General features: G+C 38.0%; 3 protein-coding genes and 1 long non-coding RNA gene across 17 annotated transcripts in view; 2 read left to right on the plus strand and 2 right to left on the minus strand.

The window, feature by feature from the left end:
• Positions 1–3,982: 3,982 nt before the first annotated feature.
• LOC109532855 (twitchin) lies at positions 3,983–45,602 on the minus strand. Of its 13 annotated transcripts, none has more exons than XM_048670377.1 (63): positions 45,438–45,602; positions 44,881–45,238; positions 44,773–44,794; positions 44,503–44,665; positions 44,124–44,265; positions 43,107–43,245; positions 42,849–43,052; positions 42,487–42,788; positions 42,049–42,272; positions 41,408–41,986; positions 41,167–41,346; positions 40,847–41,113; positions 40,653–40,733; positions 39,890–40,102; positions 39,758–39,814; positions 39,646–39,696; positions 39,345–39,557; positions 38,799–39,143; positions 38,485–38,514; positions 38,257–38,391; positions 37,656–37,829; positions 37,298–37,540; positions 37,030–37,074; positions 36,227–36,271; positions 34,825–34,975; positions 34,072–34,136; positions 33,838–34,009; positions 33,648–33,784; positions 29,599–29,724; positions 28,489–29,539; positions 27,975–28,322; positions 27,756–27,920; positions 26,423–27,622; positions 25,492–26,100; positions 24,893–25,195; positions 24,558–24,839; positions 24,033–24,505; positions 23,840–23,975; positions 22,871–23,758; positions 22,231–22,812; positions 21,872–22,174; positions 20,043–21,812; positions 19,711–19,992; positions 19,347–19,652; positions 18,989–19,291; positions 18,476–18,934; positions 17,062–18,375; positions 16,221–16,938; positions 15,379–16,124; positions 15,020–15,322; positions 14,691–14,969; positions 14,527–14,632; positions 14,265–14,470; positions 13,849–14,151; positions 13,631–13,788; positions 10,178–13,574; positions 8,522–9,691; positions 6,903–8,376; positions 6,620–6,846; positions 6,273–6,563; positions 5,543–6,211; positions 5,182–5,481; positions 3,983–5,090 (listed from the first exon to the last, which is right to left on the minus strand). In XM_048670377.1, exons 2-63 carry the CDS (start codon positions 45,191–45,193, stop codon positions 4,456–4,458), a joined length of 26,574 nt encoding a protein of 8,857 aa, XP_048526334.1. In that variant the 5' UTR covers positions 45,194–45,238; positions 45,438–45,602; the 3' UTR covers positions 3,983–4,455. The 13 variants fall into 13 exon arrangements, with proteins under 13 accessions (XP_048526334.1, XP_048526335.1, XP_048526338.1 ...); XM_048670378.1 differs by lacking the exon at positions 36,227–36,271 and adding an exon at positions 36,407–36,445; XM_048670381.1 differs by lacking the exon at positions 40,653–40,733.
• Positions 45,603–45,633: 31 nt separating this feature from the next.
• On the plus strand, positions 45,634–46,555 carry LOC109532857. Its single transcript, XR_002171455.2, has 2 exons — positions 45,634–45,701; positions 45,765–46,555. It is a non-coding gene; the product is annotated as an uncharacterized LOC109532857 (long non-coding RNA).
• Positions 46,556–60,076: 13,521 nt separating this feature from the next.
• Positions 60,077–62,671, minus strand: LOC109532858 (small glutamine-rich tetratricopeptide repeat-containing protein beta). 2 transcript variants are annotated; one of them, XM_019897932.2, is made up of 6 exons: positions 62,531–62,671; positions 61,727–62,044; positions 61,387–61,670; positions 61,213–61,333; positions 61,068–61,142; positions 60,077–60,935 (listed from the first exon to the last, which is right to left on the minus strand). In XM_019897932.2, the coding sequence occupies exons 2-6, from the start codon at positions 62,032–62,034 to the stop codon at positions 60,773–60,775; spliced, it is 951 nt and encodes a 316-aa protein (XP_019753491.1). In that variant the 5' UTR covers positions 62,035–62,044; positions 62,531–62,671; the 3' UTR covers positions 60,077–60,772. The 2 variants fall into 2 exon arrangements, with proteins under 2 accessions (XP_019753491.1, XP_019753492.1); XM_019897933.2 differs by having other exon boundaries at positions 61,727–62,053; positions 62,531–62,643.
• A 3,339-nt stretch (positions 62,672–66,010) lies between these two features.
• The window catches only part of LOC109532861 (plastin-2), a 20,425-nt gene continuing 14,924 nt past the window's right edge, over positions 66,011–71,511 (plus strand). The window contains exon 1 of the mRNA XM_019897940.2: positions 66,011–66,335. Within this exon, the coding sequence (XP_019753499.1) occupies positions 66,264–66,335 (72 nt within the window). The 5' untranslated portion in view covers positions 66,011–66,263. The remainder of the gene's footprint in view (positions 66,336–71,511) is intronic.

The following is a 71,511-nucleotide window of genomic DNA, read 5'->3' on the forward strand; positions in this document are numbered from 1 at the left end:
GAAATTTGAGTAGTTTTGACCCAGAAAGCTAAATTTGAATATCAGACACTTAGGTGCAAGATTATGCCAACATTTCATGTTTTCCGTCCCGTCTTTGCTCATTTCTCGGCAGCCGATTGCGTGAGAACGCTCATTTTTACATCATTCCAGAGACAACTAAATAGCCTTTCTAGCAAGTGAACAATCGATAAGGAAATGTTGGCAATTTTCTCAAAAAATTCTTGATTTCAATGAGTTTTAGAGTTGCTTGTTTTTTTTTAGCCGCAAAATCGACTCAGCCATCACGCTGCCTTTTTCAAAGTTTCTCAAGAACCATTTGAGCCACATCATTCGTTTTGGCATCGTTTGATAGAGAATTGAAAATTCGATTCACACATACCAATATGAGTGCGGAAATTCTAGTAGTTTTGAACCAGAAAGCGAAATTTGAATATCAGACAGTTAGGTGCAAAAATTTTGCTAAAATTTCATATTTTCCGTCCCGTTGTTGCTCATTTCTCGGAAGAATAATGAGCAAGAACGCAAATTTTTACATCATTCAAGGGAAAACTAAATGACCTTTTTCGAAAGTGAACAATCGATAAGGAAATGTTGGCAGTTTTCTCAAAAAATTCTTCATTTCAAGAATCAAAATATTTTTGAGCTTTTTCGAGATTTCATCTTTTTAAGAATTCAATGTTTTCTGATATTTGCTCTTATCGTCTTGAAGGTTGGGCATGCCTGATTAAATTCCTGTAATCCCATTGTAATTAGTGAAATGGAGTCCTCCTATCAAAATGGCCATTTAATTGTTTACATTTTTGTTTTCTCTCTCATGTCTGAAGAGCTGAGGAATATCTGATAAAACCCCATTGTGCGCTAAACTCTTAGACGGCCTTTGAAAAAGGTTATTAAGATTGGTCAGTTAGTTTGAACCGTTCAAAATGCATTCTCCTAGTAGGTACTCGGGCCTACAGGGATTTTTAACCAAATTTTGCTCATGAAATGCTCTCATCAAATGGCCCTTAACTTGCTGCTACTTCCAGCTGTTTTTGATCTGCTTCAAACCATCATTGGGGATTCAAGACAAGTCTTGACATCTTTTGAACACTCTCCTCCACTGAAAATGCTCAAGCATACAGTGTGCGTATCAAGCTAAGAATTGATGCTCTTTTTAGCTCTAAATCATTTCATATATTAGTTTTACTATAGTGATAACAGAGCGTGTATCGTATATAAAAAAAACCATCTTAGTGATTATTCCTGTTCTTGCCGATGCCGATTAAATATCATGAGCTAGGTAATAAAAACTTTTGTTGAATTCTATAAATAATAAATGATTGCAAGTCATTTTATAAAAACAACTAGTCGGAACATTTTCGAAAACATCAAAGCCCGTTTCAGTTGATTCGATACATTGTAATAATATTTCATTACTAAGTCATTATTAATTACTTTTACAATTTTTCGTAAATCATATCAGATAATTGCCGTCATGGAAATAATGGTAACTCTATAGACCTTCCCCTTAAACGCGCACCTGATATTTCCTGCCGATGGAAAACAAGAAGCGTTGGGTTTTCCTACGCTTACGGCGCCAATCGTTTCTCTTTTAGTACAATTTCTTGGAACTTCGGTACTTCCTTTGACATAAAACTAATCTCTTTGCTACTTATTTAAAATTTACATCATTCCGATTGAAGACACGGTCAGGAGCGGTAGACTTCAGTTGATTGCTTGCTAAAGTGCATTGTTGTTCAAGTGGTTGCAGTAATCGGTTTGGGTTGATTCATTAAAGATGGTAAGTAAGTGCATTACTTTTAATTTCAGCATGTAAATTTGCCTTCAACTTTGTTCAGTCTCTTGAAATTTAGAATCAATAATTTCGATTTAATTTTAAAATTTAATGATTTTTAAATGCCTTTCCATATCGCCTGAGATTTATAAAAAAATATTATTAATTATTTATTGAAAAGCCACAGATGCTAAAGTATATGTGGCCCTTTTATTTAATTCACACATAAACTCAGCACATGATATACATAACAATTTGCCTTAAAGTTCAATAAGTTTATCACATGCTGCGGGTATTTATTATTGAGTTCAAAGATTCTAAACAATGAGTGTTTACAAGCTTGCCATAATACAGGGTGAAATATTTAAATGGAATGCATTTTTTAGTGGACCGTGAGATTTAAATTATATTTTTCTAAAAGAGCTAACTATGCTTTTGAGGGGCTTCAAATAAAACTCACGCAGCTAACGAGCAAACATTATTAGTTTTTTGGGCATAACAGCGGTTGCTGTTGCTTGAAGCTTGAAGGAATGAATTTCGGCGCTTCTCAAGCGCGAGCGGAGTACCTACATAAAATTGAAGAAAAAAGTTTTGTAAACATATTACAAAATTCCCTATTTAGTACCGAAATGCAATTATTTGCAATTGGAGTGTAAAATTTCCAGATCTATATGGCCACATTTTCTTTAGCACTGTTTTATTTCAATTACATTATCATACTCTGATGTATTAATTTCACATTTGTTGCTGTAACAATCTTTAAGTGCAAGTTGCCAATTTCCAATTTTTCCAGATTGTTGGATGTTGTTTAAGCTTTCAGTTGATTAAACGTGTTAGTTGTTATTTTATCAAAACACGTGTCTTTTTTTGGTTAATGTATTTCTCGTTTCTGCGTGTTTATTTTATGGACTTAATAGAATAAGCATTATTATAGATAATTAGATTGTTGTTATTTTCAGAAATATTTTCTCTTTTTGTTGTCTTTCGTCGCATTATCTATGGCACAACGTCCAACCTATGCGGGAACAAGTGCCAAAGGTTATCCAGAATTAGCGAGTCGATTTGCAGCTCAAGATGCACCAGATATGAGTAATCAAGCGACTGTTGTAAACCGTCTAGGTGATCCAGATTCCAGTGATCAGAAAATTCCCGTTGATGCCAGAGGTGATGCTGTTCTTGTGAGCAGGTTGAATCAATGGCCAAGAGAAAACAGACCATTTTGGTTGATTAATTCTGATCACATTGAAAATCACCGACGTACTGGAGTGGCTGGACAGACACAATCTTCTGATCAAACCAATGACAGACAGATCCAGACTAGATTTGGTGGTTTAGAGGCGAATACCATAAAACCAGCTAGTTCGAGAGGATTCTTTGCTGGTACTTCAGCTTAGGTCACAACCACGTGATTTTGAATACCTGTTAATAAGTTTTATATGTTAAAATGTTAAGCGAATGGACTGATTTGAGAATATTTTAGTCGTTAAGACATATCATTATAATGTTATTATTATTGATAGTTAACATTTAAAAGTTGTTTTAGATTTGTAATGCAAATTCTGACTGAAATTTTAATGAAACAAAGAATGAAGCATTGTATGGAAATGATTGATTCACCTTGAATGGATTTTATATATGCCTGTGGGCAGATTATTGCTATTTTAAATTAATAAAGCTAATTGATTTTATTCAAATACAAGTTGTGGTTTTCATTAATACCAACATCTCCTTTATACCATTGTTGTTTTTTTTTTGGTTCCTGGTTAGCGAGCGGTGTGGTCTAAGAAGCTCATTTTACTACTAGGTACTGTATAAACCAGTGGATAAAAATGCGTTTCACTAGATGCTTCTGGATTTCTTTAACAAGGCAAATTTTGAACATAATACGTTTTGAATGGTGAATTAAAGGCTCTAAAAACTTTAAGCTTTAAGTTTAACCGAGTTTGTTCAGGTCCTCAAGCAGTTAATTTGTTTTCTGCATAACGCACTAATGAGCTTTAATGCGACATCGAGAATACTTGCTTATCCATCAGCATTATTTACAATAAGCTTTAAGTTCAGTAATTACTGTGATCCGGAAGTGTGAATCCGTCGTTTAAGTTAATGAGGAATGATGATCGTATCAGGGCAAACCTTGAGTTTCCACTGTAATGCTCTTAATTGTTTTAAGTGGATATAGGGAAAGTCAATAAATAAAACTAATTGGAATTAAAAATGATAGATTTATTCTTTACATAGTATGATACAATTTTTGGTATGGCTTTGCATAAGCAATAATGCATTTTATTGTATGAAACTTAAATACTGAACAATGATGGCTTAATGAAAAGATGGCGCAAGCACTTTCACACTGAAATAAATAATCTCTTCTCATCCATTTTAAACAAAAAAAATTATGTCGATTATTTTGCTCCTTGTTCGGACGAAATATGCGTTTAGGGCTCGAGTTAACAAAAAAAAATTGCGTTAAATCATTTTTGTAACGTCCTTACGAATTGATGGTAAGTTTTGAGGATGCTAAGGATGTAACAAAAATTGATCCAGCACACACTGCTTTTTGCTGGGCACCTGTTAATACAAAATTTTTACAAATAAATATTATTTATTCCCATAAATAATATTAATAAGTAATGGAGCGAGTCGTTCGTTAATTTGCTAGCGTTAAATTAGGTAGTCAGCGCTCAGAGCTGACCAGGTGGAACAACGTTGAGGGAGAATGCCGCAAAGGTTTCTCCTTTCTTGCCAATAGCTTTTGCTTGGTATTGGCCGATGTCATTCGAGTCGCATGAAACAATTTGTAAAGTGTATCGTTTTCCGTCTGCAGTAAATTTGAATTTGGCACTACTTTCTTTTATTTGTTTGCCGTCCTTCAGCCAACTAATTTGTAAGGGTTCGTCTTCGGTCTCAGCAACGAATGTGGCTACTTCGTTTTCTGATACCGTGGCGGAAATCGGGAATGTTTTGAACACTGGACTCTTTGGCTGGTCGCCGGGAACAACGACATTTAATGTGCAACTGCTGAAACTTTCTCCAGCGTCGTTGAATGCTTCACAGGTGTATACTCCTGAGTCTTCGGGATAGATCTCGGCAATGATCAGTTTGTAAATATTAGCCTCGTTTACATATTGGAAGTCTTTGCTTGGCTTAATTTCTTTGTTGTTGTGTAACCAAATTACATCAAATTTGTCAGCTCCGATTATGCGGCAAGAAATTGTGACTGGCTCTGCATCTTTCACAAATGCAGACTCCAAATGGCTTACTATCGTCGGTGGTTTGTCTTCAGTTTTTTTCTTACCATTTGTTTGGTTGGCCAAAACTGAAAAACATTTGCAACATATACATAGAACATCATCGATTTTTTTTCAAGTATATCAACCCTTTGTCCAAATATCCTGCTTTGTACTTACTTTTAATACTAAGCTTGCAAGTGGTTTCAGCTGTTCCCATCGAGTTTGTGGCCTTGCAGACATATGATCCTTCATCTTCTGGGTATACTTCGTTTATATGCAGCTTGGCAATTCCATTTTTGTATTTGAGATCAATAACTTCTGAAGATGTTAAAGGTTTACCGTCTTTGGTCCAAACTACTTGGGGTTCAGGGTCTCCTTGTACGTGAGCTGTGAGAGTTAGACTGTCACCGTCATTTATTGTCATATCTTTTAGTCCCTTCGAGAATTCTGGAGGGCCCATTGTGGAATCGGGGGGAACTGGAAATATTTCATAATTAAGCAACACGCCATTTTCAACGGATAACATTCTGCGACTTACGAGCAAGTTCCTTGGTAGCACTTCTGGATCGGTTGGGGCTTCCTGTTGAGTCGAGTCTTCCATATTTCCTTGGCGATCTTTTATCTCCATCTCCCACACTCAGTGTAGATGAAGAGTGGGCAAGGCTGTTCGTGCTTGCATTTGCGGATCGTGGTTGAATCGGATTAGGTTGCGTTACTTGCTTCTTAATAGTAACTGGAATCGGCGCTGGTTTTATCGGATTTTCTATATATTTCCTATCACCGGAATATAATATTCTTTCAGCGATTTTGGTTTGTTCCTCAGTGCTTGTCTGTCCTTCAACAATAACTACGCAGGAAGTTTCATCTTGACCATGCTTGTTTGTGGCGATGCAAGTATATTTTCCAGAGTCAGATGGCCTGCAGCCCTGGATTTCCATAGTGATAACTCCATCAGAGTGCGACATAGAATATTCATATTTGCTAAGTTCTCGCTTGTCCTTGTACCACTTGACTGTGGGGAATGGCTTTCCACTAAGACAACACAACAGCTTGCAAGTGTCTCTTTCCTGCATGACTCGAGGTCTGAGCAGGAAAGTAAAGCTGGGAGCGCATTCTTGTTCTTCTTGCCAGAATGTGTATGGCAAAGGTTCACGTCGTCTGACTTGTGCCGTTTCCGGTTTGTATTCTGGGACTACCGTCGGCAAAGCTGGAATATAGTTTTAAAGTGAATACCTTGATGGTTTATTTGTTTCATGCCATTCACTTACGTTGTACATTGAGGAAGACAACTTCTTCCCTGGATCCATAATGATTCTCTGCTCTAATTATGTATTCACCGCGATCTTGCAGTCGGGCTCTATTGATGACGAAGTAATAGTCATCACCTGAATATCTCTTCATGAATTTAACGCTCTGTCGTAGCTCAACGTTATTGTGATACCAACTGACTGTTGGAGTAGCAACACCAATAACTCTGCAGTAGAATTTAACGCTCTGTCCTTCGTAACAGAATGCGCTTTGCGGTTTGATGACGAATCTTGGAGCAGCTTGTCTACGATCTATTAGAAAGTTGTTGATTAAATATTTTATGAAAACTACTACGTTGAAGACATACCGAAGTAGGCGTCGTGAATTTTGTATTTGTCAATGAGCAATTTGCGCAAGGAGGAATACTCTGATAAGCGACCAATTGGAAGGGCAAATGAGTCCCAGGCGTCATATTTAGCGCGAATTCTATCGCGCAGACTTAAGTATCTGGATTGGTCGATGGTCTTGTTTCGGTCGCTATGGTCTCCAGATAACCAGGCATGCAGTAGGCACTCTTGTGCAGTTAGACGCTTTCTAGAGACAATAATGACAGTCATTAGAAAATTTATTTTTCAAAATAAACCACTTACTCTTTGTTCTTGAGCAATAGTCGTCGGATGAAGTCCTTCCCTTCTTCAGACACATTCGTGAAGGCTTCTTCGTCAAAGTCCCAATCACAGGCCTTAACGTTCTTCAATGTTTCAATATCATTTTCTCCAGCGAATGGTGATAATCCACTGAGCAGTACGTAGGCCAATACACCAACTGCCCACATGTCCGTATAGAATCCTACGGGTTCGCGTTCGACAATTTCTGGCGCAGCAAACTCTGCCGTACCAGTTGAAATCTTTACAACTTCATTGGGGTCCAATTTAGTTGCCAAACCAAAGTCAATGAGTTTGATGTTGGTGCCCTTTCTAGTCTGGCACATAATATTCTCGGGTTTAATATCAAGATGGATGATGTTCTTTTCATGCATGTGCTTGATTCCTTCACAAATTTGCCTCATGTAGTTGATTACTTCGGCTTCAGACATGCTGTATCCTTCAGCAGTGATACGTTCGAATAGTTCGCCACCAGATAGGAATTCGTAGATGAGCACCATTTCGTCATCGTCTTCAAAAGCGTCATGGAGATTGATCAGTTTAGGATGATGCAACTGATTCATTATATCAATTTCTTTGCGGATAAGTTCCTTTTCCATTGCATGAGATACTGGGATGAATTTCGCAGCGAATATATTTCCAGTTTTTCTTTCGCGGCATCGGTGAACGACTCCGAAGGCTCCCGTACCGATTTCTTCTAGGATATCGTAGTCATCATATACGCTTCGGGTCTTGATTTCTACAGGCTGTGGCACAAACTTGGAGTAGATATCGAACACATAGCTATCATAGTCCTTAATTGGCTCTTTGTGAGATTCACGGATTTTCTTTCCGGTTTCATCCACTTCGTACTTCTTCTTTTCAACCTTCTTTTTAGTAGTATCTTTCATGGTAATTAGAGTACTAACTTCGGATGGATCAGATCTGCCGTAAATATTCTCGGCATAGATTCTGAACTCGTATTGGTGTCCGGGTGTTAAACCACTTACCGCCATTGTGGTAAGGCGGGTGTTTCCTACTCTTATCCAGGTGGATAGAGGATGCTCTCTCCTCTCCACCATGTAGTTAGTTATGTTGCTACCACCGTCCCAAACTGGTGCTTTCCATGACAAAGCCAATGAGTCGGTACCAATGTTATCCACAACTGGGAATCGTGGAGGATCTGGGCGATCGGCAATTTGGATCTTTATGATAGCAGTGTCTTGACCAAGTTCATTTTCAGCTGTTATTCTGTATGGTCCACTGTCCAATTTGCTCGCGTCTCGTATAGTGAGAATTGCATGTCTGTCCTTTACTTCAACGTGGTAGTGACCACCAGATTCAATTACTTCACCTTCCCTTACCCATGTGATCTTTGGCTTGGGGAAACCGGTGAACGGAATTTTGATAATAACATTTTCACCCTTGTCAAAGTACGCGCTATCACGGAATCGTGGTGGAATGTTCAATTTTGGTGCAGCTGAAAGCAAAAAAAGTATTTGATAAAATTTGGAGACTTTGGGATATGAGGTGGCATGAGTAGAATACTCAACAGATCAGTTGGAGCTGAGTATAGAAGTTCAAAATTGTATGTTCAAGAATGTGAAAAAATATGTAACACTTACTCATTATTAATAATTCCGCTCGCGTTGATTTCACACCGGCTTTGTTGGATGCTCTGCAAACATATTCATCGGCATCTTCACCAAATACATCATGGATAACGAGATGGTGAACATCTCCCTCACTGTAAATGTGATATCTGGATCCATTTGTAATTTCTCTCGCCCCTTTGTACCATGTGATGTTGGGAGTTGGTACTCCCGTAATAGTGCATTCGAATTTGGCATTATGATTTTGAATGCTTTGCGCGTTCTTAAGCGGCTTGACAATTTCTGGAGGTGTTGGCGCGAGAGGGTCTTTTATGGTAACAGATGTGGAGGCCGATGAGGGTTCTGATAGGCCTGCAATGTTCTGAGCGAAAACCCTAAATTCGTACTGGCGTCCTTCGATTAGGTTTGAAATGTTGATTTGTGTTGGTAAACAAATGGCTACATTGACTCGTTGCCAAGCTAATTGACCAACTTCGCGTTTATCTATCCAGTATCCCTGTACGCGTGCACCACCGTCGTTTTCTGGCTTGGTCCATTCGAGATTGACAAAGTCACCTCCAACTTGAGTAACAACTGGAATTCCAGGTGGTGATGGAGGATCAAATGGAGCCTTGGCCCTTACTGGGTTCACTCCGTCTAATGGCGGTCCCATTCCGTTGTCATTTACAGCCATTACTCTGAACAGATATTCCTGTCCTTCTGTAAGTCCTTGGACAGTAAAGGTAGTGTCCCTACAGGAGCTGGATACGGTTATCCAGTGAGTTCCGCTGATGTCTTTTCTTTCAACTACATAGTGAGTTACACGAAGACCTCCGTCGTAACTAGGAGGTTTCCAGCTTAATGTACATGTATGTTTGGTAATATCTGTAGTTTCCAAGGGGCCATTTGGTGGTCCGGGCAATCCGGTAATGTAGACTGGGAAGCTGCCTGAAGCACTTCCACTGTCGTTCTTTACGGTAAGATTGTAGCTTCCAGCATCGCTTTTCTTGATGTCTTTTATGAATATTATAATGTAATCATCAAATATGGTGAATCTAATATGCGATTCGTCATCGACCTTCTGTCCATCTTTGGTAAGAGTAACATCAAGAGGTTGGTCTCCGGAATAGTAGATTTTGATCTTAGTATTATCACCTTCGGCCAAGTACAGATCGCCGGGGAGTCTTTCAATCCTTGGAGGATCTGCAATAAAAATTTGCCATTTTAGACGATTATTACTCTACTAAAACCGTATTATACGTTTGCAGCATTTCAACTGCATTAGCTCCACATAATTAGGAAAACATTAATAACTCGTTTACGGTAAATATGCAAATTCGGCCTTGTGGAATTTTAACATTGATTCTTGCAATGGGTTTGTTAGAATTTTAATTAAATCATGGTTATTTTCTCATGAGTCGAACGACCACATTACACACAATTGATGAATTAAAAATTAAGTGTTTTTTTGTCTTTGTCAACATTAAAAATTAAGTAAACGCGCTTTGGTTCCTGGATATTTAGATTTAGGCACAAATAGGTCTTCAAGCGATTACGCTGCTATAAAAAGTACCTTATCCCCAATTTTTGAGAAACCGTATGAAAAGGGTCTTTGTGTCTAAGACTAAACTTTCCCTCAAGATTATATGGAATGGTATAGACACTAAAATTCCCAATCGAATTACTTACTTCCAATTTTAAGACGTGCGGTTGTAGTAACTGCTCCAAGTGAATTGCTGGCTTCACAAGTATAGTCTCCATCATCAACATCCAGAAGATCATTGATGTGCAGCCAAGCAGTACCACCTTTAGATTCCAGCCTGAATCGGCCACCACCTTGAATTTCACGTCCATTCCTCAACCAGCGGAATGTAGGTTCTGGTTTACCTGTAGCTTCGCATTCCAAACTGATAGATTTTCCAAGTGGAGCTGAGCTGTTCTGTAATCTTCTCAGCCAGTCCGGCTTTTCGCCTCCCAGAACTTCGCAAACTTTTACTGGTGCTGTGCAGCTGCTTGGTTCACTCTTTCCGGCAGCATTAATTGCAGATATTCTAAATTCATATTCGGATCTGTCTTGTAAGTTGAGAACCGTAAAGTTAGTATCGCTGACATTGTAGTCATTGCATTTCGTCCATAACGGACTGCCAATTTCTCTCTTTTCAATAAGATAGCCGGTGATTTTCGATCCACCATCTGAAGTTGGTGGTTCCCAAGTAAGATCCACGTAGCCTTTGCCAACGTTAACCACTTTAGGTTCACGTGGCGCAGAGGGAACATTGAATTTACCCTTAAGTTTAAAGCGGGATGATGATGCTGAAGGTTTGCTGAATCCAGCGGCGTTCTTGGCTCTTACTCTGAATTCGTATTCTTGACCGGTAACCATGTTATAAAGATCGAAATGGGTATCTTTTATTAGATAGTCGCTAGCACTCATCCAGTGGGTATCGCGCACATCTCTGTACTCGAGCTTGTAGCCTTGAATGCGAGAACCTCCGTCATGAGTCGGACGGTCCCATGCCAGGTTGATAGTGTTACTATCCCAATCAATGACGCGTGGTGGACTTGGTGGTTCTGGGATGGTAAATGGATATTTAGCTATTACTGGTTCGCTAGTTTCCAGAGGTTCACTAATTCCATATTGATTTTCTGCTCTGATTCTGAAGCTATATTTCTTATTTGGTTCGAGACTCATCACGTCGTAATGTGTGCTACGCACGAAACTGCTCACTTTCACCCAGATACCATTTTGATCCAATTTCTCAACAATGTAATTTGTTATAGGCGAGCCACCGTCATCTAACGGAGGCCTCCATGCCAGAGAGCAGTTGTCTGGGGTAACATCAGACACATCGAGAGGACCTTGCGGAGGCTGAGGTCTGTCGACCACGAGTACTCTACAAGATGCAGAGTCGGATCCCATCGAATTGGTAAGTTTGATAGTGTAGCTTCCAGTGTCTGAACGTTTCGCTGATTTATTGTAGAATATTGACGCTATATCGGTGGTTTCAAGCTTAATCCTATCGTCTCCACTAACTTCATCTCCATTAATTGTCCATGCAGCTTTAGGCTTCGGTGTAGCTACGTAGGGAACAGTAATTCTTAACTCTTCACCTGCGATAACAACGATATCGCGAATACTTAAATCTGACGTGATCTTGGGTGCTGATGGGGCAGCTCGGGCGCAAAGCGCATCTGAGGCTGAGCTCCAAGGTCCTTGACCTGCAGCATTCACAGCAGCCACTCTAAATTCATATTCGTGATTTTCGATCAGGTTGATAGCTTTAAGGTTGAGATCAGGAATCAAAGCATGAGAGGCTTTGGTCCATTTATCTTCAGTAATAAGTCGTTTCTCAACAACATATCCGGTAATCGGGGATCCGCCGTCATGACGAGGTTTAGTCCATTGAATAGTAATAGAGTCTTCACTACTATCAATTCCTCGTGGAGTTCCTGGAGCTCCTGGAGGATCAAATGGATGCCTGGCGCGAATAGGTTCAGATGTAACAGCAGGCTCTGATTGCCCGTAGATGTTTTCGGCAATTACCCTAAAGTCGTATTCTTTACCAAGTGTTAGATTACGGATTCTGACAAATGGAACAGTGACATAACTGCTGACTTTGGTCCAAGTTGATGATTTGGCCTCTTTCTTCTCAATAATGTAATTTGTAATGTCAGCTCCACCATTATCTTTGGGTGGCTGCCAGTAGAGCGTAAGCGCATCCCCAGCAAATTCATCTGCTCTCAGGTTTTCGGGTTTGCCAGGTCTATCAAGAACCCTAACATTAATCGTGGCGGTATCGAAACCAGATGGGTTCTTCAGCTGCAAGCGATACTGCCCTGTGTCAGATCTTTTGGAGTTCTTCACTATAATGCTTGCATAGTCGTCAGCAAGCTGTGGAAAGACGCGACTGTCGGATTCATCCAATATTTTATCATTGGCAAACCAAGAAGCGGTTGGTTTTGGGAAACCAATGTATGGAACGTGGATGCTAAAGTCTTCTCCAGCACGAACGGTTATGTCACGTACTCCTCCCAAATCCATGCATGGTTTGTTAGGCTGTTCTTCGATTAGAATTGGATTGCTAGGTCTACTTGGTTCGGAATTTCCAACGTCATTGACCGCTATAACTCTGAATTGATACTCTTCGCCTTCTTTGAGGTGAGGAACAGTGTAAACGGTGTCATTAACTGGAACTGAGTTAACATCGGTCCAGTCATCTGAACCTTTAGGACGTTTTTGTAGAATATAGCCACGAAGTTTCGATCCTCCGTCACTTTTAGGTGGTCTCCATGAAAGTGTAACACTATCCTTTGTGATGCGATCCGCCTTTGGAGGCTCTGGTGCCGAGGGAGTGAATCTTTGATGTTGAGCAATAATTGGCTCTGTAGGTCTGCTGGGTTCGCCTGGACCGGCTTCATTAACAGCAGTTACGCGGAACTCATATTTGTTACCCTCGCGTAAGTCTTGAACAGTATATTGAGTATTTGGCGTCGGGTAGTTGTTCACTTTCACCCAGTCGCCTCCACGTTCACGTTTTTCGACAATATATCCACTAATTGGCTTGCCACCTGTAGACGCAGGTGGATTCCATTTAAGAGAACATGAACTTGGTGTGTATCCGGTGATTTCTGGTTGACTAGGAGCGCCTGGAGGGTCAAATGGACTCTTGGCAACAACTGGTTTGCCCTCAAGAGGCTCAGACACTCCATAGATGTTCTCTGCACGAACCCTGAAAACGTATTTCTTGCCTTCAGTAAGTCCGCGCGCTGTGAAAGATGGTCTAGGGCAGAACCCGGGACATGGTCTCCATAGATCGGTGCCAAATTCGGAAATTTCCACGATATATCCAGTAATATCACCACCGCCATCATCAGTTGGTGGGTTCCATGAGAGTGATATGGAATCTTGTGTGGTAGAAGTGTATTGAAGCGGGCCCTTTGGAATTCCGGGTTTATCAACGACAATGACTTCGATGTCAGCTTCATCTGCGCCATATTCATTTTTGGCTCTAACTGTATAAGTTCCTGCATCAGCTCTGTTGGAGGTCTCAACTCGTAGTCGTGTGTGTTCGCTATTGGTTTCAGTCTGAAATTAAGTGGTTTTTGTCATTGCTGCTTTTGTTTACGTTTATGGCAACTTACGTATAATCTGCTACTTTCTGGTATTGGAAGTTTGTTCTTTATCCAGTCCACTTTAGGGGCTGGAGCCCCAGTCAGGGGAATATCGATGTTAATGGGCTCTCCTGCCCGTACCTTGATTTTCCTTCCAATGATTCCATCCAGCCATAATTTCGGTTTTTCTGTAAGTAATACACATTCAATTTGCTTCTAATTTTCTTACCTCTAAGTTAGTACACTACCTTTCATTGGTTTAGCAATGAATACGTTGGATGTGTCACTAGGTTTTCCATTACCAGCTGCATTAACAGCTGAAACTCTATATTCATATTGATGTCCTTCTTGCACTCTATCGTCATAATAGTCTTGGCCTCTGACGGGTTCTTTGTTCAATTTCACCCATCTACCAGTTGCTCGGTCACGACGTTCAATGTCATACCCAACAATAGGAGATCCACCATTACTAATTGGAGCTGACCATTTAATTTTAATGTGATCTTTATCGCTGTCCACAAGCTCGGGCTTTCCAGGCTTTCCGGGAACATCTGAAATTGTATGATGACGGTATTATAAAAGAGAATAAGAAAATACATTTAGTGGCCTCTTTTCGGCCAAATAGTTGCTAAGGTATACGGAATACCGGGCAGTTGTTTCATACCATATTGATTTTTAGCAACAACTGGTTTTTCAGTATCAAGCGGATCGGAACGGCCTTGTAAGTTTTCAGCGAAGACTCTGAATTCGTATTTGGTGCCTTCAATTAATCTTGGTACAACCGCGTGGTTGTATTTGGGATTTACGTAATTGACGGCAGGTACCCAACCACCTCCGTGTGTTAAGTCGCGCTTCTCAATAACGAAGCCACTGGAAAACGGAAATTTATTTTAACGATCCCTTACGAACATATTTGTTGACCTTACGTGATTTCACTGCCACCATTATCTTTAGGTGGTTTCCACGAAAGTGTTACGCTTTGGGCGGTCACTTCCTCGTATTCAAGAGGACCTTCTGGAGGTCCAGGGCGATCTGAAACCAAAATGTTGATAAATTTTAGCTCGAATCGACGGGGACTTTGCCAATTTACCAAGAACGGTGACTTGGAATGAACCTTCATCAATGCCAGAGTTGTTTTTAATTAAAAGATGATACAATCCACTGTTTGATCGTTTAGCATTCACAGTGTGAATTACTGTATGATACCCTATTGATGTGACCGTTGTGCGGTCATCAGCGGTTAATGGTTTGCTTCCTACGGTCCAGGTAGCTTCAGGACAAGGTTCACCAATAAAGTCGATGTCAATGTGCAAGATAAGTCCAGCTTTGATACGAATGTCATTAAGTGGCGTCTTGATTTTAGGAGCCACTAAAAGAAATAAATTAGCTGGGAATTTCGGAATATTAGTTAATGCTCACAGAATCTGGCCTTGGCAGTGACAACATCTGAGGGTTCCGATGGTTCACTTTGTCCAGCGGTGTTTGTGGCGATTACTCTAAATTCGTAATCTTGACCCTCGGTTAGGTCTGGCACAGTACAGGTGTTGCTTTTAGCTGGAACGTGGACAGCATTTGTCCAGTAGGGACTGCCCTTTTCTTTCTTTTGCACAATGTAGCCAGTAATAGGAGAACCTCCATCGCTTTTTGGTGGGGTCCATTCCAGATCCACATGGTCTTTATCCCAGTCCGTAACGGCTGGTTTACCAGGAGCAGTAGGTTCATCTATAACAAATTTGGAATTGAACCACACATTTGATAAACTCGTTAGGTGAATTTACCAAATTCGTTTTTGGCTATGATACTTCTGGGTGTTTCCAGAGGTTCAGACTCGCCTACAGCATTAACTGCTTTGACGCGGAAGAAGTATTCCTTCTTATGGATAAGTCGGGTAATGTCATGAGATGTAATTGTGGCCATACCAGCGTCTGACCATGTTCCACGAGACACATCCATTTTTTCAACAATGTAATGCAATATTGGAGAACCACCATTATCAAGTGGTGGCTTCCACGAAATTCTAGCACTTTCTTTCGTCACACTACCAACATCTAGTGGTGGTTGTGGTGGACTTGGTCTGTCCAATACAGTAACTTGCGCGGATGCTGTAAAACTACCAACTTCATTGCTGAGAGTTAAAGTGTATCTGCCGGTATCAGTGCGCAACGCTGATGTGACATCAAATGATAATTTGTTGTTAAATACGGCAAAGTCTACTCTATCATCAACGGAAATATCTTTTCCATTAACGCTCCATTTAGCAGTTGGTTTAGGTGCTGCTTCGATGGGAATTGTCCATCCAAATCGTTGACCAACCTTGACAGTAATGTCTTCAAGCAAGCTCTTGTTGAAAGACGGAGCCAGGAATCGTGGCTTAGCAATAACAGGAATAGATGCCTCACTGGGCTCGCTATGTCCTCCTTTGTTCACGGCAATGATTCTAAACTCATATTCTTCGCCTTCAGTCAGATTTGGTACAGTTCCTTTGGTTGCATTTCCAGGAACTCTAGCAGCTTCTTCCCAAGTTCTAAAAGCAAAAAAAGTTAAAGATTAAATTTCAGGTCAAGTTTTCAGGTACTTTTATGTGTACAAGCAAGTATGTATTAAATCGTTTGCAACTTACCCATGTTTTGGCCTCTTTTCAATGATATACTCAGTGATTGGAGCTCCTCCGTCCTTTCTTGGTGGAGTCCATTCAAGATCCACATGATCTTTATCCCAATCGGTTGGTTTAGGAGCACCAGGCCTATCTGGCTTAGTGAATGGATCTTTCGCTGTGATGCTTTCAGTAGTAGTTAAGGGGGCGGATTCTCCTTGTTTGTTCACTGCCCGAACCCGGAACTGATAGTCATGGCCTTCAGTTAAATTGGGAACGCGCATGGATGTTCCAACTGAGTCTCCGACTGGTACCCATCTCATGTTTTCTGTGTCAAGTTTCTCCACTTGATAATGGGATATTTCTGATCCGCCGTCGTCTTTTGGTGGCCGCCAGTGAAGATTCAGAGAGTTCTTAGTAACGTTGTCAGCACTAAGAGGTCCTTCCGGTGGAGTTGGTACATCCAGAACAGTTACTTTTACGGTCTCAGTGTCTCTACCATTGGAATTTTTGATGGTTAAAGTATATGGACCGCTGTCAGCTCTCTGGGCGTCAGTGATTTTTATTTGAGTTCTGTAGTCTTCGTTAGTAATCTTGACGCGGTCAGTATTAAACAGCACGTTTTCTTTGTGCTTCCATTCTTTGCTTGGTGGCGGTTCACCGATAACTGGAACGTTGAACTCAATCGATTGGCCAACTTTGACTTTAAGGTCGTAAAATGAGTTTCGGTCGATCTTGGGAGCGACTGGAAAAGACATATGAAGATATAGTATTTAATGTGTAATAATGTATATATAATGTTTTAATTGATTCTTTACTTTAAACGATTGATGTGGTGAAAGAAAGTGATGATGAGAAATCAACTTACGATTTTTGGGTCTGGCAACATGAATTTTGGATGCATCACTCGCTTCTCCAGGTCCAGCCTTGTTGATGGCTCGGATTCTGAACTCATAAGGAGTACCTTCAATAAGGTCGTTAACTTTTCCTCTCGTAACATCACCCTCAACTTCAGCACATTTTTCCCAGTTGGGATTGAATTTGTCGCGTTTTTCAATGACGTATCCTGTGATTGGTGAGCCTCCATCGCTCTCTGGCCTGTCCCACTTAAGTTCAACGAAATCGCTGTCATAATCCACGATTTCCGGCGCACTAGTTTTGCCTGGTTCGTCGAAGGGATTTTTGGCTTCGATTGCCTGAGCAGTAGTGAGAGGTTCGGATTTGCCTTGACGATTCTGAGCTCGAACTCTAAATTTATATTTGTGTCCGGGAGTTAAACCGTCAACGGTGATGGATGTTTGGGGCCCCTCAGTTTCACCAACTGGAACCCATCGTCCGCTTGCTTCGTCCATTTTTTCTACTAAATAACTCTCAACAGGCTGGCCACCGTCATCTGATGGTGGTCTCCAGTTGAGTTTGCATCCGTTCGCATGGACATCGGACACCTTAAGTGGACCACCAGGTGGACTGGGTACGTCTAGCACAATTACCTCTACTTCAGCGATATCTTTGCCGTTCGCGTTTTCAGCTGTAACGGTGTAAGTACCGGAATCTGCTCTTGTCGCATTTTTCACATTTATCTTAGTGTTGTAATCGCCATGTTGCACTTTGCAATTGGGTCCAGATTTGATTTCCTTGCCCTTTTGCAACCATTTGGTAGTAGGCATCGGCTCACCGGATACTTTAACATCGTAGCCAAAGGCTTGTCCTGCACGGATTTTAATTTCAATAAGATTAGTTCTATCAATCTTTGGTGCTAAGTTGCGGGGTTTGGCAATTATGGTTGGAGTTTCATTGCTTGGTTCACCAGGTCCAGCAGCATTCACTGCACGAACCCGGAATTGATAAGGTTGACCTTCAATCAGGTCTGGGACAGTGGCTTTAAGTTTATCAGATGGTACTTCGAGAGCCTTCTCCCAATCCCCAAATTTGTCCTTCTTTTCAATAATGTATCCAGTGACTGGAGAGCCTCCGTCGTCTTTTGGTGGGGTCCATTCGAGATCGACATGATCCTTATCCCAATCAGTCGCCTTGAGATGTCCAGGTGCTCCGGGTTCATCAAATGGATTCTTTGCAATTATTGTTTCTTCTGCTTCTAAAGGTTTCGATTCACCTTCAGCGTTTACGGCAGCTACTCTGAATTTATATTCGTGGTTTGGTGTTAGACCGGTAACTTCAAAGTCTGAAAAGCAAGCATTGATTTAATTTACTACCTGCATCAGTTAAACAATATATTTTTTGATGAGGAATTAGATGTTTAATTACGCAAAACATATACTTACTTGGCTCGTTGGCTCTTCCGCAAGGTACCCAGCATCCAGTTTCTGGATCCATCTTATCAACTTGATAGTACTCAATTGGAGTGCCGCCATCGTCTTTCGGGCGTTTCCATTTCAATTTACAGCCGTTCTTGTTGACGTCTGATACTTGAAGGGGTCCTTGAGGAGGAGTGGGCTTGTCAGTAACAGTAACGTTGATAGTATGAATGTCTTTGCCAGAACTGTTACTGGCTGTAACTGTGTATTGGCCGGTATCATCGCGACCAACCGGACGAATAGCAATTTTGGTGCTATAGTCTGGATTATCAATGGTGGTACGTTTGTCATTCTTCAACGTGATGCCACTGAAGCGCCACTCCACACTCGGTGGAGGTTCACCGATAATATTTGCTTCGAATTTAAGAGGTGATCCTGCAGAAATTGTAACATCGTGCAGGTAACGCCTGTCGATTTTAGGCGCCACTGAAATAAGAGGAACGATTAGCGGTTTCTACTTTACAGAAAAGAGTAGCTTACAATATCTAGGCTTGGCAGTGAAAATTTTGCTAGCATCAGAAGCTTGGCTGGGTCCTGCAGCATTGAGGGCAATAACTCTGAATTGATACTCATTGCCTTCGATTAAACCGGTTACGGTAGCCTTTGGAGTAGGGCTGGTGGTTTCAACAGCCTTTTCCCAAAGTGGACTGTATTTGTCCTTCATTTCAATTATGTACCCGGTAATGGGAGCTCCTCCATCAGAGACGGGTTCAGTCCATTTGAGGTCGACGTGGTTAGCCGACCAGTCTTCTGGTTCTGGCGTACCTGGCTTGGCGGCAGTAGCTGCAAATGAATGAAACCTGCCTAAAGTGTCTTAATCAATTAGCATAACACGTACTGTAAGGGTCTTTGGCTGTGATGGTTCCAAATGTTTCTAGAGGTTCCGATTCGCCCTCTTTATTCACAGCTTTTACTCTGAATTTGTAGTCGTGTCCAGGAATAAGTCCGTCAACTTGCATTTCAGGAACAGCTCCAGTCGTTTTACCAACTGGCAACCAGATTCCTGTTTCAGGGTCCAACTTTTCAACCACGTAGTTCTCAATTGGTTCTCCACCATCATCTTTGGGTCTCTTCCATTTAAGTGTGCATCCATCCTTGTGAATATCAGACACTTCTAGAGGTCCTTCAGGTTGTCCGGGTTTGGCTGTAAAGCAAATCACGTAAATACTGGTTGCATTCATGATCGTTGATGGTTCACTTACAAACTACTGTTATGTCTATTTCCGCTTGGTCCTGTCCATATTTGTTAACGGCGACAATTTTATATACTCCAGTATCCTTTCGTTCGGGTCTATCGTTGAAGAATTTGGAGTTGTATGGCACATTGTCGACACGTTTATGGGTGCCGTCAGTAATAGTACGACCATCCTGATACCATGTGACTTCGGGAGCCGGTTCACCACTTACTTTAACATCGATGTAAATCGGTTCGCCTTCTTTAACGGTGATATTGTGTAGGTTGCGGCGATCGATCTTAGGTGCCACTGAAATTTAATTATGATAATGCTGCTTTTAATATTTTCATCTTACTTACATTTGCGTGGTTTGGTAATAACTGATTTAGAAGCTTGACTTGGTTCTCCGGGTCCAGCTGCATTAACAGCTCTAACTCTAAATTCATATTCAACACCTTCATCCAGGTTATCGGCTGTTCCCTTGGTTTCAAACGGTCCGGTCTCACCGGCTTTAGTCCACTTGGGTGAGCCCTTCTCCCTTTTTTCTATTATGTATCCAGTGATTGGAGATCCACCATCCTTGGTTGGTGGAGTCCATCTCAGATCCACATGGTCCTTGTCCCAGTCTACTACCTCGGGAGTTCCGGGTGCTCCTGGTTCATCGAACGGATTCTTGGCAACAATAGTTTGTTCTGCCTCTAGAGGTTCTGATTCGCCTTCGGCATTCACGGCTGAAACCCTGAATTTATATTCCTGACCAGGTTCTAGGTTATTCAGCTCAATTTTTGGTTCTTTGGAACGGCCTGCTGGTACCCAACGGCCAGTGGCAGTGTCCAGTTTCTCCACTTGATAGTAATCTAATGGAACGCCGCCGTCGTCTAGTGGTGGATTCCATTTTAGGGCACAACCTTCTTTATGAACATCACTAATTCTCAAAGGTCCTTCTGGTTTTCCTGGTTTATCTAGCACCTTAATTTCAATGCTGGCTTCATCTCTTCCAGAGCTGTTTTCAGCTTTGATCACCAGCGTGCCAGTATGTTCTCTCTTAGCTACAGGAATTACAAGTTTGGTTCTATAATCCTCCAGATCAACGTTAATATCATCCCGATTCTCGATGCGGGCTTTGTTTAAGAACCACGTCTTTGTCGGTGGAGGTTCACCAGATATTTTCACATCGAGACGAATGTGCTGTCCAGCCTTCACAGTGAGGTCTTTAAGTGAAGTGCGGTCGATCTTAGGTGGCACAAATCTGTCTTTCGCGGTGATCGTGTCAGATGGTGGTGATGGCTTACTTTCTCCGCCCTTATTAACAGCCTTGACGCGGAAGGAATACTTTTGACCTTCTTGCAATTCTGGAACTCTAGCTTCCGTTTTATTTCCAGGTACTTCGACTGCCTTATGCCATTTTCCAGTAATGGGGTCTTTCTTCTCTATAATGTACTTCTCAACAGGTGCGCCGCCATCATTCTTTGGTGGCGCCCATTTGAGGTCAGCATGATCTTTCGTCCAGTCCTTAAGCTCGGGTTTTCCGGGTGAGTCTGGTTCAGTATAGGGATTTTTGGCAGTTGTTGGTTCATCTGTAACCAATGGCTCAGATTCGCCTTCAGCATTAACAGCTTTGACTCTGAATTGATAGTCTTTGCCTTCATTCAGTCCTGTTACATCAGCTTCAGGTGTTTTTGTAGTAGTAACAGGTACCCATCTTCCAGTCTCAACGTCCATTCGTTCAACCACATATCCAGTAACTGGTTCGCCACCATCGTCTTCTGGGGCCTCCCACTTAAGTTTGCATCCTTCTGCTGAGACGTCTGATACTTTGAGGGGTCCTTTAGGTTTGCCGGGCTTAGTTACTACTGAAATTTCAACTTCAACAGTATCTACTCCTGAGTCGTTTCTAGCTGTAACTACGTAAACGCCAGTATCGCTGCGTTGTACTTTTTGAAGCACAAAGCTGGTGTGGTAATCTTCGTTATCGATTTTGAGCCTATCGGTGTTTCGGAGGTTCTGCTCCTTGAGGGTCCACGTAATGGTCGGTGGAGGTTCACCTTTCACATCAGCTTCTAGCCGAAGAAGCTGTCCAGGACGAAGTGATTGTTTGGTGAGATTCTTGCGATCAATTTTCGGTGCCACTGAAATAGAGAACAAAGTTGCAATTTTTATGATTATTGGACGTTATCAATGGCCTTACAGAATCGGGGTTTGGCAATAACGGGTTTGGATGGATCGCTAGGTTCACTAGGTCCTGCCTTGTTGACAGCTACTATTCTGAATTCGTACTCGTGGCCTTCTTCAACTGTCTCAACACGACCTGCAGTTTTATCTCCAGGTACTGTGGCGGCATCAACCCAACCACGTCCAGCTTTGTCGTGCATTTGGATAATATATTTCTGGATTGGAGCTCCTCCGTCGCTGACTGGGGCTTTCCATGCCAGTTCAACGAAGTCTTTGTCCCAGTTTTTGAGATCTGGGCGTCCAGGTTTTGTGGGTTCATCTGGACATAATGATTAAACTTGATTTTTTCTGTTATAACGGTAGCTACAAACTTACCGAATGGATTTTTGGCAATGATGGATTTTTCAGTCTCCAATGGTTCGGATTCTCCCTCCTTGTTCACGGCCTTGACTCTGAATTTGTACGGTTTTCCTTCTTGTAAGCCAGTAATATTGGCTTCCGGTTCCGTGCTTCTACCACACGGAATCCATTGACCAGTTAGAGGATCAAGTTTCTCAATTTCGTAATGGTCAATCGGGCTGCCACCATCGTCTTCCGGTTTCTTCCATTTTAGTTTGCAACCATGTTTAGTTACATCAGACACGTCTAGAGGTCCCTTTGGCGATCCTGGTTTGCCAAGAACGGAAATTTCAATTTCCGCTTCGTCTGTTCCAACTTCGTTTTTGGCAATGATGGTGTATTTGCCAGATTGCGTTCTCTTAGAGCGCAGGATGAAGAACTTGGTGTTGTAATCAATGTTGTCAATTTTCAGCTCATCAGTGGATGAAATCTCTTTGCCTTCATAAAGCCATGTGACAGTCGGTGGAGGTTCGCCTTGAATGTTAATGTCCAAACTAATGGAAAGGCCTGCTTTCACCGACAGCGGCTTGAGGTTGGTGCGATCAATCAGTGGTTTCACTAAAATTTAACAACACGAATGAATGATTATAATTTTTTTTAGTTTGTTAAAACTTACAGAATCGGGCTTTGGCTGTATGCCAGTTGGTCTGTTCAGAAGGTTCTGATTGGCCGGCCTTATTGATGGCTCTGACGCGGAATTTGTATTGATTTCCTTCTTCAAGCTTGCCTACGGTTCCTTGGCACTGAGGGCCTACTTCGGCGACTTTGGCAAACTGACCAGTAAATTTATCCATAGCTTCAATGATATATCCGGTGATAGGCGCACCACCATCTCGTACGGGTTTGTCCCATTTCAATTTAACTGAGTGTTCATCCCAATCCACGATTTCAGGCAAACCGGGTGGTGCAGATATATCATATGGGTTTTTAGCAAGAGTGGCTGTGTCAGTTTCTAAAGGTTCTGATTCGCCCTCTTCATTTACGGCCTTTACTCTGAAGTTATACTTTTTATTTGGTTCAAGACCAGTTATTTCATGATCTGTTTTGTCAGGATCAACAAATCCTGCGGGCACCCATTTGCCGGTTTGTGTATCTTGTTTCTCCACAACGTATCCTGTTATTGGAAGGCCTCCGTCGTCTTTAGGTTTGTCCCATTTGAGTTTGCATCCTTCTTTATGTACATCACTCACTTCAAGTGGTCCTTCCGGTTTTCCGGGTTTGTCCAGAACAATGACTTCAACTGGAGCTTCATCAAAGCCGGAGTCATTTTCAGCTCGAAGTGTATATGTGCCGGTATCTTTTCGGGATGTGTCCGACAGTGTAAGTTTGGTGTTGTAGTCTTCATTTTCAATTTTCGTTTTCGGTCCGTTTTCCAGAGGTTTATGCGCGAAGCTCCATGTACAGATCGGTGGAGGTTCTCCTTGGACATCCACATCGAACTTCACCAGTTGGCCTGCACGTACTTTTACAGTGTGAAGCTTCTCTCTGTTGATCAGTGGACGCTCTGAAAATGCAACGTATTTTAACCAAAAGTTGCAGTTAGAATTTGTTGTAACTTGCAGCACATAAAATTGAATAAACTTACTATGTCTGGCTTTGGACACATGTTGGCCAGTGGCATCAGAAGGCTCGCCAGGTCCAGCTTTATTTACAGCTCTTACGCGGAACTGATACGTATTGCCTTCTTTAAGTCCAGGCACTCTGGCTTCACAGGTCGGAGACTGAAAGTGTGTTCGAGTGTTTTATGATATCGAAGAGTTTAGTTGGGTGTTACTTACATCAGTGCTGAGAATTTCATCCCAAGACGTAGAGAATTTCTCCTTCTTTTCAATGACATATCCTGTGATAGGCGCACCACCTGAACTCTTAGGGGCAGTCCATTTGAGATCAACTCGATCAGCGTCCCAGTCTACTATTTCCGGAGTGCCAGGCTTTCCAGGAATATCGTAGGGGTTCTTGGCAATAATCGATCCATCAGTTTCCAGTGGTTCTGATTCACCTTCGTCGTTCACGGCCTTTACTCGGAAATCGTATTCGTGTCCTTCAGTAAGGCCTTTTACATCCATCTCTGTGTCATTGGGACCAGTGCGTCCAACTGGAACCCACCTGCCGGTAGCTTTATCGAGTTTTTCAACTACGTAACCAGTGACTGGTTTGCCACCATCGTCTTCAGGCTTGTCCCATTTCAGTTTGCATCCGCTCTTTGTAACATCGGATACTTTCAGAGGGCCCTTTGGTTTTCCCGGCGATGCTATTGAAAAATGTTAGAAGTTAATCTCAAAGAAGCCTAGTAAAGTACTTACAGAGAACGGTAACTTCCACTTCTGCCTCATCTTGTCCATGCTCGTTTACAGCTTTGATTCTGTAAACTCCAGTATTCTTGCGCACGGAGTTGGTGATGTTCAGTTTCGTATTGTAGTCAACATTGATTATCTCAATGTTGCCTTCTGATTTGACTTCAGTATCAATATGGAACCAAGTGATTGTTGGTGGAGGTTCACCCCTGACATCAACGTCGTACTTGATGGGCTTTCCAGCACGAACGATTATCGGCTTAAGGTTGGTTCGGTCAATTCTGGGTTTGACTGCAAGGAATCATTGGATTCGCGAGTGTTTATGGTGCAGAAACATGACTTACGTGATCGGTGTTTGATTATTTGCATTTGAGATGCATCAGAAGGCTGACCGGGGCCTGCTTTGTTGACCGCTTTCACACGGAACTGATATTCACCGCGTTCTTTGAGGTCTTCAACGCGGGCCTGCAATTGATCTCCTGGTACTTCAATTGCCTTCTCCCAGTCTGGCTTGTATTTATCCTTCTTTTCGATGATATATTTCTCAATCGGTGAGCCACCGTCGTTTTCAGGGGCCGTCCATTTCAGGTCAACTCCTTTGTTGTCGTAATCAACGATTTCTGGCACTCCTGGTTTTCCAGGCTCGTCTAGAATTCGGCCCAAATGTTAGAACGCAAAAGTATGACAGGAAAATGAGCGACTTCGGAAGATCTTGCAATAGAATCAAGCATAATACTGGGTGTATACAGAGTGTTTCACTATTGCGAACTTGTTTATTATAGTTGTGATGTCGTGTCGATAAGTATTTCAGTCATAAGAAGAGTCACACTATGAGAAAATTTTAATTCAAAAAGTTTTAATGGAACAATTGGATATTGTGTATGATTGATTATAGTGCACACTTGATTCCAGATGCATTTCTGTTCTCCTCTCCTAAACTTACCGAATGGATTTTTGGCTAATGTAGGTCTATCAGCGACTAAAGGATCAGAGTCGCCCTCATTATTAACCGCTGTTACTCTGAATTTATATTCTGAACCTGGATTAAGTCCAGTGACTTCGAACTCGCCTTTACCATCGGGCGAAAGTTTGTCTCCTGGAACACGGCCACAACGGACCCATTTTCCAGTAGCCATATCCATTTTTTCAATTTCGTATTCTTTAATAGGACTGCCACCGTCATCTTCAGGTTTTTTCCAGCTAACTTTAGCTTTTTCAGCAGTGACATCGCTAACAACGAGAGGTCCTTGAGGAGATCCTGGTTTACTTAGAACTGTGAGCTCTACAGTTTCCTGGTCTTTGCCGTTTACGTTTTCGATGATCAGCGTATATTTTCCAGTGTCTTTTCGGACGGCATTAAGCAAAGTAAAGTCAGTGTGGTACTCGGCGTTTTCGATTTTAATTCTTTCGGAGTTAGTAAGTGGAATGTTATCCCTCCAAACCCACTTCACCTCCGGTGGAGGTTCGCCCATGAAGTCGACGGCCCATTTGTGAGTGCGTCCAGCTTTAATGGTGATTGATTTGAAGGTTTCCCGGTCGATACGTGGTTTCACTGTAAATTACAAATGTGTTTAAGAAAAAGCTCTAATGGAGGATTGAACTACTTATTGAGCCCTCATACACATATCTGTAAGGTATATATAATGGAAACGTCACAATTCCAAAAAATATGTAAAATATGAAATATGTAAAGTAAAAAACCCTGTGAAAAGAAAGGTAAAAAGTCTTATGCACACAAAATTGAAAACCAATCATGAAAAAGATATATATACCAAATTTATTCAGCAATAAACAGTGATTATTAAATCCAATTAGTAAAAATCCTAACTTCAAAAGGGAATTAATTTTGGTTAAATCAAACAAATAAATCTTACAGTTTTTGTGCTTGCAGAGGTGATTATCTGTAGGTTCAGAAGGAACACTAGGCCCAGCTTTGTTGTGTGCCCGCACTCTAAACTGATAAACCTGATTTTCTTTTAAATTCTCCACTTTTCCTTCTGGATTGCTGTCAGATGTTGTTGCAACCTCCTTCCAGTCCGGGGAAAATTTGTCTTTCATTTCGATGGTGTAATGAGAAATCGGTCTTCCACCATCATTTTCGGGTTTGGGCCATCTCAAAGTAGCACTCTTATTATCGTAATCAATAATATCTGGTTTTCCGGGCGCTCCAGGTTCATCATATGGATTTTTAGCCAGGATGAAGTCCGAAGTTTCCAAAGGTTCTGATTCTCCTTCCTTGTTCTTGGCCCTCACTCTAAATTTGTATTTCTTTTTGGGTGTAAGTCCTTTGAACGTGAACTTGTTGTCTCCGGGGCCAACCTCGCCAGCAGATACCCATCGGCCTGTATCCATATCCATTTTTTCAAGAACATATCCAGTCAGTTCGGTACCACCCATATCTTCTGGTCGTTGCCATTTCACTGTGACGTGATCAGCACGAATTTCTTCTGGTTCTAACGGACCTTTTGGTGGTGTTGGTTTATCCAGAACTATGACTTCTGCTATTCCTTCACACGTTCCAGAACTGTTAGTAAGTACTAGTCGATATTTGCCGCTGTCAGCTCGGGCTGCGCGTCTTACAGTGATGATAGTATTTTTCTCGTATGAATCGATGGTTATGCGTTCTTCGATGTCTGGTTTTATTTCCTTTTGGTCTAGGAACCATTGAACGGTTGGTTCAGGCTCTCCCCCGAACTTGATGTCGTACTTGACGATTTGTCCTTTTTTGATTATTATGCTCTTCAGGTCGTCTCCGATGATAAAAGGCTTCACAAATCGGCATTTGGCGATGATAGGTTTAGTTGTGTCACTTGGTTCGCCAGGTCCAGCTTTGTTAACTGCTCTAACTCTGAATTCGTACTGGCTGTTTTCTTTTAATCCCGGCACAGTTGCAGAGAGCTGCTCGCCGGGGACTTCAATTCCGGTAGTCCATTCTTTTCCAAATTTGTCTTTGACTTCAACAATGTATCCCGTGATGGGAGCACCACCGTCGTTATCTGGAGGAAGCCATTTGAGATCGGCGTGGTCTTTGTCCCAATCGACGACTTCCACGTTGTTTGGTTTGCTAGGTTCATCTGCAAGTGGAAATAATACAATAATTTTGTATTTTCTTATTTAGGCAATGGGTAAGTGAGACATCAGAACAAATCTACCCATTGCCAAAGAAATTGCGATATGGCAGGGAGGAAATAAACAGTCGACTCTTACCCCAAGGGTCTTTAGCAAGGACAGGTTTAGCGAACAGAGCAGGTTCACTTGACCCTAGTTTATTTACAGCTCTAATACGGAATTTGTATTGCTTTTTCGGGACCAAACCTTCAACCTTGAAAGAGGTTTGTCCGGGCTTGACTTCGCCCACATTGTCCCATCCAGCTACAATAAATCAGCCCTCAATCCCCCCATCAAGCGCAACCAGACACCACATACCTTTCAAACTCAAATCTTGCCTTTCAACGACATAATGCAGAATCGGCGATCCTCCATCATCAGCCGGTGTCTTCCACGCCACTTTGCAGTTGGTCTGGAAGACCTCTTTAACATCGACGTCTTGAGGTGGCGCGGGCACGTCTTGCATAATTATCTTCACATCTTTTACATCTTCACCCTGGGCATTGGATAGTTTGATTTGATAGGGACCAGATTGGTCTCTGCTGGGCTTTTTGATCTTGAAAGTAACTTTTTCATCTGCTATTATGACATCCACATCTTTAAGTGGCAGTACTTTGCCGTCTTTGATAAGCTTGGCTTCTAGTTGGGATTGTCTAGTTCCTTCAACTGCAGAAATGGATAATATTTTAGTCGTAAGAAAGAGGTGGATTTATCCAGAAAGTGGTACGATTGAGAAAGTGCTACAAAGAACTAAGCAATGACAAAGTGTTTTGTATTTTTTAAAGCAATTGCTGAATTTTAATGTTGCGTCCTGAAAATAAATCATACTCACTTTTATATGGAACTTCCATAAGAATGGGCTTGCTAATAGGTGCTTCGTATGTAGATGGGAAATCGATCTTTGGTATACTTTCACCTTTGTTGACTGCAAGGTTCATCGAAGATTCCAACTGTCCAGATTTGACTTTGATTTCACCGGAATCAGCTAAATCGAGTTTGTTAAAGATCAACTGATGCTTTCCGCCTCCCAGGTTCTTAATTTCGATTCTGTCTGAAGGTACGATGGGTTCGCCATTGAAGAACCATTCAGCAGGCGCTGTTTGATCTTGAAGCTCGATGTCCAGAACAAGCCTTTCGCGTTCAACGGCATTGGTGTCCTTCAGTTTCTTGTTGAAGCGATTGAGATAGTTGACGACTAATTCTGCTTCGGTTTTATCGGCGTTGCTGACACAGGAATACATCCCAGCGTCAGTAACTTTGGCGTCCTTAATTACCAGCTTTCGTTTCCTGCCGTCTTTACTAACAACCAGTCTTTTATCTGGAGTGATTTCTTGATCTCCTTTGAACCACTTCACGTCTCCACCAGCGTCGTTCAATTCACAGAGGAAGGTGATGTTCTCCTTTTCAACATGCTGTTGATGCTTGAGTACCTTGACGAATTTGTAAGGGTAATCAACGATGTTTACTTTGGTTACAGTTTTCTCGGTTTGCTTCTCAAGTTTGCAAGAATATTCGTCAGCATCATCGAAAGTAGCGTTCTTGATAGTAAGGCGGCAGACGCCACTGAGGTCCTTGGAAATTTGATATTTATCTCCGTCTTCTAACTTCTTCGCTCCTTTATACCAGCCAACGATGGCTAAGCTGTTGCTCACCGTGCAGGAAAGTTCAACTTCATGCTGCGTATAGCCGTCGTACTTCTTTTTCAGAGCTTTAGTGAAAGTATATGATGGATCTGGCTCTTCGACATTGAGAAAAGCTGTACAATGCACGCCTCCTATTTCAATTGTATATTTGCCAGAATCTTCCACTTTAGGGTTTGTGATAATGAGCTGATACAAATCATTCTCATTTTTGAATTGGTATTTGGCTCCTTGGAAAAGTTCCTGCAAGTGTTTATCGATTACTATTGAGTTGCTGTGAGCTCCAAGTGAAAAGCACTCACGTCCTTTCGGAAGAGCCATTTGGGTTTACAGTTTGGTTTAGAAAATCCAGCCTCGAAAACGGCTTTCTTATCTTTGCCTTCCTTTGCATATTGGTCGACGAGTGGTTTCAAAAAGGATTCGGATTTCTAGAATAATAAAGCAAAATTAAGATAGTGAAAGAGGTACCAAAAAAAAATCGAATAAATAACATTCACAAAAATATTATCGATCTCCATTAAAATTCTGCCGGCTCAAAAATTGGCTGAAAAAAAACTCCTAAAAATAAATATATGTACAAAAAAATATTTTATATGTACAAGGTGAATCTTCGTGTTTCACCATAATGCAGATACAACAACGATTTTTGGAAAATTAGTTTGCCGGAGATGTTAGAAATGGAAGAAGTGGAAAGGGATTTCGCTTTGTCATGCTGTCGTGCACAACAAACATTGATAACATATGCCGAGATCTGCCAATCCCAAACCTCTCTTCTTTCGAAATGGTGCAAAATCGGCCAATCAGGTATTAGTTCTGCTAACGAGGGCCTTCTGGCAGATAGAGGATTCTAGAAAGAAAACTGCAACTCAGATTTTAGCTAGCAACTACGCGTAGGATCTAATATAGCCTTTGGTGTTTTATTGTGAAAGTTTACCTGGTGCCTTTTATGGACATATCAGGAATAGTTAGTCCCATTATTAAATTCACTGCATTTGCTATGGAGGGCATGGATTAGTAAATTGCAGGTTGGAAAGCGCTCTAGTTTATTCTCAGTTACCTTCCTGGGATCCAATGCTTCAGCATCTCAATTTCGAATTTTGAAAATTGCGAGAACACTTTGTTTCATTCGGAGAATATTGAAAGCGCGATCAAGTTCATGTCAAAGTTGAAGTTATTCAAACAAATTGCATAAAACTCTTTCCAAAAAATAACTAAAGTAGTAATTTTTTTCTTCAAAATCCCAAAGTTTCCATCGAATGTCTCATAAAACCATTTTTAAATTAATTTGCTAGTTGGTCAGTTGGTGTAAATTTTAATTGAACACTGCACAACTGAACACCTAATAGAAATGAAAATTTTTAATTTGAGTTTAGTTGTTTAGGAAGCTTTCAATCTCCGGAATTTCTCCATTTTTTTGGAAAAGCGATTTGCGATATTTACATAATTTTTATTTTCATTCATGACCGAATTGTTCGCTGTTAAATCATATCCGAATTGTTGCGTTCAGTTTGCCAAATTACACATAAAATACATTTTTAAATCTGGCAAGTGTCACTACAGCTTGTTTTGCCAACATTTTAGTTACTATTCTAGGTGCGGGTTTCACAAGTTGCTAATTACTTCGTGACAAATTCGCCAAATATTATGACAATAAACTCAATTTTCTATTTGAGTTATGTGAAACATTCATCGGAATTTTGCGTAGGTTTACATGGAATACGTGGGTCTATATTTCCAGGCTCAAAACTTGAATTTTCAAGATGCTGAAATTAAGTTTATGTCGAGACTCGGCTTTGATTAAAGAGGTTTGACTATAAAAATCAACTTTTCAACGGTAACTGCTGAAAAAGTTTGTACACCTCTAAAGCGTGTCTGGTTTTGTAAAAATTGATTTTTATTTTGTATAAAATTGTCATAATATAATAGTTGTTCGTTGAAGGTGCATATTGGTGCATTACCATGCTTGAAAAGAAAATTAACAACCTCTGGTTTCCTCAGCAATGGCCACTCAAACGAAAGCCCAGCAAAAGAAAAGCGCCTAGTTTTTATTTTGCACTGCAAGGAAACATTAATATTAATTAGTGGGATAATCCAATAATAGCAGTTAAAATTTTTGAAACAATCTAATATTTCTTTATTAATACCTAGTTCGATTATACTGGGTGTCAGTCTGAAAACTTTCCACCCTTAATATCTTTCTTGCAGTTTAAGATATGAAAAACCGGAAAGACCCGTCAATTTTATTTGAAAGGGCGACACATTAAATTAATATTTTTAGCCTCCTTGTTTCAACCCCCTAGGACGGGTAGATGTCACCCTTAGAATCTTAATTGGAAAACGGGGTCAAGTAGCATATGGTTTGAAAGGGCGTTCAATTCTCTTTACATTAGTTACTACTTTGTTGCTTTTTGTTCACAGGTTTTCGAATAATCGCGTTTCAAAGTTACAGAAACAATTAAACTTGCCTGCCTTGAGATTTTGCTTTTCAGATTAGTGTTTAAACAAAAATTATGTCATTGGGTCTCCTTATAGTATAAATAATTAGAAGAGTAGGTTACACCATTTAAATCGTTGAATAACGGGAAGAAAATCTAGTTTAAATAATTTATTTCGGATTTATTGATTATTTTACTTTGAGGAAAAAAAAATTACGAAGAGAAACTTCTACAATGAAACCCATGGGGTCTACTTACGCACTATCTTATACGTTGTTGAAAATGTTGTCTATTTTCCTGTAAAAAATAATAAAGTATATTTTCGAATCCCCCTTAACATTGATAAGATATCCCCGGATAGATCGATTGCCAGAAGATTGCCTCCAAGATTGAACACCCTTAGACTTCTTTCTTTGGGGGCATAAGTAGTAATAATAAGTCCATTATTGATAAAACACAACCTGCTGATATTGATGATCTTAAAAGGCGGATTGCAGCAGAATACCCGGTAAAATGTTCCGAAAAATTAGGTAGGAGTTTGGAAACAGACTCTATTATTGTTTAGAGCAAACCGGTCAAGATTTTGAAACAAATAATAATATGGTGCGTAAGTATATGACACGTTTTAATGTAAAAATTTCTGTTCCGCAAATAAAAAGTTACTTTTGTCGATGTAAAATAATCAATAAATAAGAAATAAGATCAAAATCAAAAAGAAGAAATTAACGTTTAAACTAGATTGTCTTCCTGTTATTCAACTATTTTAACAGGGTAACCTACTGTTATAATAATTTGTATTACAAGGAGACACAATACAATTGTTTTTGTGTAAACACTAACTTGAAAACCAATATCTGAATGCACGCAAGTTTAATTGTTTCTACAACTTTAAAACGCGATTATTCGGAATCCTCTGCACAAAAAGCAACAAAGTAGTAACTGAAGAAAAGAGAATTGAACGCCCTTTAAAACGATGTGCCACTTGACATCCCTTCCCATTTAAGGTTCTAAGGGTGGCATCTACCCGTCCTAGGGGGTTGAAAAAAGGAGGCTAAAATATTAATTTAGAGTGTCCCCTTACAAATGAAATTAACGGGTCTCCCGGTTTTTCATATTTTCAACTGCAAGAAACATATTAAGGGTAAGAAGTTTTCAAATTGACACCCCGTATAATAACACATACAATTAAAATATTTTTTTAACACCGTCCTCGTCAGAGTTTTCGTAATTTTTTTAGTTACGAAAATATCAAAAAATCTTACTTACTTACCTTTAACTTAAAGCAGTTTAAACTTTTTTCAAATATGTATCCTTGCTCTTGAAAGAGCAATATACTACCAGAAGAAAAATTGATCAATATATATTTAAGACAAATACAATTTTTATATGTAACTTAGCCTTGACACCAGAAAAGTCTGAGGTAATTGTGGGGATATAAATTCATAAATGATCAATTATTTTATGGATTTCTGGCACACCCACAAGCTAATAATAGCAAATTTTATATTCGACACAAGATTAACTACTTTGGAATTTTAGCATCTCATTAGACAATGTGTGGTGTATTTATAGCCCGGTTTAATCCGACATAAATTTACCAGACAAGTTTCCTCGTATACACCGAAAAATTTATGTTTCTTGTCAGTTATGTAAAACTCATTATATAATTGTGTGTTACTCATTAATGTATTTTTAAACTAAACCGTTTAAATTTAGACGTTATTTATTAGCGTCTGTTTGACTGGGTCAGCGCAATTTGCTCTTTATTATCTATTAAGTCGAGTTGACTGCAAGAAATAATACTGTAAGTTCAATAGCTTTACTACCGATTTTTTCTATTTCAGGTTCTAAGGCGACTCTCCTAGATGTCTGGATTCGCTGAAAATACCCCCTAAGATCCGTTTTAATTATCTTACCTTTTCAACTTTTTTTAATGCTGGGATTGGTTTTTCTACTTCTTTCAAATCACCCCAATCTGGGTCACCCTTATCTTTGTCCCACTTGGCATATTTCCTTTTCATCAACATGGCACGGAAATCAACACCAGCGGCGCCTGGAAGCAACATGCATAATTGAATGAAATAATTGAATCAGTTGCAAACTAACCAGCAACATAAAGCATCATTTCTGCGGAATCTTCTCCATGTACGTTAGATACAACCACTTTATATTGCCCTTCATCATTAGGCTTTACTTTCCTGATGCACAGCGTGATAAGATTCGTCTCACCATCAGTGATAAATTTAAATCTACCTCCTTCAATAATCTCAGTCACACCCTGAAAATTCAATTGATGTGTGATAGCAAAAATATACTCTTTAATAGCTCTAGAAGGATTACCTTGTAAAATTTGAATTTTGGTGGTGGATCACCTTCCACTTGGATGGTGATATATGCGGTTTGATCTGGAAAAGATTAACGTAGTTAATCCATCAAATAATATCAAAGAACTTAGTTCATATAACGAACAAGGCATTATTGCCTTGCAGGTAAACCCCCTATTTTCGTTTGATTTTGATTGGATGCCAATGATTAAATATAAACAGTTCTATGCGTCTTATAATTTTAAAGATTTATGCGCCTGATTATGTTTATTTTTATGTAGACCTGGCTATTTTTGGAAAAATCCCGTATATTTTCATTTGAAAATTTTAAGAACAAATGTAAATAAATCGTGATCGTTCAAACAAATATCTACCGGAACTGCTTCGGAAAATTATTCTAGAAATAGAATTTTAGACGATCATCACAAGTCCCACGTGATAGCTACATTTTTCAACTTATCTTCGAAATATGAAAATAGCATTCCTGGAATTAATGAGCATTATATAGAAAATTTTTGTGAATCCATACAAAGAACCTGTATTATTTGCTAAACGCTCGCTAAAATCCATTCAGTTGAATTGAATCTGGACAGTTGCAAAAATATCGCAAATGTAAATGTTGGAAGTAATCCAGGAAAAAGGCAAATTAACTCAACATTTATCATAATACAAGTTGGAATGCGGCCATCTTCGATAGTAACCTTTTTGGCAAACTCTTTAACCTACTAGTTTTGAACTCCAACACCGATTGCCTATTTCATTGTCTTACCTTCAACTGAAGAGTAATTCTCTTGAACATCGATAATGCTGGGAGGAGAACCTTTTGGTCCAGACGGTTTTAAGGGAGTCGACGGTTTATTAATTATATCCTCAAGTTCAGCCAAACTTGGCCTTCTTACTTCGGCACTTGGACGTCGACGCTATATAATAAAATTCATTAAAAAAAAACCGCTTGAATGTTGAACAGAATATTTTGAGCTTCGAAGTCCATTTAGAGCGGGAAGTTAAATCGTCATTTATTTTGCTGTATGATTTTAGCGAATGAGACATAGTTGCTTATTTTGGGATTCCATTATAGCTGGTTTAAAAGCAGCAGAAAAGAACACAGTATGAGATTTTCAGTATTTTGCGTAGGAACTTTGCAGTAAGTGTTAAAAGAATTCCTCAAAATGATATTGATGTTTCGCAGCTCAAAATATTTGTGATCAGTTACATTTCAAACTGCACATAAAGTATATGTTTAGTTACCAGATTTTAACCCGAGAATAAGTACATACACAATGACAATTTAAAAAAAAAAATTTTTATTGTTTCTAATGTGGGTCAACACAATTAGATGGTAATTAAAAATTGACAAAACAAAGACAATTTAAAAAGTAAATGTTCCGCCTTAACTTGCCAAGTTCACGAAATATTTTCCATATCTTCATCATTATCTTTTTATAAATACATCATCATATAAAAGTAAAATATTTAATATTTCATTGATTAATTTGCAGTACGAAAAAATATATATTTATTCTCGGTTTTTTTTTTAATAAATATTATATGACAAATAAATATACATATAATACATCAAAAGCGTTGAAGCACAAAAGCCTATACAGCATTGTGAAGCGTTAAATTGAGCGTATATCGATAGATTATTAAATTGTTATTGGTGCGAGTATGTCTAGACACTAAAATATTCAAAATTTATTTCGTCTAAAACTCAAAAACCAAAACCAAGATTAGAAGCTACAGGAAAACTGTCGAGACTGGAAGTAGGTTTTCTGTCAATACCCCAACAAAATCTGAAGTTTTCACTATCTGATGGATGAGGTGAATAGTATGAACAAATTGTGTTCTATAAATTTGAAAAAAACAGATTTTGCTGTAGTTGTAGAAAGTCTCGATTATTATAACAAGTAAATAAAAAGGGAAGTTAAAACAAGAAAAACATAATAAGGAAAAAGGGGTCTAATGACATAAAAGATTAGATACCATTATATAGTCTATATACAAGGAGCATTGTATTATTTACATTTGAAAATCCCACATGTAATGTTACATAAATTGTGACAGAAACGTCTAAACTATGGTCTTCTTCGTATCTAAAAAAGTCGTTAGACACAGACATTTAAATATTATTGACTTTTCTAATCAATCTACATTTATATTATCCCTCTAACCTGTCTTTCAGAAGCAGATAATTCCCCGGGACGTTTTGATTTCGGCTTTAAAGAAAAAAAAGTAAGATAAACTAAGGTAATGTAAATAAGCAATTAAACTACAACCAAAACATGTTAGGTATAGAAAATTCATATACCAAACCAAAAGGCCAGCTTTGTGTCTTTAAACACAAACCTCACCTTTGGACCTAGGACTTCCCCGGGACGTAATTTTCCTCCCTGTGGAAATATATCATAAGTAATGGCATAATGACATACACATAAAAGGAAATGAAAATAAATAGCAGGAAAGAAAATATAACATTGAGCGTTATACTCTTTTACGCTGCAACATTTTACAATATTGTGATGCCTGCCTGCTTGCTGGTGCTACAGTGTAATGTCACATCGTGCAATTTTCGTGCATATACGGAAAAAAGTTTTACAAAGAGAAGTAATATATATTTAAAGCAAATTGATTTTCCCGTAACCAATGCAGATAAATAGGCAAGATGTTTTCCGAGAAACAGCCGTGCGTTTTCAATTATCCGTTGTTTATCACACGCCAGTTGAAATAACGGTTTTATTTATTTCTTCAAATAAATTACAATTTCTCTTTATAAACGCTTTGAGGTGAATTAATTAATATAAAGTATAAGTGGATCGTAGAGTATACATGAAATCCCAAGGTGTTCTTCCCTACAATAGATTGTATTGTCCAACACCTTGAAAGCAAGTCAAGCATTTTTATATAGTTATAGAAGTTAAATTTAGACGGCAATTTCAGGCTGAAGAACGTACATCACGGTTTTTTGGACTTTTACCTTTTTATCATCTAACACCTCGCCTGGCCTGAGTTTCCTATGTTCCTAAAGACATTGAAAGTTAAGGCATGTGACAAAATTCACTTCTACATCACTTCATAGACAGGATCACTAACTAGTTTGTACAGTTCATTTTCGTGATTATGGTGTTAAATCTCATTTTAAACCTGCATTACTTTGTGAAAATTTTCAAATTTCATCCCGTAGATTTGAAGTAACACAAATTTAAAACTCGCAATTCACAAGAAAACCCACCAAACGACCTTACCTCATCAGAAATGATAAGACTGGCGCGTCTGGCTGCGGCCTCAGGAGGTATCAGAGATCCGCGTCTGCTTCCCGAGCCAGGAGTTGGCTCTAAGGAAGCTTTTCTAGGTTCGGGGGATCTTTCTTTAATAACCTCAATTTTGGGCGCTTCGGGAGTTTTAATTTGAGGCACGGACGGAATGGCTTTTTGCTCGGCGGCAAAGGCCGGTTTTTCTTTGCCTTCAGCCACCAATTGGGGCTTTTCCTAATAATTTCGCTTTATATAATAGTTGGAAAAAAATAAGCAAGCGAAAGCGGGTCGAAAGTGTTTTATCGTAGATAACGCGAAGCATTGCCAAGCTGTAGCGGTCTCAAATTACCTTGGATAGCTTAGTTTTATCCCGTCCGGCATATTCAGCCTTATCATGAGGCTCGAATGTTTCCAACACCGGCCTGTCGTAATCCGGAATATTCTCCCAAGCGTTGGCATCGAAAGCATCTTTCTTTTTACCCTTCTGAGCTGTTGTTTTTTCCAGTTTTTTGGTCTCTACTTGCTATTAAAAAACAAGAAGTTGTACAGGAAAACCGGGTCACATGAAACATTTTGAGAAAAACCAGAAAATGTCAATCAATAACTAGATAGAAGAGAAAACACATCAATATAGTTAGTTACAAGATAGAATGTATTCACAGGAAAATTATCACAGCGGTTGAAGGAAGAGCTGATCAGAGTATAGAGCACGGCTATAATAAATTGATTTCTTTAGCCCAGTGACATTGAGCTTAACTTAAGTGCCTACTGAAATCCACGGCTATGAAATCAATTTACCTCAAAAGAGTTTCATTATATACAGTGGCAGAAGAATTTTACAAAGTCGGAAAAGAAAATTAGACAAGTAGAAGAGAGAGGAGGTCCGAAGAGTGGAAAGATGAACACGATGGGCGAAGACCAATGTCAAGATGGTCCCGTTTCTCCGTTACCTTCAAGTCAACATCTAATTTTGCTTGCTCTGCAGACTTAGCTTCTTTTTTTTCTACTGGTTTTAACTGAATGTTCATGAAGCTACCTTTTTGAATTTCGGCTTTGGGAGGAATTGTTCGTTTGGGTTTCTCGGTCTATATAATAACCAAGCAACGATATTTATTATCATCGAAAAAACGATTCCTTCCATCAAATTTAATTCTAAATATTTAAAAAAATGATCTTACCTTTGGCGCGGGCTCAGTTTTGGTCTCAGCCTACATTTTCAACGACACGAACATTGACAGTCACATGGGAACATTCCAACGAAGACATAGAACAGGACAAAAATTGTCTTAGAAAATATCCAGAAACATGTTGTTGCAACACAAGCACAGTAGAACAGATCACATTGTGTTAAAAACGTTCAGTTTTTATCATGATTGTGTTTTTAAAACTTGTTAAAGTGCAGTCCTAAATAAAACCAAGTGTTCACACAGAAGAGAGTAATAAAGAAACAAATCTGTTATGAATGTATAGAAGGAACTCAGGGTAGGTATACCTTTTTGAGACTACCGCGTGTTTTGCTTAAATCGGGCACCGGCTCAGCAATTTTCGGTGGTTCAGATTTCTTTTCGGGTGTAGGTTTAGTTTTAGGTGTCTCAACTGGTTCTTTGATTTCTGGTTTAGGTGGCTCAGAAGGTTTGGCGCTCGGTTTTGCTGGTTCGCTTGGTGGTGGCGATTTAACTTTCGCCGCCGATTCGGCTTTGGGTGGTGGAGATTTCACCTTTTCCGGTTCTTTAGGTGGTGGCGATTTAACTTTTTCTGGTGTCGGTTTTTTCGCTACCGTTTCGGTCTTTTTTGTGAACGTGTCGTCTACGTTATTTGTGGGTGTGGTTGGTGTTTTCTACATTGAAATTAGTAACAAACAATGTACAATACATATAACATAATAGACTTGACAAGATAAGTTAATTACTGATTTTTAATTATAGACACATTTTACAAATTTTGTATTAAATTTCGGACAAAATGTCAACGATTATATTTATTCCCTTTAGTTACGGCAATTCTGGAATTTTTGTTTTGAAGTTAGTACATGTCTTACCGCCTCCGGAGTGGATTCCAATTTCTTTGTTCCTAAAGTGAGCTTCTTTTTCTTGTCTTCCGTCAAAGACGTGCGTTGCGATTCGTTTTTAATTTCTTCCTCTCTCGTAACAGTTGACGATCTACGGCTGGAAGATTTTTTCTCACCATCCCTAACAATTTCTTCTGTCATCGGAACTATTGAGCTTCTACGAGACTCGCTTTTTTGTTCGACCTGTTGTTAAACATTAAATTTCCGAAACGTTTATTGTCTGGGTCATTTCGAAATCCATAAAGTTCCAAAAATATTTCAATTTATTTACCTTTTGCACAGAAGTGCGCCTTAGTCCCTTCTTTTCTTCGGCCTTAGTTTCCTACATGAGACAAAGGACGTGGCTTAGACAATTACACAAAACACACTAAACTTCCACTAACCTCCACTTTTTTTACTTCCTTCTTGCCGATATCGTTCACTTTCTTTTCTTCCTCCTTCTGAAGTAAATTGGGAAGGGTATTAAACACATAAAGGAAATTGTCTGGTGATTTAGGGCGACAAATGATATTTACCTTCTGAACCACTTTGGTTTCCTCTTTCCTTTCTTCCGCCTTTTTCTCTACCTTCCTTTCCTCTGCCTTTTTCTCGACCTTCTTTTCCTCTGTTTTTTTCTCGACCTTTTTTTCCTCCTTCTTTTCTACTTTTTTCTCTTCCTTCTTTTCAACTTTCTTCTCTTCTTTCTTTTCTACTTTTTTTTCAACAACCGCTTCCTCCTCCTCCTCCTCCTAAAAGAAACGATCTTTAGTTTTTGGAAATCAGTTAATACAAGTTGCATAATGTTAGTGTAAAGGAGACTTAGAGTTGCAATAGTAGAGTAGTAGGCAAGAGATAGAAATATCTGAAAAACACTCTTCAAATTGAAAGCAAAGAATTCGGTTGCCTGAGATGATAATTCGTTCTTAAAGGCGCGAATGAACGTCGATGACGTCCGAGTTATTTCCGTTAACACCCTGAAGATTAGCGGCGAATTTATAGTTGTTGCCATTAGAGAAAAGTTTCAATAAGTTTAAAGTTCAGAGTAATTGTTAGATTGGATTTCAAACGTACGAAGGTTGAATGTTTTTAAAAAAATGTGGAAATATTTACAAGATGTGAAGGCCTGCTTATAGGTGGAAAGCCGTAATATATCTAAATCGGTCGAATGAAAAAATAAACACATAAAGATCCTGGTGTCCATGTGGAGTGTTTGGATTATTTTTGCATTTTCCGTATTTTGCGATTCAAAAACCAAGAAAATGACTGAAAGCAAAAATCTGTGCGTTTATATGCGTGTACCTCTGATTCTTCCTCTGGTTCAGATTCAACTTTTTTGGGCTGAACTTTTATTTCTTCCTCTTCTTCACTGGTCTCACCCTCCTTGTGTGTAAGTGTGTCAAGTGTAAAAATGGAAAAAAATACATACAGATAAAAAAATCTTATAATGTGATCACCACTAAGACGAAAATTTCAGACGAGAACAAATATCTTACCTCGTCTTCGTCTTTCTTCTTTTTCACGGTTAAAACAGCGGTGGCTTCATCCTCTCCAAATTCATTTTTGGCAACCACTTTGTAAGTGCCAGAATGAGTGGTTTTACACTTGGTGATGCTCAAGCGGGTTACCGTGCCATCAAATGTGATTTTCGTGTCGGTCGACTCGCGGATGACAGTAGTTTCCTTGTACCAAATGATAGTGACTGTCTTGTCGCTGACTTTCAACGAAGAAATAAAGTCGGCAGACTTGCCTTCTTCTAGGGTCTAGAAAGGACCAGTGTTAATTGGGTATGAGGACGGTGCAGTCGAGGACTTACGATGTTGGTTAGCTTGGTGAGCTTAGGCTTTTCTCCTTTTGGTTTTTCGTCAGGAGGCAATTCGGTTACCTCAACAGTTTGTGAGGTGGCTTCACCCTTTTCGTTTTTAGCTACCAGTTTGTATAGACCTTTGTCTACTTTCTGGACGTCTGATATTTCCAGTTTGACCGCGAATTCGCCCTGGAATGATATGAGCAGTATATAGTATATGTGAGTGTTCCAGGTCCAGTTGTCTACGTACGTCTTTGACTTGCTCAACTTGCACTTGATGCCTAGAGTCTTCCCTAACGGCATTCTCCTCTTTAAACCATGTGCAGTCAGGAGCGAATTTACTGAGAACTTTACATTCCACAATGACAGTTTTCTTTTTAATGATCTTAATGACCTTTGGTTTCTCCTTAATGACTGGGATGATTTCAATATTCAGAGTCAAATTAGCATTAAGCTCCCCTAAGGTGTTCTTAATGTTGCATTTGTATAAGCCTGAATCCTCCAATCCTGGATCATTTAGCTCCAGTTTGATGTAGTAAACATCTTCTTCCACCTTTTCGAAGCTTATTTTAATTTTGCTCGATTCGGTTACCTGTTTACCTTCCCGATACCAAACAATGGTGGGTTTCGGGTTTGATCGGACCTTACATTCCATGATAACCAGTTTGCCGCCCTGGTGGGATGTAATCCTGGGCTTTTCGACAAAAGTCGGGCCATCGCCTTCCGGCTCCGGCTCAGCTTCAATGTTCAGATTTAAATTGGCATTACTTTCGCCAAATTCGTTTTTGACGTGGCATCTGTAGGTGCCACCATCGGGAGCGGAAGGATCCTGGAACAGAAATTGTTGTCGGTGAGAGGATGGCACTAGACGAGAAGCGCGCGAAGTGGTACCTTAATTTCTAGAATCAATTCGAATATCTCTTCTTCTACGTCTACGACTCGAATCGTTGTCTTAGACGATTCCTTAACGACGGTGGTTCCACGAAACCAAGTAACCTCGGGCTTGGGTTTTGCTTTGCATTTGCATTTCATAGTGATGAGAGTCCCGCTCTCATTGGGGATTATTTTGGGTTTCTCGATGAAAGAGGGGGCAAAACCCGCAGCATCGTCTCCACCTGTAACACGCACGAAAACATGTTATGACTATGCTCGAGACTGGCTTTAAGTCAAAAGGCCATGCTCATGCAAAATGACATTACACAGGTCGAAGACAAAGTGTTGACGGCACTGGAACATAAATGGGAAATACAATCAGTAACGGAATTGAGACGTTTCACAAACATATAGGGTACAGATACGGTACGATGCGACTGCTTCTATGCAGCCTACCTTGGAAATTAAGCGCGATATTGGCGTTGCATTCGCCGAATAGATTGAATGCGTTACATCGATAATTGCCGCCGTCTAAGCGGGTCGGATTCGCTATTTCTAAAGTTAGAAGATATGTGTCTTTAGTCGTGGTTTTCCTAAGCATGCGAACACGAGGACTATCCGCAATGCTTTTTTCGCTTTGAAACCAAGTGATATCCGGGTCTGGATTTGCCTCCAGAAGGCACTCCATAATAAGAACGTCGCCCTCTTGTCGAATTGTCGGTTTCTTAGGGAAGCGGGGCGCCTTACCGTCGGGAATTCTACGAAAGAGGAGCAAATGAGCGTGAGAATCGGGAGAGAAAGAAATCACTCAAGCTTACTTAGGTTTCTCATTGCTCTCGAAATTGAGGTTGATTGTCGCCACCGCTGTACCGTAACTATTCCTTGCAACGGCGCGGTACTCGCCCGAGTCAGTCTTCCTAACACTGGTAATTTCCAGTCTGGCTAAATAGTAAAGTTTCTGGTCCAAGTCCATGGTGATAGCATACCGGCTATTTTCTCCAATTTCTTCTTTGCCATGGTACCTGCACAATGGTCGTAAGCACGCAATGGTGGCTTGATGGTACCATTATACGTACCATTGCACTTCAGGCTTTGGGACTCCGACGCACCGGCATTCGAACATGATGGCAGCACCGTCGTCTGTCTGCCGGATAACAGGTCGCTCCGTGAAGGTTGGCTTGATGCCCTCCTGCTGAGGCACCGGAGCTTCATCGCCTATAGTGCAGAAACTCTTCTAAACCGGCTATCGTTATATAGGACAGCCAGCAACTCGCGCAACTTACAATGCTTACCGAAAGGAAAAGCTCAGCTTTTAATCATTACGGCTTAACTGTGTTAAAGTGATAAATAAATAAATAAATAAATAAATATATGGTGTCATTCGACTCTGATACATGTGTCACATTTTGCAAGAACATGGCCTTTGAAAGTTATCAATGTTAAACAGTACAAGTGTTGATGGTGCGGGTGGTTGGTAGCCGTTCGAGCGGAACCTCAAGTTAGGCCTAGAAACAGAAAAACAATCCAGTCCAGTCATTGCGGGAACGACGCGTTCCTGCCTTCCTAAGGCCTAGGATTGCACTGCATAGTCAGTTTTTATCTAATCTAAGCTTGAACTCACACAAACGAATTGGAATTTTAATGTACATTGATTAGAAATGGAATGTTAAAAAACTGCAAATTAAAAGCTGAGCTGAGATTAAGCGTCGGTTAGTCCATTGTACTGTGCACGAGTGCTGACTTACTTGTCCATAGCTGCTGGAGCCAATTGCGATTGGAATAAATAGGGGTTTTTTTGATATTCGTATATCGCTGAGGGTGATACAGAGTATGTCATTTTTGACCAGTTTCAAAGCTTAATGTTTCATATTCGACTCGGTTTGGGACTGATAGACCTCGAGGCGAGAAATGCCCCAGAAAGCACAGAAGCACTACCCCAGAAACTCTGTTAGAAGCCGTCACTTAAAAGCTTCTGCCAGTTACTCGGGTTATTCCGCGCTTGGCAATAAATGGGCATTAGGGTTGAAAAGAATATATTCTGGACTGCCATTAGGACACGCAAAGCAAGGAAGACACACTACATTTAAACTTACTGTCAAAGTTGAGGCTAATCGTCGCGTTACTTTCTCCCAATTCATTCTTTGCAGTAACCTTGTATTTGCCAGCATCCTCAACCGTGACATTTATTATTTCAAGGGTTGCAAAGTATGAGTGTCCATCTTTGTCTATCCTCAACTGAAAGGAATTTTGTAAATGCAATTAATCGGATTTCAAGGGTCTAATCTTTAATCGTCATTCCTATCCATCAGCTCAGCTCAACGTTTTCACTATTTAACGCTATATGGCGCATTTGATACACGTTAGTATGACTAGATACTATATCCACTGCCAAATTCATTTTCTAGTGGAATTATCAGAATTGCGTTAATTGCTAAACAATATCGCTGGCACTTTCATAGTCTCGTTTGGTACCTTATGACGGGGAGATTCTTTGACAGGGTTGTTATTATGGAACCAATTGACGACTGGACGGGGATCAGCTTGAATTCGACATTCGAAAAGTAGTTTTTTACCATCTTCCTCCTGTCGAATAGCTGGTTTCTTTGCGAAAGTTGGTGCAAGACCATCAATTTGTCTAAAATATAATTATGCCCTCTCAGATTTTTATTTTAGAAGGAAGCGAAGTCGACTGTTCATTTCATCGGTCGGACCTTTTTTAACGGGATTTTTAATGAAACTTACTTTTCTTTCGGCTCGTCCATAGCTAAAAATAAAAGTTAATTAGTATGGGCATTTTCTCGCTGGTTTAGTTGATCCGATGAGGTGTGCGCAGAATAATGAAATACTTACGGCTGAAATTAAGATTGATGGAAGCAGCCACTTCTCCCATGGTGTTTTTCGCTTTAACTTTATAAAGTCCTGCATCTGTTTCGATAACATCGTCTAATTCTAGCACTACTAGAAATTTATTCGTTCCTATGGATTGTATTTTAAAATTGGTTCGACTGTCTTCCGACAGAAGTGTGTCGCTTCGGAACCATTGAATTTCGGGTTTTGGGGCAGAAAGCAACTGGCATTCAAAGACGAGTTTATTCCCGTCATCTTCCTGCCTGAGTTGCGGCTTCTGGGTGAAGCTGGGAGCGAAATCCTCCGCCACTCCCATGCTATCTTCTTTTTGTTATCCAGATATCATTGACATTAACCCTGCCTGAAACCGGAGGAAACCGTTGAAGAATATTCGGAGACGTTCCAACGAGTGTGTTACAGCGTAACTGCGGATCTAGGTCTAAGAGCACCAGTGCGTACGCACAATGTTTTCCAGCTTCAATGTTCCAGATTTGTTAAGCTAAGTCCATTAGATGGGCACTTACGCTCACTAACACACCTCTAAAGCCACTCGAACTTACTCCTTGCAAGGTATTAAGGGGTGTATTCACCCAACACTTCGTCACTACACAGCACACACTTCGCGTATCGCGATGTACTTCGTCGTCCCGTCACGGCGCGTCGTCGAGTCGTTCGTCTAACTTTAAGTTTGCTTGGTAGCCTCCAAAGCACTGACTAAAGGAGTTCAACCTGGACTTCAGATCTAAACCAGAACGAAACGACGTCCCCCGCCAGACCCCACCACGACGCTCGTCGCGACGCCGGATTTAAAAATTGCAGCAATGGTACTCGTTTTCCCTAACATTTAGAAATATGCCACCTCCACTGGGTATCTCTCTTTCGTTCAGCTCTTAGTGAATCATCCAGAGAAGTACTTTGCTTGCTTATCCTTCAACTTTATCTGGGGATCTCTCTGGACTACAATGGTGCCAGGCTCTGGAACGCTACCTGGACACCTCACCGCAATTGTTGTTAATCAAATCAATTGCATCTATGAATCACGCCATTGTGTTTACCCGCATGATCAATTAGCAATTAAATGGGCTACCGACATTTAGAACTTCCAAGCATTTGTTGACGTTCCAAATTAATCAAAGACCTATTTTCAGTTTATCGTAGAATTGGAACGAAGTAAATAAGGCTATCTCATTAAAAGAAAAATTGTATACAATTCTCTCAAAATAACCGTAGGCTGTGGTATTTTTAGAAGGGAGCGGAGAAAAAGAGATGTAATTTTATACAGCCGCGATCCATGCCAAACCATATAGGGCGGCACGATTCGAGTAAAGACGACAGTAATCGTGGAGACGAAATGAACAGACGTCGTGTGCTGACTGCTGTTGCTGTAGCTGCAGGCCAAAGCGAAGCGCCGAATGTTTCGCTTGTTCCGACGCTGCGGTTAATTATACAGTGGCGTCGGAAAACACTTGTCCATAAATTTGATTACTTTCAATCAGCGAGCCTTTGCTTTATGGATCAATGCGATCGAATTGCTCCCAACCTATTCAGCTTCCGGAAACATTTCCTAATTATCGTACAGTGTGGACCTCAATCGGAAATCCTGGATATAGAGTAAAGGGTACAGTTGTTGGCACCCTGATAGTCATTGACATTCAGAGAATAAATGCACCTTTAATAAGAAGTTAAGAGAAGTTTTAATGTTTTTTGAACCGAATACATGTGTTTTTTGTGCAAGAAGCAGTGGCGGCGCTAGGGGTGGGCGAAGCTGGGGAGGAACCAAAATTTGTCTCGCCCAACCACTTTTAATAGCGATGTAAATCATTGCGGATTAAAAAAATCAGATCAAATTCGACAATAATGATAGTAAACGTGAAAACAGTCCGAGTTGTTCGGGAATTGAAAAGTAAATTTTTAAGTACTTAATATTAATAAATTATTTTCTAATCTAAATATTATATTATATTCTTATCTTTCCTGGGACTCAGTCAAAGTGTGAAGTAAAAATGTTGAATATCGTTTATTTCATTACGTTTCGGCGAGACAACAGCGCCATCATCAGATTTAAAATTTACACAAACTACAAACACCACCTCACAATTAAACATGTATAAAAATTATAATTTATCCCGAAAATCATTAAGGTTTTCTCAAAAGCCGATTACAAAATTTTAAGTTTTTAATCAAAAGCGCAATAAAACCATTATTTTCTGATGCTTTTCTTCCTTCCTGGCAAGCATGGGGTCTATTCAGGAAAAAATTACAAAATTCTCCTCACTCATCGCATTTATAAAACCATTTTCAGCTTCGAATTTGCCACAAAAACCAGATAATTTTAATTCGTTTTTAGCGAAAGTAATTGAGATTATCTTGAAAAAATGATCAGCGAGCATAAGTTTATTAAAAATTATTTGGAAAATTCGCCACCCGTATCGCTCTGAAGGTTCTTGAAGTTTCTTTAAAATTTTAGGTCTTTCTAGTTTTAGCAAAGATTTTATCAAGAGATTCGTTCTACGCATAAAACGCATTATTTTTTAGTTTTACTTAAAAATACTGAAAGTCTTCAGGTATTTTCTGGGAAAAATTATAAAATAAATTTTATTGGAACACTCGTCTCCTTAACAGCTTTGTAAAAATGTTTCTAGAACATTCGCAGCTTCGAATTTTGGACAAAATCCTAATATTTTTTTCTGGATTTTTACCCTACAATATTTCCCCGAACAGAACAAGCGAAAGTTTATAATCAATTATTTGGAAAACGCGTCATCTTCGTAACTGTGAATAATTTGGTTTTTTTAAAATCCGGTTTCTTTACTTTTATTTAGGTCAATATTTCTAAACAAATCTTTCTCCAAACAGAAAAACGCGTTTTTCCTAACGTTTCTCTGTTAAAAACTGGCAAACTAAGAGCCTTTTTTGCAAAAAATTTAGAGGTCGATCTTACCAGAAAACTCGTCGTCTTTATACTTTGGTCTTCTTTATCGTCTTTTTTGGATATCCGTTTTACCTTTGAATTTGGGACAAAATTGTCTTGTTTTTTTTTTCGAAGAAAACAAAGTTTTTCCAAATAACGATCAGAGAAAGCAAAAGCTTAACCTATTTAATAACCTATTTGGAATGGCTTAATAACCTATTTGGAAAATTCGTCACCCTCATCGCCCTGAAGAGTTTTTAAGTTTCCTTAAAATTTCCGAGTTTTTCTATTTTAGACCAAATATTTTAAAGCAATCGTTTCTACAGAAAAGGTAACTCAGTGAATTTTTAAGAGTTGATGACCTTTTGTAAGATGCTAAAAGTCTCGGTCATAGGTAAATGAGTTATAACTCATTAACCGATGAGTTGAAACTCATTAACTCAGAGAGCGGCAACGGTAGGATTTTATTTAAATTATTATTTCAATGCCAAGAATGTTTTCTTCTTTAGACTCGAAAGGTAATTTGCTGTTGGCAAGATTTTTGGAGATATTTTATTTATTTAACTCTTATTTTGGCTTAATAATAGAGTTATTAAGGTATTAATTTTTGCAAAAGATTTCGGTTTCTAGTTTTTCTAGGATGGCATAAATTAATTGAAACTCTGGTACTAATTGGGATATTATCATTTCGATGGAGAAAAAGTTATTTCCAGCAAGTTCCAACACTTTCTGCTTCGATAGTTTAGAGAAGTCTTTCAATTTCATTTAAGTTTTTGCCTTTTAACAGCCACTGATTCCTTGTTAGGTTTTGAATGTTATTAATATTCCGATTGATTCTTCGAATAGTGTTATTTCTCTATGAACTCACCGAAGATAATCTGGATGGAAAACTCTATTTTTGCAAAGAATTGATGAATCTACTAGACAGAAATGTTGTAAACATACACAATGTAGGTACTACTTTCTGACGAACCAACGTTTATGTTAAATGGGGGAAAATCGTAAACATTGTCGTTATTCTGCAGACAAAGCCCACATTCAACATCTAGAATTCGAAGAATAGTATTCAGTTGAAACATCCGTATGCAACAACAAAAAAGATCTAAACTACAAGAAATTCATGCCCCTTAAATAATAAAAGCATTGGGATTGCCATTCAAAAAAATCATATCTTAAATGGAAAACAACTTGTATACAATTTTCTTACTTTAAAAACAGGAAAAATTTAAAAACTAATTGGCGTGCCCGTACATATTTCCAAAAAATCTGTCTTCGCTTTAATGAATTTATTCCAAGTTAGAAAGTCGCACATGATTCTATTTTGGTTAGGCAAATACATATTCACAAAACGTACGCGAGTAGTAAGTACCTTCTCGTAATTTTTATTTTTCAACCTACTACGCAATCTGCCTCAGTTTGCTAGAATTTACACATTCGATTGCCTTTTCAAAATAAGTTCAGCAAATACTTATCTGCATGCTTTGGTCTACAAATTTTGGAAAAAGATTTTGCTGATCTGCAGCATTGCATTGGTTTCAAATTTTGAGTGTTGCACCTTCAACTGTTTATCTTTTTAAGGCTGAAATATTTGAAGCCTCACGCTAGTGTCTTCCAAACACTATAAAAAAATTAAGCTCCTGCTTACTTTAAACTAAAAATTAAATGCTCTGAAAAATAATCTATTGCCTGTACAGCGGTGAGTTTGCTATTTCTGAAAACTCCAAGCGCTCGCCGATTTACTTCAAATTTTCAGTATTTTTTCGACCATATGTGTTCTATAACCGATAAATATTTGAGATCCCCAGTTTTGAAAATGGTAGAGTTTCAAAAATTAATCGGCTAATAAACAGTAGTTAGCGGCTACTTTGCGCAAACATAACTAACATTCCGATTTCCAATGTTTAAAGATTTTCTCGTTATTTGTCAAAAGCAACAATTTTGAACTAAATTGTGTTTTCATATACGTTTTCTTTAAAAAAAGAGAGTTATTCAATGTCGGTTCTGGTTCAGAAAGTGTACTTACGATTTAACATTATACGAGGGCTTACTATAATTAAATAATTAACATACAAATATATAAAAGCTAACAAAGAAGCTGCGTTGAAATTATTATTGGATTTGCATGACAATTACAACTAGATAAAACTTTCTTAATGAGAAAATGGCTGTTTTTAGCAACATTTTAAGTTTTGTGTATATTGATTTTGCCCTATTTTGTTTCATTTTATGTAATTTAGAAATATGGACTGTTTTTTATTATTTCCTTCCTATGTTTTTGGTGTTGATAATGTAAATTACGACTATTTGTACTCATTTGGGCAATGGCGGCCCACAACTTCCTACAAGTTGCGCTTTTTTGCAATTTTCTCCAATAATCCTGGGTTGCAAGATCTGTTTTCTGTTCTGGGTTTTCTAGGAAAAAAATTGTAAATGTCCCTTTAAAAACTATGAGTATTTATTGAAAAATCGGCTAACTGTGCGCCGCTGTTTAAAGCTATTCGACACCTTGAGTGTGTGTAAGGAGACCAGTAAATTGGCAACGTTCATGGGCGTCTAAATAGTCCAATATCATAAACATAAGTCGTGTAAAACTTAAATTCTGTGTCAACCATTACTGCTTTACTATTTTCAAACAGTCTGTGAGGATCATTCATATTTCCAATTCATCTGCAAAAGTCAACCGATTAAAAATCGGGAGCAATTTTAGTCATTAAATTATTTTTATTAATATAATTATTTATCGATTATTAATTTAGCGTGTACGATAACTTTGAAAAAACCGACTGTAAATGATATGAGGCTCTTTATAAGTACACAGACACCTAAGTAAATAATGAAAAGATCTTGTTCAATTTCATCTAAAAATATACGTCGAAAATCACCTTTGAAACACGCGAAAACTTGGAAACACATCTAGGATTCAAATATTTTATAGAAGCTGAAAAGCGGCAATTTTGATTTATCGATCACTATTTTAAATTCGTTTCATGTCTCAACACTTAATTTTAGTCTTTGTCAATTTTTTATTAAAAATGCCTTTGGCGAAAATACTTTATTGGACTTTCGGTTCGGAGATTGCAATCAAAAGAAATTCTGATATACAGGGTGTTCCGTAAGTATGTTAAAATATTCTAACAGCGTGTTCTTCTAGTCATTTAAGGAGGGGGTCTTCTTGAGAATTTCTTTAATTTGAGGTTTCGTTGTTGAGTTATTTGATTTCAAAAGTGGCGGAAAATATTAGTTTTTGTTGTTTTCCTTTAAAACGGTTAAACATAGAAACTTCAATTTTGGGCATACTTTATAAGCTATTGAGCGCCATTTTATGATAGTGTTTCGTGGTTCAGTTTGCTTTTATACAAGGTAGAAATGTGGAACCCCTACTTTTGGTTTATTCAGAACTTTTTTGTGTGCACTTAAACTTTTCTCGATATAATCTAGTTAATTACTACAAGCTATGTGCCAACTCTTTTATCTCTTATTGTTTTTTCCTAAGACCACTAGTTTGCCAGCAAAAACATAAATCGTTCTCAAAATGTGTAAGTAATTAAGTTAATTTTTGTAAATCTAATACGGTTTTCATATAACAAGTTTGGTACGCATTATTAGTTGATTCCTAACAACCTGAATTATTTTTCTAAATTGTGTATTTCGGTTCAGATTACAATTATTAAGTTTGAATAAATTTTACTTAAATAAAAACATGGTAACAATATGCGCAACGATATAAACAAACAAAATTAAATTTAAATATCCATTCTAATGTTAACTTAGCAGCAGTCTTTTAATTAAATTAAAATTTACAGACCGTAAAGTTTGCACTGAAGTTCTTATTTCGTTAGAAATATTATCTTATCTTCCTAAAGTTCTTCGATTGTATTCACTCCTGGTGAATATACCGTATTTTTCAAATGGCCCCAGAAGTAAAAAATCAAGCGCGTTTAGATCTAGAAGGCGAGTTTATAGGAGCCGCTTGACCTCTAGCAATCCAACGGCCTAGAAAGTTTTGATTAATCCGAAACGATTTAATTTTTTGCAGGCAAACTAGTGCCCTTAACAAAAACAATAAGAGATAAAAAAAAGTTGATAAATAACTTGTAGTAATTAAAAAAATTATGTTGATAATCGTTTAAGTGCACACAAAAAAGTTCTGAACAAAACAAAAGTAGGAGTTCCACATTTCTAATCTGTATAAAAGTAAACTGAACTACTATGTGTACCAAAATTTAAGTTTCCAATGTTTAACCGTTTTAAAGAAAAACAGCAGAAACTAATATTTTTCGCTATTTTGTAGGTCAAATATCTCAAAAATGAGGCCTCAAATTAAAAAAATTCTCAGGAAGACCCCTCTCTAAAATGACTAGAAGAACACGCTGCTAAAATATTTTGACATGTTTACGGAACATCCTGTATATAAAGTAAGTACAGATTTCGAGATGTGTTAATCTCAGGACCGGTTTCGAGCCTATTAGCTCCCATCAGCTGGGTTTTTAGCTTGAAAATACCAATATCGAAACTTCTACTTTATTTCGTCCATGTGTTTTACATCGGCATGGTTGTAAAATAGATGAGCGAAATAAAGTTTACGTTATATAGAAAATACTATTTTTGTTCAGAAAAAAAAACGTTCTAAAAATGAAATTTAAAAATTATCTACAACTACACATGAGATTTCTCAAAGTAGCCTTATAGAAGGATGTTTTAATAAATTAAGCAAATTAAAACAACAATGATTAATCTAGGCATTTGTTAAATTCCGATGCAAATTCCTCCTTGAAATGAAAACCAAATCTATTTTGAAATTGGCAGTATCCGTTAAATCATTACAAAAGCAAAGCCACAGACCAAACGCATTCGTGAAGCAAATCTAGAGTGAATTATTACATTGATCGAGCAAAGAAAAGTTAGCTTTATTCATAATTACGCTTATTAAAACTGGAATGAATTAAAATCCTTATCGTCTATTGTTTCCTGAGGTAAAAAATCAAGTTTGCCAGCTCAGTAATTTTGGAAAATAATTTATTAATCTCCAGTGACTAATATTAGACGGTGTAAGCTGCTGAAAGCTAGAATCCTTGGCCCCGAAATACGACTTGTTTTCGTTTCCACATTATTTTAAAGCAAAATTACGCAAGACATAAGGACACTTTATTGCTGGATTTTAAACGGCCGTAATATATTAAAATTGAGCATGTCCAAGTATTAATTGCACATTGCAGGCATTTAACAAGGAAAGCCCGCCAAAATGCGTTGTTCTAAACCATTTAAATCTAATGTTGTTTGCGCGAAATATTCTCAAAGTTTTCTCGAGAAGGATGCCTGATAAATCAATCTTCAATAATTATAAATCGTTTAGTATACCAATTTTTTCCTATAAACGTGAAAACTCGAATGCTAACCATGAGTCGACGTTCTATTTCTGTGGAAATTATGTGAAAAATATTATGTAACAATACCTTCAAATCTCTCCGCATTTCAGTTTTAGATAAATATATATTCACAGCTGGTAATAAAAAACTGAGTCTTTGCCAAATATTTTCTCTCAAAATCCCAAAAGTTAAGCTATACAGTTCCACACTCGTCGTTTCTTCGCTGTTTCAACAAAATAATTCAATTACTCGCTCGATTATTGTTCAAATTTAATAAACTATTATTTAATTAAGCCAAAGTGAAACGTTGCCCTTTAGCATTAAGCAATTTAAGTAATTCCACAGTGTTAGTTTCGAACTGAAAATATTTTTCAGCGCCTATTTTGAGCGGTAGCCCCGATGTATTGATTGTTTGCTGAACAAACCGATGACTTTGTTTTTCAAAACAAAAACTAGACGCCAACATTCAAGCGGGTAAATAAGATTTATATTAAATTATTGCAAAATCCCACCACAAAAAGTCCGAGTCAATCGTGTCTGGGGAAAATTGACTGGGCATCGAAAACGTATTCATGGAAGCTGATCTCCTAAACAGCGCTTCCTTTATGGACGATAGTGTCCTGTAGGAAAACGACTCAATCGGACAATTAAACCTTTGGGAGCTGACAGAATCCAAACTGTTAAGATCTTCTCCACCTTCACAATCAGCGCACCTGTAGAGGGTGCAAATTGGAGGACGAAACCAGAGACAGTGGAGACACTCTCCCTTATGCCCAGCAAGAAGAAAACGAACTCTACTGGAAAGTGATAAAGTCCTTTCAAATGAAGCCATTGTATGCATCCCCTTCAAACTTCTTCTGGAATTCACTGAGCATACAGGAATACTGAAGGAGTAGAACAGACGAGGGCCAAATAGGAGAGAAAAAAAGCAGAGCATTTTCCAAATCCCATTGGCAACAAACATATCAATTGTAGTCAAATTAATTTGACTTTAATTGATCAAACAAACAATTCAATTAAATTTGTCACTGTTTTAGTATTTGCTATAAAGCTGAAATTGATGACGCATAAACCTAATTAAATATTCTTCGAAAAATTCTTATTGAAAGGAACGCAGGCAAAATCAATTTATTTCGGTAAAGTATTATTTCGGTCGAGAATGTGTCACCCACACACACACAATTATATGGAAATTTTCTATCCATGTTGGCAATTCTCATCAAAAAAATATGTGTGTTATTTAAATGTTCACTCTGTCCAACGTTTAATCCACCATACAAATTATGTCGGCAACTAAATGGATTCGCTAAATTTAATTTTCTCACTTTTCAGTTTGATTTTTGCGTTCATCATGATGCCGTTCAATGCTATTCTGAGCACATCCTGTTTTTCTTCCCAGAGGAAAGTATCAGGAATACTTATGATTCCAAAACCACGTAAGCCTGGCATCCGAGCTCCCTATAAACTCATCAATTACTATCAGTTTATTCTGGAAAGATTGCAATTAGTGCGGCTAGAAAAATGCATTCGTTCAAAAGAAGTCATTCTGTATCATCAATTTTGATTCAATCGTAAACATCTTTTGCATTATTAGGCTTTTCTTCATCCGCCCAAAGAAAATGTTCTCTTTTGAAAAAATGCTTATATTCCATTTATAAATCCATGTAGCAAACTGACTACTGGCACTTTTTAAAACATTCTGTTGGTTTCTCCCGATATATTTTCTCCAACTACTGTTAATGATGAGTTGCAGGTTCCAAAAGTAAATATATTTTTGTTTGGACTAGGCTTATTTTTAGATCTATTAAAGGGTTTCATCAGTCGATTTATATCGGGTATCATTATAGCATTTAAAAAGTCTCAAAATAATACACTTAGTTGTCTAGCACAGTTTGGCCAGGTAATTAACGAAATATGCCAGATTAATCAGTGTCATTTCTTATGTATGGTCCCGCAGTTCAATGGAACTGAAGCGTTGGGCTGGATACATTTTTGAGTGATGCTAAATACAATTTGGCAGATGATTGAACTAGATTGTGACCAACAAACATACCATTTATTCTGTTATTATATTTACTTTAATGACTCATCAACAGTCTGATTAATAATGGCATTTATTTTGTTTACAAGCACCTTTGCCATTTGCGATTTAATAGTACAAAAGTTATTATGGGTATTTATTTAGGCTATTACTAATCATTTATCTATGCATTGAACTTGGAACAGAACCTACGTTAAGGATGACACTATGCGAGTATTGCTCACTGCTTTTCTCATAGGGATTGTGTCTAGTTGTTGTCTGGATCTGTTTTATATCTTGTCTAGTCTTGGGTTTTATTTTAATAATTTATCGACGCTTAACTTTGAAATGCGCTGATTTCTTTGCACGGACAGTTGCTACTCAGATGCTGTAGCGTCTAATTAGCATTCATTTGATCGGGAACTAGAGAAATAAAAATATATTCAATTTTGTTCATGGGCTAGCAACAAAACTTGTCTCTTGTTTTTTTTATTTATCTAATCACAAGCATGTAGCAGCTTCTGAGTAGGATTTATATACGCAAAAAATCAGAGATTTTCAAATTAAACATCCATAAAAATGAAACCCGAATAATTAAGTTTAATTGTTGATTAATTTAAGTAATAATGTCGTTCTTGGTATATTCATCATTGCCGAACTTTAGCCAAGTAAATTTAACGATGAATTTAAGAGAAAGTGACTTCCAAAATTCAAAGATTAATATCTCGAATAGGTATATGACTTTTTTAATAATTCGATCAAAATACGTTTGGCAACTGCTTTTTAACCAATTTTTAAGTTAAAAGCTCCGCTTTATCATATCGTGGCGATACGAGCCTTTGCATCCATCATCCATTAACTATCTCATATTAGGCGTTTTCATTCCCTTTTTGATTTTTTATGTATCTTCCTTTTATATTATTAATTAATAGGGGGCTGTAATTGAAAATTTAGTCATGAGTTCTAGCCATTATTTAATTCATTCTTCACAGTTTCATTTCATTATTTATTGGACTCGACCGCTTTTATTTTTCACTTAACCGCCGGCACGTATTGGGAACAGAAGAATAAAGCGTTTATTAACAATAAATTTTTTGAGGTTTATTTGATCAGTTCCAGTCGAAAATAGCATCAAAAAACATTTCATAAGATCCAGAAAAATATTTTTCCTGAAAGCGACGTTGTCATTTGCATACTCCAAACTGCTAACACAGTGTCCAGGTTAAATATAGTGTGCGTTCTAATTTAAGAATCACATATCGGCCCACTGAAATATCTTATCCACGCCCCCGTATAATGACGTTTCCAATTCGTAAGACCACAGCTTTATTAAAAAAAAAACATTGGATTATTATCTATTTTTTCACATTGATTCTCACTAATATCGGATTCTATCTAGGCCACCTAATTGCGAATATTAATGGCGTAAATTTCCCTGGCCAACATTTGCGAACGGATTTCACAACGATTCTATTTGCAAATAGTGCAGACTCAATCTTAATTTAAATTTAAATCTTCTTGTAAATAGCGCACTCATTTTCAATTCAATTGATTGATGCGTGAAATTCTCTTTAAATTACGCTCTACAGTTCTTTGTCCAGTTGTTTCGCCCAATTATCTTGAGCTGTTAAGGCTTGAATGGGAATTCATTTTTCTATCCATTCCTCATTTAACATAAAGCCTACAACCATGCCGAGATATTATCTATTAACCAGTCACCAGTTGAATAACTTCCTTCACCGGATCTTTCTCAAAGAGCTCGGCTTTATGAATGGTGAAACGATCATATTTGAAGAGCCCTTTTATTGGACAAGAAATGGAATCAACAATTTCCACAATTCTCATGTGTGGTTGATAGAAAGCCCCCATGAAACGCGGTTTCTGAGAAGATTATCCGTTAAAGTTTGGGATGGAATATTTAATAATCCAGTTACTGAACCACATTTCTTTGACGAAAATTTGAGCAGTGAGAAGCAGGGACCTGGACCGGAACCGATATGGACCCAAAACCGGAACGGAACCGAGTTTTTTTTGGACGGGAACTGTAACTGAACCCATATTTGATATTAACACACTGTTAGGTGCTGAACCGAAACCGAAATATTTTATTCGGTTTTTTCGGTTCTGCTTGAAACGTTTGAATTTTAGAGGAACAATTATTTGTGAGGACCAACCGACTTTTCAATCGAAAAGAACAAGCACCATACGTGTATACACTATTTTTAAAATTCTTTTTTAAGTTGAATTATTTTATCAGACTATGAAGGCTTTCACGGCCGGTTAAATCACATTTAGGAATGTTTTCCGGGCTTTGAACCCGTGGTCTATGGGAATTTCTTCCTGACGTTTCGTCCACAACTGCGGTGGACATTATCAAAGGCGATGAGGCAGTGGGCGAAGTGATCTCCCGTGCTTTCCGACTAAGACTGTCTTAGACTGTCTTAGTCTTTGATAATGTTTACCGCAGTTGTGGACGAAACGTCAGGAAGAAATTCCCATAGACCACGGCATGATTTATTTTAATTTTTCGATCACCAACAAAGAAACATTTGAAATTGAAATGTTGGACAAAAGCAATTCCTCAAAAGATGGTGAAGACATGAACCAGGAAGAACAATGTTTAAAAGGAAATAAGAGTGAAAGAAGAGGAATTGGCGAAGTTGTGGACCTGAGTGAAAACGGAAAGAAGGGAAAAGCGCTAAAGTCAGAAAATTCATTGACAAATCACTTTTCAAAAATACGATTAAATTAATTTTTGTATGGGAGTCTTTATTGCAATGTTGTTCCATTTAATGTTACCTGAATTTCAATCCTTGTGTGGGGTTGCTAGTCCTCCTACACTCCTACCCCCTACCATACAACCAACCGAAGTACCGTATGAAGCAGTGGATCGTTTGCGCATCTTTTATCTTGTATAATACAACAAGCAAGGAAAAAGATAGTAATATTCCTAATTAGAGTATCTTTGTCCTCGTTCGTTGTTATATATAGATTTTGGAACCAAAATGAAACGAAATTTTAAATTTTGCCTTGGACCGAAACCGGAACGGAACAGTTATTTCGTTTCGGTCCGGGTCCTTGGTGAGAAGTATCGAGCGTTTTTGGAAAACTCTTTACTTTTCAACTTTCTTGTTTCTTGAGCCGACCTGTACATGCTTAAAGTTTAATAATAAATAATGAGTCATAAAAATTTGAACTGCAGGCTCTATCGAATCACTTACGACCAAAATAGTGACAATATCACGCCGTCAAAAACACTTGGCCCATTATGAAAAGCAAAAGTAAACATCTAATATTAGTTTCGAAATCAGACGTCATTATTTAAGAGGCATACCGACAGCTAGCTCTATTTTTGCATATAAAACATACAGTTTTTAATAACGCAGCGCTTGCACTTTGAGAGAAACCCGCAAAACCATGCTTAATATACAAGCAAAAAGTTCATATGAACTGGGATCCGCAAATTTTTACGCTTTATTACTAACACCCTGTATTTTATGCGGATAAACCGTCCAAAACAGACTTGCCGTGTCGCCCTTTATCACTTCAATTCGTTTATTTGTTGCCCGTGAAAAATTCACCGTTAAAATAAAGTTTCTTGAATTTCCCAGCAAAATCTTTGAATTTTGGCGTCGTACATCGAACATGAAACATTGTCCTCAAAATAAAATGTTAGTATAATATGTGAGGGATATGTAGGTTGCAGTTAATCAGCCACTTCCGATTCGACAAACAAAATTTGACTCACTTTTCATTTTTAGTTTCGTACTATTAATCTTCTCGCATGTCTTAAAAGCTGTTTGAATAAACAAACTGCAATATCTGGTTCAAAAATAGTTGGTGGTTATTGGAAAATTCTAGTAGAACAACGTTTGCAACTGAGAGTTCAAAGATCAGCATTTGTTGGCTCATTGGATTCTAGAGTTTCACTTTGGCCAGGTAAAAAATAGAGTTTAACAATCATAAATCGGTCATCTCTGACCGGTATTAATGCCAAAAATATTTGAATCAACCCACGCTGATTCTTTGTAACAAGTGCAACTATGAATCATTCGTGCTTTAATTGAAGCTTCCATTAGTGTATTGGCCAAACGATTTTCGATATTTTCTAATATTACGAAATAGGATCATTAAATAATAAATGTGGTGATTTTTTTTATTTTTTAGACATCATTAGTCATTTTATTGTCTTGAAATTCAACTTGGTATTAAATTTACAATTTCGTTGTTATATTCAACACTCAACATCCAGTTTAGTTTATGCGAAACTAAACAGATTCGAAAAGTCCTAGAATATTATACTGTATTTTTTAAATAAAAATTACTGAAGCTTTTGAAACTTGACGAAATCCACTTCAAGCTAAATTGATTGCTGCATTAATATATGTTTGCATATTTTACAAATCAATCAATAATGCAGTTTGAATAAAAATTTACTACCACACTGAAGCGAAAAACATATAAAACATACCAATAAATAAGCTAAAAAAATATATATTTATATTATCAGCAATCGCTGGTGAAATGTTTATTTAAACAAACGAACATTGTGTTTTTCAGAAAATGGCAGCCCATCTGTGTGATGCAACTGTCTGAATTCGTGTTTAATAATTGGGTTAATATGTATGTACTGACCCACCTATAAAGCTAAAAATAAATCTGAGACAAGTGTACATAAATATAGAAAATGTGTAAACTCGATTGTTATCGAAATTAAATTTTCAGCCTATAATATCGAGATAGATAGCCACATTTTATATAGAATCCTTGATAGTTCTACTATGAATGGAAAATTGAAAAAATATATATTTACGCAAATATTCATCAGTACTGATTCTCTTTGTTGCGATACAAAGAAATAAGAAAAGGAGATGTTATACACCTTGGATGTGTAAAAAAACCTGACTGTTAAACATATCTTTATTTGAACAACTAGCGTTTTATACAAATTTTCCAATATACATACAACTCTCACTAAGTGAGATAATCAAAACGAATACTTATGAGTAATTTTTATCATCTAAAATTCTACTTTATTTCACGAATTTACGTATCAATCTTTATTGTTATTTGTTATAAAAAACTCACGAAATGTAATAACGAACGACTAATATCTAATGCCTCTTCTAATCATTTAAACACTTTCCGTCGGGAAAATGTCTATATGTTTAAAAACACCTAATCCTAAGAAATATTTAAATAAACTTACATCAAAAGCAAAAAAATAGACTGTATTTCTCTACAAGACAAATATTATTGTTTCGCTCTTCAAACAAACTGTCACTTTTTCCAAATTACAACTTTACACTACCTTACTGTTAAGTAAAACCTTAACATTAAAAACAGACATTTTGGTCTCTACGCCTGTTGTTGCAAGTGGAATATTTAAACCCTCTAGTAAGTAACTAGTAAATACTTAAAATCGTTGTAACATTAAAACCAAATTGGAAATTTATCATTACTGCATTAAATCAAGTGTTTCATTGCTGTATATTTTGGACGTTTATTTGATGCCTACATTCCGAAATATTGTTTTAAGAGCCCAAAAATAATGTTTTGAAATAACAGTCAAACTTATACCTATCGTTTTAGTCTCTTTCATGCAGATCCTTCGTCCTTCTTGTCAGGCTCTGGTCCTTTAGGTTCTGAATTCGGATTTGGAGGATCTGCGCCGTCAGGATTTCCGCCTTGAGCGTTTCTGGCCACTCTGTTGTAGAAATCCGGATCTTCGTTTACGACCCTTTGAGCAAGCGCTTGACCACTGGAAAAACAACAACTCGTAAACTTTTTGACGATTTACAATTAAAAAATGTTTATAGACCAATTCCACAAATTTTTTAGTTACAGGTTAGTTTAAGATTGAAAGTTAGTGAGTTAGCACAATTGAACTTACGCTTGCATCATGGTTTCTATTGCCCCGGGCATTCCTTCATTGTTCAGGGACACGTTGTTTATTAAAGCGGACATCCTAAGTGGAAAGATTATTTAGTAATTTATTTATTAAGCCAGATGATGTAAATGTTCATAGGAAAACTTACATGCTATGGAAGTTCTGGTCACTCAGGACCTGTGTAGCCATGTTAATAATATTAGGATTGTTTATAAAGTCAGACAGATCTGCTGGAATCGGTCCAGCATTAGCTCCTGAGGCTGTTGCACCTTGGGGGGAAATTTGAATGTATCACTTATTATCGACAAGACGTGACATTTACCTGTGCTAGCGCCAAGTCGTTCTTGTGCAACTTTAAGATTAGTTTCGTACATTGCGTTAGTTGGGTCATATTTCAGAGCAGTTTCGTAAGCCTGATAAGCAAGATCGTATTTGTTTAAGTTAGAATACGCTATTCCCAATCTTCCATAAGCTTTCCCGTAGCTTGGATCTAGTTTGATGGCTTCATTGCAGTCATTGATTGCATCAAGATCTTTCATCAGTCTCGTATATGCTGCGGCTCGATTGCAATAGTAGACAGCATTATACGGGTTTAATTCAATAGCCCTAAAATTAATTACACGTTACAGTCGTGCAAACGAACAAACTATTAATATGCGTACTTTGAGTATTCGTCTACTGCCTCTTGATATTTACAGCTTTTCATGAAATCATTGCCTTTGGTTTTATGCTCTTCTGCTTTTGCAGTTTTTTCTGCAGTCACTTCAACTTTTTGCTTAACTTGTATCAGTGATAAAAGGTCAACTGTTTCAACGCCCTCTTGGTCTTCTTCTACTTCAAATGTTGTTTCTAAGCATTGCACAGCCACTTCCAACGACTCTTTTTTTTCGTCAGTCAAACTAGTTCCGGTTAATTCATTTCGCAAGAAATTTATAATACTATTTACTAAAATTTGTTTTTTGGAATCCATTTTCTTTTATCTAAAAAAACTGGGCGCATAACTCAATACTTCTAGTAAACATTTAAATACATTTGTTTTTTCTTAATTTAAAAGCAATTTGCAAAGCTGCAGAGGGCATAGTCAATACCCTCTGAAATTGTATGAATTGAGATGTTGCTGGATACGTTTAGCATACGATACTTGCTGAACACAGTAACCTGCGGGTGCCAAATGAAAGAAACTCATCAAATTTTGCAATTATCTCAAGAGATGTTCGAAACAGCTATTTTTTAACGTTGGAAAGTTGTTGAGTTTCAGTTTTAATCGTGTAGCAAAATGGTAAATCGCTTATTCATTCTAAAAGTCTGCTGTGGCGGCGCTAGTTGTTAATTATTAGGGGTGAATAAGACTCCATGAATTGCAAGTTCATGTTAAAAGTTAATGATCATCCTGATTGTAGAAGACTGTTTCAAATGGTGTTCATTAAGTATTAACTGTTCTTATTTTAGTTGTACAAAATACATACCTAGTATCTATTGCAACGAGAATACTATTCTATTATTGCAGAATCAACCGTCTTGTCTGGAAAATTCTTGTTCCCACCGAACCTGTAAACCTAACGAAAAAGTTTGGTTATGCTTCCGATCTCTTGTCAAATTTATGCATTCTGGAGCACGTTCCGCAATAACTTTTTAAAGATGATATTTATAAATTATATTTTTTATCTGTATAATATTTTTTTGCATTTGAGTGCTTATTTTAGAAATTCAGTAATTTTGCTGGTAATTTTCTAGTTTATCACCAATTTCTTCACCAATCCAAGTTTATCACCAATTCTAGGAAGTCACCAATATGCTTATATTATAAATAATCTCTTAGACTAACGACTTTTCTTTCGTGTTTCGTGTGGAAAAGCGGTTTTCTTCATTGAAACTCGCTACTTTTCCATAAGATAACAAAAGATGCCATTTTAGTTTGCAGTTTTAACAGCTTCCAATTTAAAGTTTAAAGTCTATTTAAAGCAAAAATTCATTTTAACGTAGACCCTTTTTATTGTTATGTAACAATTTAGTAGAAATTTGTAAAAATTTGTAAGCGATTGGTTAATGCAAAACGCCCAATTACAATCAATGGGTAGTAAAGGCAAACTGATGGCCAATGGAGTCAATGATTTTGCGTTTTGCTTTTCTAAGGTACTGCCTTTTTTTAAGGCGCTTCTTAATGGATATTTTTTGTGGGCGTATATTCACGGCGGAAAATACATTTTCATATAGACCCTTTTTATTATTTTTTAACAGTCTACTAGGAGACACCTACAGTCAATGAACGATAAATCGGGGCATACTGATGGCCAATGGAGGCAATGATTTTGGGTTTTTTATTTCTAAAATACTTCCCATTCCTAAGGCGCTTCCTTAGGGGTATTTTTTCCTTCTTTAGAGCCTATTCATTATTTAACAGTATAGTAGGAATTTGTAAGCAATTGATTAAATCGTATCCCGACTACAATCAATGGCTGATAAATCAGGGTAGATAAGTAGGTACTGATACGCAATGGAGACAATGATTGTGTTTTGCTTTTTCAAGGTGCTACACCTTCCTAAGGCGTCTCATAAGGGGCAAGGCACAGATCTAGGACAGTAAAAGGACATCGGAGGACAGTAAAAAATAAAATTTGCTGTATTCCTAACGCAGCCCCAATCACGATCATTGAGTTATCAATCTGGACATCCTGTTGACTAATACGGGACAATGATTTTGTGTTCCTGATGAGTTTCCTAAATAGCTTAGGCAAAGGCCTAGATGAAAAAAAGCAAAATTTATAAATTTTGCTTTATGAAATCTCATCTCTCTTTCATGCTTTCTGCTCATCTTTCAAATACTTAATTAATTTCTAATACATTATGTTCCAAAGATATAAAATACATTAAAACTGGTAAATAAAAGTAAACACGATGGCCTGATAAACCAGAAAATTACGATTTTGCGTTACAATCAAATTGATTCACATTTCAAAATTCTATTCCTAATAAGTTTGTTTAAAAATGTGTTACAGAATAAATGTTTAACATTTTAAATCACCAGGAAAAGTTGGAATTTTGTATTTATTAATACATATTAAGAATTGGCTAAAGTGTAACAAGCCTGCTTCATAACGCTAATCATATTCTTCTCAACTTCCTACAATTCAAACTCAACTTGTCATGTTATTCGTAAAGTTTTCAGCATATCGACATGCCGCTACTCGTCCATTACAATTGACTAATTGCATATAAGCAAATCCGTCTGCAGTAAAGCTTTTAAACAACTGTGATTAATGACTCAATATGTAATTTATTGCGATTATAGCTAGGGCAAAAACGGTTTGTTTGAAAGTAGCTCAAAATTTCGAATGCGTCGTTAGGATATTTTCGAAAGAGCATTAAATAAACTACCTTTACTCGCCTAGCTGGGCCTTTCCTGATTTTGGTCGTGTAAATGTTTCAAATCGTTCTATCTTCGGAAGGATTTAAAATATCGAATCAGTCGTAATGACTTTTTCGATAGCCGGCATTAAGAACTATCTTTACTTAATTTGGTTGGTCAGAAATTCCTAACTGGTAAAGGAAACCAAAAATGTGAAAATTTTTCGGCGCTTTCAAATTTCAAAGACACGCTCTATATCTTAGAAACAGTTCTAATAATCGGCTCAAGTCGTCATGGACTCGAGCTATTAGAACTATCTATTAGATGTCCTGCCCCGAGAAGCGTCATTCACTAATTAGTGTTTATAACAAATTTTTAACCTGAAGAGATAGAAGGAAAAGCTGAAAAATCGTGCCAAATATAAAACACCCTTTATCTCAGAAACTGCGGGAAATATCAGATCAGTTGTAATGACCTTTTCGATAGCCCGCGTCAAGAACTACCTACTATTCCCCAAGTAGGTTTCAAGAAAAATTGATAACCGGTAAAAAGTTACAAACGAAAATTGAAACATTTTGAGGCTACCGAAGTTCAAAAAACACTCTACTCTCAAGGGCGGATTCAGGGGGACTCACGAAAAAAAGACTGAATTTCTGCTACATGACGCCCCCCTGAGTTGAAAGCTGAATCCGCCCCTGCCCAATGTATGATGTTCAAATTTCGCTTTCTGGGTCAAAGCTACCCGAATTTCCTCACCTATGTTGTTATGACTGAATCGAATTTTCAATTCTCTATCTAACGATGGCAAAACGAATTCTGTGGCTCAAATGAAGCTTGAGAAACTTCGAAAAAAGCAACGTCATGTTTGAGCCGGTTTTGCTACTCAAAAAAAAAAACACGCAAATGTTGAACTTCTTGAAATCAAGACTTTTTTGGGAAAACTGCCTACATTTCCTTATCGATGGTTCACTTTCTAAAAAGACCATTTAGTTCGTTTTGGAATGATGTAAAAATGAGCATTCTTGCTCATTTTGCTTCCGAAAAATGAGCAAAAACGGGACGGAAAACATGGAATTTTGGCAAAAACGTTGCACCTAAGTGTCTGATATTCAAATTTCGCTTTCTGGGTCAAAACTACCCGAATTTCCTCACCCATGTTGTTATGACTGAATCGAATTTTCAATTCTCTATCCAACGATGGCAAAACGAATTCTGTGGCTCAAATGAGGCTAGAGAAACATCGAAAAAAGCATTGTCATGTTTGAGTCGATTTTGAAGACCCATTTTCAAAAACCCCAATTTCCTTAAGAAGTATTTTTGACTAGGACGATTTAGCCCAAATCGGCACCCAATGTATTTTGAATTATTTTCAGGTTCCCAACTCAACTTCCGTAAATATATGAATTCTTCCATAAATTATCTGAATGTAAATATGTATTTTGAGTTTGGGGAGCCCTCAAATAGACTTAAGGTTCTTCGAAGCTTGACAATCAGGTTTAAAGTGTTTTAAGGTGCGCCTTTTTCAAGAAACGAAATTAGTAACATTCTTATCAGTTAATTCGTTTGTTGTTGAATGTCGAGATTGATAAACTAAATGTGTGTTTACGGACTTTTTTCAGATCATGACAACAGTGGACTCCACTTAAAGTGAGTGGGATTATCAAGTGGCAACAGTGTGGAAATTTTCGAAGCGACTGGGACTGGAGCTGAGAATTAAACGAGCCTGTGAAACGAGCTTCAAACGAAAGAAGTGAACGTTCCGGGCAGGCCTCCTCCCGTGCCTTTTCCGCGTATTCTAACGTTTAGTTGTAGTGAGACCGGATTTTTTGAGTGTGGTTTACAAACTTTATACAATGGCTTCCATTCTGGATTCACAGAGACTTACCGAAGAGGAGCAGCAGGAGATCACTGAGAGATTGAGCGAGGTAAGCAGCAATTTACTTTCTTGGATTTTTCACAAACATCGATTTGAATCTAACCAATATGTTTATGTCCCGTGTTTTGACACTTGACATTCATTGGTTCAATGAGATATTCGCATTTGTTGTAGCAACGCCCAATTTGGCTTTTAAAACTTGTTTACTTGCTCAAATTAATAATGTTTATTTATTTATGCTCGCCATTGTTCGCCAACATGTTTTTAAATCACGTTTGATCACCCCGAAATTTGAAGATTTGAACATAATTTTTGCTTTTTTGTTTATGCAAAATTATTCAAATTCTTTAAATGAAGCAGAATTTTTCAATCTTATTCTGAGTCACAGATTGTTACTCATTCCACTTAACCTTCTGGCCACCAATGTATGTATCACATTTTTAATTCATTCTTCAGATTTATCATGGACGTTTTTGTTTAGTAACTAGGAAGGACATTTCCACTTTGTGGGTCAATCTTTTTGAGTCCCATGGCTTTTTCCTTGAAAGACACAACTTTTCAAGATATCCTTTTGTTAATCTAACTGGGACATCGGGCTCATTTCTTTAACAGACCCAATCAATCTAATTATTTAAATTCTTGAGTTGTAAAAGGTAAAAGGAGTAGGGCTTGAGTTGTAAAACGAGGTTTAACTACGGCAATCAAAAAATCTAATTGTGAATAAATAATTTGTCTTCAATTTAACTTCAATTTTAAGCGGGAAATGTCTCTCAGCCAGTCATTGCCCATATTTGGGTCTAAACTTGAGTCGACATCATCATCACCATTATTTACTTAGTCAATGAATCGTGAACTACCGATTTTGTAATATGTACTTATATTCAGCTCATCAAATCTGTGCTCGAAAGTTCTGATAGAAGGCTCAATTTTATCTCTGCAAAGATTCAATGATCCTCTCTAAAGCCTTCGAAGCCAGCGACAATTTCTGTCGTTCTGTGTGGTTCAATGCCACTTTCGATATTGAGTTCAAAGGAAATCACGCGCAAAATATCTCCTTAGAAGGTTTATTTAAATAAACAGTCTCCGGATTGGGGTTTTTTTGGGGCATTTAATCGCTGGCTCAGATCACACCTCCCACTAGCTTATTGATCCATTCTGATTAAGCTGTGAAATCACTCAAATCAGTATAAATTTAGGCAATTATTCAGTCAAAGTCCTATGGGAGTACAAAGTGGGTTTCTTGAAATAATCACCCAAGTTTGCAAAAGCAGCGACTTCAGTTCTCCACTTACCCATTCTTTTCCGTCTTTTTAAACAAACTTTCCAAGTTTTGAGATTTAAAAGGACAACAGAGTATTCGGAGCCAATCATATTTTTCACCACATTTCGCTCTGTTTTATGTGGTTTGCGAAGCTTGTATTGCCTCATTTTTGCCCTGGTATACAGTGGATCGATTGTAAACCGCCGTGAAAGGTTCGGTCTCTGGGCGTATTTAAAATATGAAAATCCAAATTTCTCAAGAGATTGGTTAACGCTTCGTTCCCTATAGATTTGTGTGTATATCTGAGATTCTTCGAAATTTTATCGTGTTTGGCCTTTCAAATCAAAATATGCTTGATTGCCACAGAAAATCTGAAATACATTTTATGGACAAAGCGAACACAAGAACATGAGCAAAAAATTGCAAAACGTCAATAACAAACAGGATTTAACGCAAACAATACAGTTAGCAACAATTTTTAAATGCTCCCAACATCCCAGTAAGAAAGTGCAACTTTGTTTCTGTTATTATTGCGTTTTTTTGCATGTTTGCGCTTCTCATGTGGCGGCCAATAATATTTTCATTAGAAAATTAAGAGGACAAGAAATTAAGCAAAAGTAGTATTTTCCTAATTATCAAATGTGCTTTGCTTGCCTTCAATTTTCAGCACATATGATTCGGAGAAACACACTTACACTATTTTGTTCACCGTTGTTTTACGATACTTTTTTGAAGAGAGAAATTGAGCAAAAGTACATTTTGCCTCGATTTCTCAAGTGTTTGGTTGTCTTGCCTTGCAGTGGAAGCCTATTGGTTTTCCACACATTAAGGTTGTCAACCCTGCCCTAATCGAGCAACTGTGTACTCTTATACTGGCTAGACAAGAGTGATTAGAGCCTATTATCTCCACTTTTCAAAAGGATTGGAGCTGGTTATCTGAATGGCTTTGTTTCCGTTGCTACTGTTTCTGGAAGAATTTTGAGCATTTACACTTTGGAATATCTATTTTACTGCTCATTGTTCGAATGAGTTACTTTCAGATAGTGGTTTCTATTATATTGGGTTATCATTATCTATTACAAAAAACTACTTATGATAAAAACACATGCACAATTGCTACTTCATAGAAATTGTTATTTGGTTAAGTGTTATTTTCATGAAAATTATGTATTTATCATCCGATTTCGCCAAACTTATCGGTATATTAAAGAGCTATGTAGCGGTGGAAATTCGATTTTAGATAACATCGTATCGTGTACCCCATTTTTGGAATTGATTCATATTGCGTGCCACTAATTCAAAGGGGTGATTTATGTGAAAACCGTCTGGTTCAGGTCTCTACTAAACTTTACTGCTGGGATTAGTTCCAGGTGCAAATACATTCTTAATCTTAGACCCATTGTCCGATATCTTTACGGTCCTTTTAATGGGGTTTTCATATCGCGAATGCATTTTTTCTGATTCATTCACCTCATGTTCGGTCTATAGACGCCGGCAGTAAGTAGCATGAGAAACCGAAGCACATTTTGCTGCTGTAAAAATAAGGGAGATTTCACTAAAATTCTGTTCAAATCATCTAAACCAGTAAACAACGGTTTGATTTTCTAAAGTAAATGGAAGCATATGTTCTGAAGTGTGAATTACCTCATGCCGTTGCACCGAACCAGCGTACCCTGAGAGCGTACCCGATCTATAAAATGTTCCCCTACAAAGCCATTATTTATGTGAGTATTTTAAGTTGTTTGGTATAAGGCCATCAAGCAGCGGCCTACAGACGAAATAAACTTTACAATGTTTTGACTAATTATGAAAATCACGAGTCAACAACATATTATGTGCAAAGCGTGCTGATAAGGACATTTCATTTAGCCGTTTTAAGAATCAACCGCGTTCTTACTGTAATACTGCAAGGGGTTTAACGCAAAGTTTCATAAGAGGTAGAAGGTTTATCAATTATCTGAAAATGTTTCGAATTTCGAATATTCTAATTTTCATCTGAGGGCAGCGGACAATTCAATGAACTCATTGAAAAACACGCCAGCAGCTTCAGATCCGAACAAATCGACATTTTCGACCAGTTTATGCAGTTTTGAGCGGTCATGATTTTTAACCGACGATATTTCCTTATTATAAACCCAAATACTTTATATATGCCCTTTGGGGGGCTCCTTAGATGGAAAGCGATGCATTGAGTTCAAAAAACATGCATGTGAAATTGGTATTTTTGAACGAAAATTTAGCAAAGGGTCGATTTTTGCAATAATATCAGCTCTCCGTTTTTGCGAGGTCACTCTGTAGTTGTTCATTTCTATCCAGGCAAAGTCCGATTAAATTGCACATAATCCGCCTCAAAGACGTATTCCTTATAATAAATTTTCTCTTCATTAATGCGAAACTGAAACTCCTTATTGAGTTATATCTTCGAAAAATGAAACAAGATGAGTAGGTATGTAGAAAGCAATTATCGGATGTTAAGAATTTATTCGTGAAATTTTTGCTAGAAAACTTTTCTCCGCTCATTTTCATATCAAATATCATATCGGCTACTTGTGTCAGTTTCAGAGATACAGTTGCAATATTTGTTGCTCTAAACATGAACACTCTTTGGTTGTTTATTTTCTAATTGAATTTTTGAGTCCGTTGTGGCGATTGAGAAAACACCAGCCACATGTTTCTAGTCATAAAATGGTGGAAGCATAATATAAGATGTGGACACTTTTTGTTGCAAAATTGAGTTCAAGCTGGCGCTTTCACAAATACACTGCGGTATGTTTTCGCAACACTATTCGTGAGAAAACGTGTTCAATATTAATTCAACAATTCTTTTCTCATACGTTTACAAGCCAATTCACATATAATTTATATACTTTTTCGACTTTACTTGGTAAAAAAATACAAACGTTTCTTTTCTCAATGAACACCAACGCGCTTTGCATATTAAAATGACGATCAATATCTCCCTAGCACTGAGTGTAAAAGGGGGATGTTGCAACTGTTTGTGACAGTACAGGGGGAAAGTGTTGGTGCAAGAAAGATGTAATGGACATTCTTTGATGAATGGCCTGCATGAGTCACATGTGCTGAACGAACATTTTGCAATGACCGATTCGTCATAAAATGCTGTTTAAAAGTGCTGAAACTTATTACCACAGGCGTTTTTACTACTTAATTATACATCAGTTTAGCTTGCAACTGCACAATTAGATGTCGATTGATTCATCATTTTTTAAGTATTGTGATTGGATGGTATTAAACTAACATTGCAATGACGGCATTAGAAACGTTTCATATTTAAAGACGGCATTGTATACATAAAAGTTAGCTTATTTATGAGACCTATTTTACGTAGTACTATAACACGTTATCAATATACAGGCAATTAAATTCACCGCCATTATGTCTCCTTGCTAAAAATACGCAAATATGCATAGGTAATATCAAGGCTGTTTAAAATAGTTTAGTGATTACCTAGTTTCTAACCAATTTAAAACAGCTGAAAGCCAAGAAACCAGACTGTAAATCCTTAGGGTCTATTGTGACAGCACATTTTTTTAAGGAAGTCGAAGACAGGTGCTAAGGGCAATTCTTTATGCCAGCAGGTACCTCAACATTGAAACGATTTAACGTATGCGTATTTAACCGATCAATTGCCGGATTCCTTCATTTTATTCTCGCAATGAAATGCGACTGAAAATCAACATTTTTATTTACATTATTCACTGACTGTTATGGAGTATAATGCCCCCATGTGGGCGAGCCCTGACCAACATTGAAACGAGATTGGGGAAAATGGAGATAGTCAATCGTCTGGAATCTTCGTTATGAATGAGAGTCATTCTTAACCATCTGCCAAGGTTTCCACCAACGAGAAGTTTGTCCAGTGACAATTTGGGCAAAAAATCTACATTTTTACGCTTCTTGAATAGCTATCAAAGTGAATGTTTCAACAGCCGCGCCTTGAACA

This window comes from Dendroctonus ponderosae, unplaced genomic scaffold (genome assembly GCF_020466585.1).
Source record: "Dendroctonus ponderosae isolate FM_Combo_2020 unplaced genomic scaffold, Dpon_F_20191213v2 Dpon_F_20191213_1, whole genome shotgun sequence".
Lineage (NCBI taxonomy): Eukaryota > Metazoa > Arthropoda > Insecta > Coleoptera > Curculionidae > Dendroctonus > Dendroctonus ponderosae.

Coding starts and splice junctions, on each gene's coding strand:
- LOC109532855 (XM_048670377.1), bottom strand. CDS start 45,193: ATGGGAGTGGCGGAGGATTTCGCTCCCAGCTTCACCCAGAAGCCGCAA. Junction 39,558..39,645: donor GGCGCACTTCTGTGCAAAAG/GTAAATAAATTG, acceptor GTTTAACAACAG/GTCGAACAAAAAAGCGAGTC. Junction 37,075..37,297: donor GTCTTATCATTTCTGATGAG/GTAAGGTCGTTT, acceptor CAATGTCTTTAG/GAACATAGGAAACTCAGGCC.
- LOC109532858 (XM_019897932.2), bottom strand. CDS start 62,034: ATGGATTCCAAAAAACAAATTTTAGTAAATAGTATTATAAATTTCTTG. Junction 61,143..61,212: donor GACCAGAACTTCCATAGCAT/GTAAGTTTTCCT, acceptor CTTTCCACTTAG/GATGTCCGCTTTAATAAACA. Junction 60,936..61,067: donor ATAGAAACCATGATGCAAGC/GTAAGTTCAATT, acceptor TTGTTTTTCCAG/TGGTCAAGCGCTTGCTCAAA.